The 72,089-nt window shown below is 42.1% G+C and overlaps 2 protein-coding genes across 2 annotated transcripts in view; both read right to left on the reverse strand.

Annotated features, from left to right (window-relative positions):
• MTCL1 (microtubule crosslinking factor 1) overlaps positions 1-2,074 on the reverse strand; it is a 103,277-nt gene extending 101,203 nt beyond the window's left edge. Inside the window, exons 1-2 of the mRNA XM_032181120.1 lie at positions 1,789-2,074; positions 1,238-1,671 (exon numbers count right to left, since the gene is read on the reverse strand). Of these exons, the coding sequence (XP_032037011.1) occupies positions 1,238-1,671; positions 1,789-2,074 (720 nt within the window). The remainder of the gene's footprint in view (positions 1-1,237; positions 1,672-1,788) is intronic.
• A 27,080-nt stretch (positions 2,075-29,154) lies between these two features.
• Positions 29,155-51,608, reverse strand: RAB12 (RAB12, member RAS oncogene family). The gene is made up of 6 exons (XM_032181723.1): positions 51,347-51,608; positions 40,094-40,154; positions 32,622-32,760; positions 31,989-32,078; positions 30,920-31,024; positions 29,155-30,395 (listed from the first exon to the last, which is right to left on the reverse strand). The coding sequence occupies exons 1-6, from the start codon at positions 51,606-51,608 to the stop codon at positions 30,282-30,284; spliced, it is 771 nt and encodes a 256-aa protein (XP_032037614.1). The 3' UTR covers positions 29,155-30,281.
• Between the last annotated feature and the right edge of the window lie 20,481 nt (positions 51,609-72,089).

A 72,089-nucleotide genomic window follows, 5' to 3' on the forward strand; every position in this document is an offset into this window, starting at 1 on the left:
TAAAGGCTCTGCTATCTGCCAATCATTGTTATTGGTCTACTTCTGTGTTATCCTTTTCTAGATGACCAGTGGTGCCCACAGTATTTCAGGTACACCCACTGGTCCACATAACAGCTATGGCTCTATAAAACATTAGAATATTTTCTTTCTTATTCTCAGTTCAGTTCCCAATGAAATCAAACATATTTTGCCTGCACTTTCACACTGAGCAGTGATTTGCATTGCTCCTTCTCTCAGGATGCTCCTGAGCTAACACAAGGCATTTAAAACCTAGAAAAGTGCACATTCAGTCCTTCTCTCTGAGTGCTTCAGATTTTCAATATTGAGATTTATTTCCCGTCCTCTGCCTTCATTTCTCACTCATTCACCAGGGCTAAGCCTCCAATCACGTTCTGCCCAGTCTTTGCTGGACTTGACTTCAGATTAAGAAAAACTTCACGCCGTCTGAAGATTTTGCTGTATCATTGCTCACTCCTTTCTCCAGTTCATTAAGCAGCACCAGCCCCAGCAGAGAACCTTGCGGCACCCCTGCTGCTAACCTTTTGCTATGCTGAGCATCGTTTCTCATCCCTTAGCCAAAACCCCTCAGCAAGCCCAGTTCACATCTTTGCCATCCTCCTCTCTCCCAAGGTTACACCCAGCTCCAGCCCTCACTCGAGCAAAACTCCCCTAGATTTCTGCGGTTGTTTTGACTTAAGTGGAGTTTGCAAAATCAGGGAACAAACATTGTTGTCACCAGCAGCAGCGTCAAGCGGCGCAGTACCCACGCTTACACGATTATCCGACTCTGTTTATTTATAGCTCTGTATGGATGTAGCCTCTCCGCTGTGCCAAAAGCTCATATTCTAGGGACAAGCCCAACCAAAGGTTTCTCCGGGTCAAGCCGGCTCGGAGCACGGCGCGCCTGAATTTAGCTCTCCTGCCTCTCGGGGGATGCATGCACAGAGCTGTCCGAGGGCGCACCTTGGGTTGTGGGTGCTGTTGCATCTCAACTAGAAAGAAAAATTGAAGAAGCAAGGACGCAGCGCTGCCGGCCTTCCCGTGCCGAACGGGGAAAGCGGTTCCTTCTCATTTAACGGGCGGAATTGAGGAAAAGCGAGCAGTTCCTGGAAAGCAAGCCTCGCTCCCCGCCGCTTCGGGAAGAGTTTGGGTTTTGCCCAGCCACCACCGCAGCGAGCGAGCCCAGGCTGCCGGCACCGAGCTACCCCGCATCCCCCCGGCCCCGCCGCTCACCCACCTTGAGGTACTCGTTCTCGGAGCGCAGCTCCTCCACCTCCCGCTGCAGCTCCTCGGGGGCCGCCCTGGCCGGCTCCCCGCGGCTCGGGGCTCTCCCGGCTGCGGGCTGCGGCCCCGGGGGGGGCTCCCCGCGGAGCCCGGCCGCCGGAGGGGCTCCGCGGGGCTCCCGGTCGCTGGAGCCGGTGCCGGACTCGGCGTCGCTGCTGGCGGCCGGCGCCGGGCGCTGCTCGTCGGAGAGCGGCTCGGAGGGGCAGTCGGACAGGTCGGAGCTGCTGTCCGTGTGCCCCACGCGGGCCAGCACCGCCGCCGCCGCCGCCGCATGGCCGCTGCCCGGCGGGGCTCCCCGCTTCGCCTTCCTGCCCTTGCCCCCCGCCGCCACCCCCTCGCCGCCGCCGGGCTGCCGCCCCCCGGGCCGCCCGCCGGGGCCCGGCTCGGCTCCGCGGGGCGCCCGCTTGGCGCAGGGGGCGGCCTTGGAGCCCGGCCGGGCGGCGGGGGCGGCGGGGCCGGGGGCTGCCTTGGCCCCCGGGGCGGCGGGGCGGCGGGGGAGCCGGCCCTGTGCCGCCAGCAGCCCCGCGGCCGGAGGGTGGTGGGCGCCCGGCTGCGGCGAGGCCGGCGGCGGGGAGGGTCGGCCGGGGAGCCCGGGGGACTTGGGGGGAGCCGGGGGAGGCTTGGAGGCGGCGCTGGAGGCGGCGGAGCGGGCGTGCAGGTCCTTGAGGAAGGGTCTGGCGGGCGAGGGGGCGCGGTGCGGCCGCTTCTTGTCGGCGTGAGGGTGGTGGTGGCCGGGCGGCGGCCGCAGCGAGTCGCCGGGGCCGGGGCCGGGGCCGTTCAGCGCCTCCATGGCGAGGGCCGGGGGCGCCGGGGGGGCGGCCGGCGGCGGAGCTCGGCGGCGGCAGCGGCAGCCTCCTGCAGCCTCCCCGCCGGCTTTCTCATCACTTCTGCTTCGCCCAGACACAGCCCTCGCACTTTTCTCGCCCGAGCCCCGTCTCCCTGCCCCCTCACCCCCTCCTCCTCCTCCTTCTCCTCCTCCTCCTTCTCGCCGCTCTCTCCCGAGCACTGATTTGCTTTGGCGAAACGAGCCCAAATCCCTCAGCGGCGGCAGCCGCCGCCTTCTCCTCCTCCTCTTCCTCCTCCTTCTTTTCTTCCTCCTCCTCCTCCTCCTCTTCCTCCTCCTCTCCTTCCCCTCCCGCTCCCCTCTCCGCCTGGCTCAGCTCAACTTATGATGCCGCCCCAAAAGCCTCCCTCTCCCCTCCACCCCGCCCGCAGCCCCCTTAGCCCGGCCGCCCCCTCTTAGCCCACCGGCCCCGCTCGGTCCCGGTGCCGGCCCCGGCTCCGGCTCCTGAAATAGCCCCGCTGCTGCCGGGGCCGCTCGGGCGCGGCGCTCCCCGCCTGTGCGCAGGATCCGCCCCCTCTGTCACGGCGCCAGGCTCCCTGCCAGCTCCTTCTCCCCTCCAGCTCCCCGCAGCCTTCAGCACAGGGGCGCCGCCGGCAGCCGCTTGCTGCCAGAAACCCTCATTTTCGGGCGGGGAGTTTGTATTTCCCAGCCATCGGCGTTGCACGTTGATTGATTTATTTTTTTTTGTTACCGTTTTATTTATTTATTGTTTTTTTTTTTTTTTCCAGCTAAGACTTGGCGAAAACCCTTTCTCCGGCGCTTTGCAGCAGCCGCCGCATCACCTCCTCGCTGGCGGCAGGCACCGAGCTCGCCCAGAGGCAGCGCCGAGCATCCCGGGCACCCAGCGAGCTCCGGGCTGTGGCTCCGAAAAACACGGGGGCCGTCCTTTCGGGGTCCGCGGGGTCGGAGCCCTCGCGTTTATTTGCAAAACGCCCGGAGAGCCCCTAAAAGAAAACACAAGGGAGTGGAGCTGGAGCGTGGGAAAGCGGCGGGGATGCTCCGGGCTCCTCCGCTCGGCTCCCCGGTGTGTCACGGGCAGCTGGTGACGCCACCGACAACGTCATCGTGCAACAAGTGACGTCGTTTGGCGAGAGCTGCTGCAGCGGGGGAGAAAAGACCCGAGGGAGAGCCGGGGCTGCGGGGGCAGGAGGGCAGCGCCCCGCCGCGGGGCAGCAGCGGCGTGCCGGGGGTGGTGGTGGAGTTATTTCGGTTTGTTTTAACCATCCAGAAGCTAAACAAGCCTCCTTTTCTGAAATCCTGGAGCGAGAGATGCTGTGTTTCATCCGAAGAAATATTATTACGAGAATATTAAATGTTAGGGATGATAGGAATCAGGAAGGGATGTCGCCACTCTCCCCTGGGTCCAGTTACAACTTTCAAGAATACGCCATAATTCCAGCTTCTCTTAGCTTTGCAATGTGTTTTAGTCCTGTGATGAAAGGGGAACTGCTCGGGACTGATTTATGAGTACTCTGGTTTGACTCGGTTGCCCCACGAAAATAACACTTCAAATCAAAAGGAAAATGAAAGGAAAAAGTATGGCTCAAGATAAGCCACTTTCCTGCAAACAATAGCTGAGAGACAGTGCCAGGCTTCTTTGCACTGGAGGGGAAGAGAATTAGGGAGGTGGAGAAAGGAGCACATTCACAAAAGGCTGGGAATTAGCTGGCAGAGTTAATCCGAGACACTTCAGTGCCTGGCAGAGTCCAGTTTGCTTTGGAAATTTACCTTGCAAATTTCACATCACAAATACCAAAATATAGATTATTTTTGCTTATTTTATGATTTTTTTCCCATCAAATGCTTTATTTTTGAAGGGTCTTTTTGTATGTCCATGCATCGTCAGCCACGAGCTCCCAAAGGTGAAGATGAGGAGCTGAACTCAGCCTGGCTCCCCAGTAAAGAGAAGCCAGGCTCAGAACAATTATAGGCTCACAGCGGGCAGGGTGGCCTTGGATCAGGAGGGGAACTGGAGAGCAGATACCTCCATAAATGCTTACCCTTGTGTTCCTCTCCTTGAAGCATACAGGCTGGTTATCCCCTGCACTCAGAGGCAGCACCAGTCCAAGGAGGCTTCATAATAAAGTGCCTCATTTACATTGATACTCGCACAAAATAGCCTGGGACCAAAAACATACAACAGCAGCACACATCGCGCTGAGACGAATGCTCGGTCACGCCAAGATCCCTTTAGGTTTTTCTGGCGGTATAAAGCACTCAGTAACAAAGCCGTGCAGTACCAGCAACCCTGCCGGGCACGTGCCTGGCTGGGTGCAGATGGCAGATTTCTGTGGCCTGAGCCCAGCTGCAGCAGCTTGGCTGGGTTCCTCCGTCCTCTGCTGTCCGTGTCCAACACCATTTGGAGGTCCCTGGAAGAGGGGCATAAATGGGCTTGGCAAGAGTGAGAATAGGACCCTAATATGACAGCTAAGTACATACCACAGAAATCTCCGTTGGGCTAGGCAAATGCCCAGTAAGGGCTGCTGATATCATATTTCTTATTTATTTATATCAAACCATTTTTTCCCTTTACTTAAATCTCACTGATGGTTCTCACAGGAACGTGCAGGCACCGACTATCATGCTTAACCTAATTCTCCTCTCCCATTCTTTTTATTTGCTTGTAATGTCCAATTGTTGTCTCTTATCGTAAATTAGTCATACACTCCCTGGTGGGGGAACAGTTTCTTATATGCTTGTGTGACTCTTAACATAATAGGACGCCTGGGTGTTGGTTGAATAATACAAATAATCAGACATAACACTTCTACAACAAATTTATTTTGGCAGTGCTGATATCCTTTGTCCAATTTATGCAGACATTTGATAACCGAGTAGTATTTGCACAAATAATTATGAAAAGTAGATGCTAAGCCTGACTACTTAGATTAGCTATCACATGTTTTACAAAGTGTAAGGCACAGCTTGGCAGCGCAGGGCTCCCTAAATTCCTTTCTAGGGCTGAGGCACAAGAGAGTTTACAATTACTTGGAGGAGATGTGAAGAGACTCAATCTAAATGTAAATTTGTCCCTCAGTCAGCCCAGCTTACAGTGGCCTAAGCCTAAGCTGTTATTTTCTCCTATTTCAAATCCCTATTTCAGATCTACTTGAATGATACCCTAAGAGCAGCCGACTTGTAATGGCCAGACTCGGAGCTGTGAGGGAGCACTCGTGTGTACAGAACTAACGCAAATGCTAAATGAAGACACAAACGCATCCACCCAGACTGTTCGTGTGGATAAAACAGCATATACCTGTTTGAGTCTGTCATTATTCCCCCTTCATATGTTGCAGATCATGAGTTGTAATTTCTTTGTGGCCACATTGTGCTCTGTGATTATACCCTCCCAGAGGAATCCTCACCGTGGCCAGCAGGTGTTACAGTAACACATTGACAACAAAACCCATGAATAGCTTCAACAGGAAAATGTGTGACATTGGAAGTTCACTTTTTTTTTTTTTTTTTTTTTTCCCCAATCTGTTCCTCTGCTCTCTCTCCTTGGGGGATCCAAAGCTCCAAAGACCTTTTCTAAAGCTTTATTCCTAGTCCCCAGAGTCATATCTAGATTGTGACTGCTTGTTTCTTATTTGTACAAAACCCCGCTATTAAAAGTCTTAGATCTTTACTGTTACAATATTACCAATAGCCAGAATTCAACCAGGGAACAGAAATAATTGCATGAACTGGCTCCTGTAAAGGACCTCAGTACCAGAAGGGCTTAGGCAGAATTTAAGCACCTTCATCCAATGCTGTGATTTCCCCAAAATCCACCACCCAACCAACCCCACAGGCACCTAGCCCTGCTGGCCACCTTAATTTTGGCTGTAAAACCCCATGGATGACCAGAGCTGTCCCCCTGTGGGTGCCCATGCTGGGTCCCCAGGGATGAAGCCCTCCTGCCCTTCTAGGCACGGAGCTGCCCCCTCTCCCTGTCCAGCCAGCTCTGGGTTGGGCACCCCTGCCCGGGCTGAAATCTGCCCTCCCGCCTGACTGCATGCATAGTACAGCCAATATATGTCCAACATAGCCAGTGGGGGAGAAAAAAAAAAAAACACAAATAAAGAACTAAAAAAAAACACCCAAAATTAATATATCATGCTGTTATACTAGAGGATATCTCTAAATCTCAAGCACCAAGCAGCACATACCATCCTATCAGGGTTGTACAGGGTTCAGAACTAAGCAAGTCAAACATGCACTTTCCCATGTTAATGAATTTGTACTTTTCCTTCTCACAAACCACCTGCGACCTCAATAAACACCCACGTGCACACTTCAGAATTTATCATCCGCTCACCACTGCAGGCGCAAGCACCTAGGATCTTGTATTGTCATTATCTGTAGCACAGCACTACTGTATACCACTCATTTTCTAGCTTCTTAACTTTCAAGGGATGATTTACTGCATTTCATCAGCTTTGTCTTTTAAAATAGAGACAACAAAGCTTCTGCTATTTCTGATTAACCCTTACATGCTGTTCAGCTCAGTTTAAAATTACTGTTTTTTTTTTTTTTTTTTTTTTTTTTTTTTTTCCTGACTCTACTAAATCAAGACTTTCAAAGCCATAAAACATCTGATTGTTTTGAAGCTCTGAATGTTTGGTGGCATTCAAAAGGCATACCAAGTAAGTAAAAAATATCACTGAGAACCAAAGGCTGGCTTGGATCAGAGTCACCAAAAGAGAAACAGCACATTTTGTTTCTTCCTTCATAGCCACTAAGGAGTTTGCACAGAAAGGTAGTGTTAATTTATAGATATTCAATAAGGGAAAAGAAGGAAAAGTCATACACTTGTTATTTATTGAAGACAGAAGCTTTTCACAGCTTCTGGTTGTTGCAACTGATACACTTTACTGGATATGCTGTTTGTAAGTTATAGTCTGACATCACCTCAGCACCAGAAATGTTTCACAGAGTTATGAAACATATTTCAAAAGCAGAGGAAGCAGACTAATAAGCTGACTGTTGGTTGGCAGTGCTATTAATTTGTATATTCTTCAAGGAGTGTGTCACCTTACAATAAGCAAAGCATCAGTCTTAGAATATTATAAATTATCCATCTGTAATGTACAGTTGGCTGAAGAAGGCTGCAGAAAATATCATATTCTGCACACACACACACCCCTGATAACCAACCAATATCCAAATATAGCAAACACTCGATAGGATTAGCTTCCCAGATATATCTTTGCCAAATTTAGCAATTAAAGCATCAGTATTTTTCCACAGTGCTTCGTTCCCACTGTATTATTTCCTCCTACCTCTATTACCTCTTCAACTGCTTCTTTTCTGACCCCGATTAGGGAGGCTGTTCCCAGCAGAAACCAAATCCAAATTTATTTTTTTTTTGTTGCCACTTCAGTTCCTCCTGAGATGCTGCAAGCAGACACACTGCATTTGTCTCTTTTCAGTAATTTCAATTAATCTACCTTCAACTGATCCTAGACCTTTAGGACATCAGGCTTTTCTGTTAGTTCCTTCAAAGCTGTAGCTGTCTTTGATTTAAGTCTGGGTTTTGAGGCAGCTGCTCCCTATTTTTTTTTTCTGTCTCTATAACCCCAAAACAATTGCTTCTCACAAACACTCTGGCTGTGGTGGTTTAGGAGTGGCTTTGTCCTCAGTGCATCTGTTGTTCTGCTGGGGTTCAGGAAAGCTGATTACTGAAGTCTGCTTCCCTGGCAGTGCTTTCACATGCAATTTCCTCTCCAACTCTCTCATCCAAGCTTGGGGCATGTCACGGCATCACCATGGGACAGTCAAGCCCTGTATTACACAGCACCTTTGAGGCAAGCACAAAATTACCTCCCGCTGTTTGCACTCATCTGAGCAGGCTCCACAACCAGTCGAGAAATCAATGATTTTGAAGAAACATGCAGACTCTCACCCACCTGACAGTGCCTATGGGTCAAAACCAAAGGCCTGGAAGAAGCAGAAGCCAATGAGTAGGAATTATTATCTTGACACAGAAAGAAGACTAAGCAAGTAAGGTGGACTTACGCACAGATGGACCGTGTGTAAGATAAACATGAGATGGACCACTGATTGCAGGACAAGATGGAAGCACAATCGAAGTACGAAGGCATACAGAAATCTCCAAAAACAGTATTACTTGTCTGTTCAGGATTCTAGGCTCTTTTAGCAAATCAGTCGTTTACTTTAATTCATGAACTTAAATAAATACTGTTAGCACTGCCGAGTCAGAAGACAAAGAAAAGCTTTGCTTTGTCAATATGTCTCATAGCTTACTACAGCTTTTGTCTGATCAGTAGCAGAACCAACAGTGGTCAGTTTTCCCTAAACTGGTCCAATATAAAGTTTTTCACTAAAACAGGTAGTTAATATTCACTAAAAATATTCAGATAAATATTCAGATAAATAAAAATATTCAGATCAGCAACCATACTTTCACAGATCAATAAATATATATATAAACAAAACAAATAACAAATAACAACATATAAATATACATGTTTTAAGAGCAAAAACATATCTCCAGATATGTAGCATAACCAGGAAGATATGTTCTTAACACTGAATAATTAGAATTCAGAAAACAAAGACTCAAAAATCAGACAATGACACATCTGTTATGGCTTCACAACACTTTGAGGCTCTTCTGTTTTTGGCTGGTTTGAAGCTGCTCCATATGTTAGCCGGTACAAGGAACTGCCCACATTTTGTGAAGAATAAGATATAATCTGATAAATAATTGAATTCCCACATCTCATTTTGTAGGGTTCATCTCAGAAAAATGCTGAAATGCCAGTGCAGGAAAAACAGGTGAGGAAGAGCAGTTTTTGGAATGTCTTGTCTCGTAATAGTGTTTGGACTCCATTCACTAGCTTCTGAAGGAAAAAATATCTTTTCATTCAATTTCTTGCCTGGTAATGGAAATAAAGCTCTAATATTCTCTATTTGAAGCAGTGATGCTACAGCATGGTGTCAGCACTGACTGGTCTTAAGATGCTAAATGTATTTGAGTGCCTTACCTGTGTATAACTGATCCAATATTCATATGAAGATCTTCTTGCCTTAGAGACAAAATAAAACAACAGCTCAGTTTCTTGGATATGTGGCTTGGTCTGGGAGGACCTATGAGTTCATGTTGCCATCTTTTTTATAACCATGCTGTCATACAATGGCCACCCTTCTTCTAAATACCAAGTGCTTATGGCAAACATGCAACGTACATGGCAAACAGCAGCTGCAATGTACTGAAAATTTTCTGAAGAGTTTTGATAAAATCTGTCTCCGGGGGCTGTTGACAATTCATCTTGTAAAGAGCTGAAAACTCACTGCAAGGTGGGAAGTATGTAGGAATAACTGGCAAAATGGAAAGCAGTTAATTGTTGAATTTGTCAAGGACTACCACAATATAATTGGCATTTGCAATCTATTTATTAACAATTTATAACAGGATGTGGATGTCCACATTCACCGAATTTGCTGATAGCAAAATGTTATGCTGATAGCTCAGGACTGTGACAGGCTGTAGGAAGACCTTAATGAAATTAGGTAATAGACAATTTTGTGGTAAATTAAATTTATACCCATGCAAGACTGGGGACTAGAGCTGAGTGAATAATTATTTCTAAAATGTATTCAGTATATTTAGCTTCTGTTTATGTTTGGGAATTGCTCAAGATCTATTTATGGTTTTCCAAAATTCATTACTTATTTCAGTCATTCCTAACATAATTGTTATGAATAATTCTCAATTCACAAATTGCTTATAGCTAGTTGTGGCCATTTCACCTCAAAACACATGCCCTGACTCCTAGTTCCAGGTTGGCGGCATCTAGAAACAGCAATGCAAACTGATTTCTGTGCTCATAGACCCAGAGCACCCTTCCTTTAAGTTTAAGAATTAGTTAAAGAAGTTTAAAATTAGCTAAATTAAGGACAGTAAAAGAGAAATGTATGGTAGAGTAGAAGATGTAATTACAAGAATTAGAATATGGATCAGATTTTCTTCTGATGTTTTGGTCTCAACAGAATTTTCTGCATCAGAACTTGGCAGCACTCAGGAGAACTAAGCTAACAAATACAAAATAAGCTTTAGACAATTACATGAGTAAATACTGAATGGAAGGGAATCGATACTAGAAAAAATGATGTTTTTAAAGGAAACTCAGAGAAAGAATGCAGAGAAACCCAGGGAGTTTACAGGACCCCAAATGCTTGGTCTATCATCACTGGGGCTTCTTCAGTGTTGTCACTTTATCAGGACGGCCAAGAAAGATTTCCACAGTTAAGAACATAACTTCAGTTTCCTTTTGAAAATGAACTATTCTACGTGTTAAAAAAGAAAGAAAATTATGCTGGTCAACAATACCTAAAAACCCAGCCATTAGGGCTAATGGGCATCTTAACGGTGTGTGCTGAGAATAGTTTGGAAAGAAGAACTGGTTCAACCTTTTTTCATTTCAAAAAGATCTGTTTTAACCCTGCTTTGGCACACATTATAGACAACTAGTATTGGATTATAAACTGCCTGTCAGAGTTCAAGAAGCATTTGGACTGTGCGCTTAGTCATATGGTCTGAATTTTTGGGTAGACCTGTGTGGTGCCAGGAGCTGGACTCAATGATCCTTGTGGGTCCCTTCCAACTTGGGATATTCTATGAAACTCTATGAAACTAGCTTTCTGTAAATCTAGCATCACACTGCAAAGTGCAAAATTCTGGTGAAAAAGGAAAGAATCTGGACAAGAAAAAGAGAAGTGGGCTTACAAATCAAATTGCCTTCCAACGATTAATAAAAAAACAGACCAGGTCTAGGACATACTTCGTATTCCAGTATATTTGGAAAATTATCCCAGTGCAGCCTGCCAATGACTTGTACCCCTCTCTCTACCTGTACTTCCCAGGTCTTTTCCCAGTGGACAAAAAGGAACCAGGAGAAGGAGAGGATGGAGGAGGAAAGGGGGTACAAGAGGCTATGTGACATCATGGCCATGTGCAATAGCTGCTGCCTTTCTCAGGACAGCACTTCCCACCCCGCAGATCCCAGGATGTCCCTCTGCTTTCTGTGTTAAGTGGTGAAGAAGCCAGCCCCCCCTGTAGGGGCAAGCAGCGTTTGGAGGACTGCCAGCCTAATGTGGCAGTAAATGAGCAGCACCGCAGTGCAGCTTCATTTTAACAACGGCAAGTTTATACTTGTGCCACCTCTCGTTTTTAATCCACCATCACAGAGGCAAGAATTGTGTATCGTTTGCAACATAAATAGAGCCTTCCCTGTAAAAGGATCCCTTACTGTCCATTGTTTTTATCTTTTTTTTTTTTCTTTTTTTTTTTCTTTTTTTTTTTTTTTTTTTTTCCAATCCTCTTCTGTTTAACTGTTAGTCACTTCTGTCTTTTCTACATGAATAAGTGTTGCTTCTCTCAAAAAACAGGCATTTGGGATTATTCAGACCAAGTGTTGATATTAAAACTGGGGCCACTTCCCTTTGGTAATATGCAGGGAACAATGATGTGAAGCACTACAGTATGACAGCCATCTCTTGAGCGGAGAACAATACACACCTGACTCATTCTTTCTGCTCTCTCTCAACAGCAACATATTGGGATCTTGCAGTGCTTCTGCATGCCACACGACATGTTGTGTCCTCATTTCTTTTGGACTTTTCTGAGAATCTGCAGTAGCACACTCCAGAGATGTACATCAATTTTTATAACACTTCTGTTCTTTGAAGCATGAGGAAGATCTTAAATATCTATTAAATTGGCACTTGTCACTAATTATTTTTAAGCTTATCATCATTTGTAACTTTAAAGTCTCTTTAGTTGCTCTAATTATAGATTCTGTACACCATACTTTCTCCGTTCAAGAAAAGAGTTCATCATCTCAATTCAAGCACGGTTTTAACAAACTCCAGGAGAGATCAAAAAGATATAACTGAATCCTGCAGTGTGGGCAAACACCTATTGTGCTTATGTGACTGCATGACAGAAATCCACACCCAGAGCAAAAAAAGGCAGACTTGCTTTAGGCATAAAGTTTCTCTTCTTTTACTATTGTTTCCCTTATGTATGCCTGTGACTTTCTTTATCTCCTGCTCTCCCTTCACATCTAACTCCTGCTCATCCAGAGTATCAAAACCACCTTTGCCCTCTGGGCCAGGTCACTGCTCTCTTCAAATACTTCTTGCCAGCAGCATAATTTTTAAGGTCTCATCCTCCCATCTTCATGGATTTACCCATGTTTTCTGCTCCTTTCAGCACACAAAATGCAGCTTGGGTTAGGGAAGATGCTGTAAGCCCATGAGGTTTGAAACCATCTGGAGGCAGAGATGCAGCTGCAAAGCTGCATTTTGGTGTAATAAATTTGGTGCATAAAATATATGCCTGACCTGTAGTTGAGGTAAGCTGTGTAAACCACCTTTTGAGACCTCTTTTTTTCATTCCCTCAAATTACGTGCAACAATGGAGTAACACATCCCCTTTCCATGTAGATAGTATTAATTTTACCAAATGCATGGGATATAGCGAGAGAAATCATGGTGCAGTTCTGCTAAGACATTAGTGGCTCTTCTGGCTAATCGCTGTGATTGTAGACACTGTGGGCAGGTTCAGCACAAGAGTGCAGGCAACTCTTCAATGTTCACTGTGAGATCGAAGTCAGCTACTTGCCCCTCCACACCTGATGGTTCTGCTCCATGTGATGAGCCCCAGAGTCCCTTTGGAGACCTACGCTCCTGGGGGAACCACAGCCACAGCCATGAAGGCTTGGACTCAAGCTCTGCTGCTCTCACCTCATGTAGTATTGATCCCACTGCAACAGTCCTGCAATCTCAGAGATCAGCTCTTAAGCTACAGTCCATGTTCACAGACCGTGTCTCAACTGCTTGCTAAATGTTCTTTTGAATACAGGAAAAATTCATAGGCTTTAACGTGGCATTATGGGATGGTGTGCTTTATTTTACAATCTTTGGTGTTTTAGTGAATTTACCCGTAAAGCTGCATTACTACTTCGTATTTCACCTAATGAGTGATACTAAATAAAGGTATTATTATCTCTTTTCAGTCTTAGTATTCACTATTTCTACATAGTGTGAAATGAAGAAAGCAAAACTATCAAGTCTGAAGAACTGAAATCTATACTGATAAGTCAAGGCTACCACACACTGCACAGCGAAACCTTTTAAAGACTACTACACAACACATTACAGATCTAAGCTTTTCAAAGCAGGATATGCAGGATTAAGGCTACATTTAAATCCAAACATGATAAAACGAAAAAAAATAAATAGGCAAAACATGATTACTTTATATTGATGTTATGTAAGTACTTAGATGGGGAAAAAAATCATTCCTTATTTCTATTTTGTAATGGTACTGGGAGGAGAAAAGATATTTTAAAGCATTAACCTCCCTCCCCCTTTTTTTGTCCTTATCTAATCTGATACCATAAATACTGAAATACTTTAATCCAAACTGTATGGTAATTGTCATCATAGTGGCGAGCTCATTTTGTTTGTAAGGCTTGGCCACGTCTTTTCTGTTTTAGCACACACATTTCTCTTCTGTGCTTCAGCTCTAACATTGGGGAGCTTGTCACCTCTGAAATTCTTACCTCCACGATGCTTCTCAGACAACCACAGCATTGTCTGTACTGTATTCCACCTTTAAGTTAGTGACAGATATTCTCAGTACTGACTCAGTCTTGAGGTTACTTGTGTTTTCAGGCAAGACGACTAACATTACATTATCCTTTGGGACTCTGTATGCTGTCTACATAATGTATGTCTATTTTGTAAGCAGCTTAGGATAGATAGACCATATTTTATATGAAGCGGAGCTTATAACCAATGCCCTTATTTAGTAATAAACCATGTTCACAGTCCTGCCTGTAGCACCCAGTGGCAGACTGGGATTTATTTGAGAGAACAGGAGTGACAGCACAATAACATCTACTGAAATGCACTCGCTGTTGCTGCCTTTCTTACTGGGAGCTGAAGACAGCAAGCAGCCAGCGGTGTAGCCTCCTGTGCTCCTTGGTAATCGATATGCATAAAAAGCTCCTGGGTCCTCTCCCTGTCACTCAGCAGTCCACCTTCCCAGGAAGAGACACGACAACAGAAACGGCAGCAGCATTTGCAGGAGGGTAAGGCTGCCCCCATCCCTCCCCAAGGCTCCCAGAGAAATATGTTGCCTTTGAAACCCACATGCCAGGATATTAAAGATTTATGGCTCCTGATTCTTGCTACAGTTCACTTTGCTGCTTTGTTTATTTGGCAGGGAGAGGGAGGGAGGAGGGAACGGGATTAGCCTCGAAACCCCACGACAAAAGGCAGAAAAGCTCTGCCTCGGGCATTTAATAATCTACATTTCTACAGAATTACTAAATATGCCTGCCTTATCTCCAGAAAAGTTGGCATATTTTAAAATAGTCATTCACAGCACTTAAAAAACACTTCACCCTAAAATAGTTTGAAAACCAACAGGAGCTTTGTTCTGATCCAGCGCCCACTGAGACGTACAAGAGAGGCACAAAGCCACGCCGGGACACAGAACCAGTATAATTTAGATACTATTTAGAGTCTCCGAAGTTCTTTTTTTACCTACATTACCTTTAACACCACAAATGTTACACAGCTAAAAATAATAACCAGAACCACTGTGATGGGAGGCTTGTGAAAAAGAGGGGGAGACAATTTGAGATTTCAGTCCAGTGGATAATTACCCGTACATATGCAAAGGCCTTTACAGCTGAGAGAGCGCTGCAGTATTTCTCTGAACGTAACATAAGGGAAAGCGATTGGGGCATTTTATTGTATTTTTCTTAACATTTCCATCAGAGAAAGAAAACTACCTCGTCTTTTCTGATGGCATTAGATAAATATCATGCAATGGCTCAAAACGCTAATTTGTTTAATTGCATTAGTCCACTCCCCTCCTGTTATGGGAATTCAAGCTTCAATGGCAAATCCAACCCCTTAATGAGATTATGGGGACGTCCTCAATATGAGGCTGTAGGGTGGCAATAAGATGGGCAAGGGAGCCACGCGTCTCCTTGGTGACCGGCCGAGTGGTTAACCCTGGTAAGAAAGGGTGGAGGGAAAAATCAGTTTGAGTGACAGCACTTCATCCTTTAAACTTCACTTCACTGCTGAGCAAAGCAGAAACAGTGCCAAGCAGTGACCATGGGGAAATTACCCTTGTTTTAATCTCCCTCCCTTCCAGCTGATGTCAGGAGAAGGGGACAAGACAAAGGACCTCCAGCTGTGGTAAAGATCATTAAAACAGAAGAATACAAAGCCATGGACATCACTGTGTCATCTACTGAATATTAGTTTCAGTTGAAGGCAAACATTTTTCTTTGTTATGCAGCTTGATACTATTATTGCTGTTATACCTTTAATCCTTTTTGTGTAGCTTTATTCCTTTTTTTTTTACCTCCTTTGTAACAAAGGTGCCTCGTAGTCAGCTCCACCAGCTAATCAAATTGCTTTCTCCTCATTACCCACAGTGAGCTGTTAGAGCCTGAAGCCTAAGCTAACCGGGATATATGGTCACGATTCAAGTTCTGTGGAAGGGCTGAAACTGTGCCAGAATCACCATACACAGATATGTTGTTATTGCTGTCGTATCAAGAGCAGGTGATATGCTTTGGAGTCAGGGAGCATTTAATCACATGGATGCCCAATTAGTATACAGCGACAAAACATGGGTTTGTCATTCATGGCCTTCACTGGAGACAACTGATAAATCTTTTAATGTCAATATCCAGTACATCCAATATCAATATCTGCAATCCATTGTTTTAAGACAAATGTTGGGCAACATTAAAGAGGTGATGTCTGTGAATTATTATTTGTTACATTATTTTTTTTCCCACAACAGAGATATTTCTGAGTCAGAGGACAACACTGCCCACATACATTGAAGCAATGCATAACCCACACACATGGATCCCCTGAGCCCGGCTCAGTTCACAGCAGTGCAACTCTAGAGGATTTCCACTGGAGCCAGCCAAGTTAAAATGCTGTGAAAAATGTCCATAAAGGCAAAATGGTTTCCATTTCACAAGGCCACGTAGGGAAGAAAGGTCTGGAGGTGTAGGCCCATGGGTAAAACTGGTCTAAGGGCCCCAAATGTTATGTGAATCAAAAAGCATCAGAAAACTTACTCTGAACACCATGCGCCACGGGTGGGTGGCTGGCCTCTCTGGCACGCTGCAGCTGGCTGGAAGGGCAGTGTCCTGCTGCAAGGGCGAGAAGAAAAGGGCAGCCCATTACTAAGTGAAACCAACACAGGCAACTTCTAATTCCTCCATGCTTTAATTTAGCTGAGAGTGTAATCAATTGCTGAAATCATTTTGCTATTTTTAAACCTTAGGGAGCAAATGGAAATCTCATTTTAAAGACAGAACCTTAATTATGCTTTCTGAGAGCTAGTCATTTGCCAAAGGAGAAGCAACGAGGCCAGTGCCACATTCCTTACCTCCTTTCTCACATCTGTGAAGGTTTCCGATGCCTCCTGCCGACTCACCGAACGTAAGCCTCCACTGCGTTGGGTTTCCTTTATTGTGGACCGGCTCCTGGCAGGTATTTTGATGCAGCTGGTCACCAGGATTAGAACAGAAGGATCAATGGGTTTCTCGTTTGGTTTGTTTTTGTTTTCCTTGGTGCTTTTGGGAAAGCCTTTAATTGTTATAACCACATCCCAATCTCAGTCATCGAGATCTTCTGTACTGTAATCCAAGCTGCCATTACAAGCGTGGCTAGGTATACTTGCAGCAGCTGTCATCTACCTAGAGCCAGATGAAAGGTTTCTGCAGCCTTGGGGCTGCTGAAGCCAGCAGCAGTGAAGCTGCAGCAGCATGGGGTCCCTCACAGCCCCACAGGGAACGCTGGGCACCTGCTTGGCCATGGGCTCAACAGCCCTTTCTGTGGCACCTTGCCTGGCTCTGCCAGAATTGTGCCTTGCCCTCATGGAAATAAATCATTTCCTCCACCACAATTAGACTGTCTGTAGTTAAGTCTTCAAAACCTCATGTTGTTCTTTGGTCCTTCAGCCCATTTATTAAATGCACGGCCAGTTTTGCTCATTAAGCTTTGATAGTTCACATGGGCTGAGAGTTCAGCCCACAGCAGCTCCTGTTGTGCACACAGGGCACACCTGCTGCTCCTTCTCTTCAGCTCTGGATTTTTTCCTGAAAAAAATCACCTTTTTGTGTTTCTTGAAGTTTCTTTGTTGGTCATGGTTTATCTAGAGCCCAAGAGAAGACATTCTGGTGTACATCTGAAAGTTCAGCAGGATCAGTAAGTTAGCAGCTTAAGAAGCTGAAGGCTGGGAAGAAGAAGAGATACTCACAGCCCCTTTAAAGTTACTTGATACATAATCAGGTAAAATCAAATATTTTGATATATCAATTATGAACACAATCTCTCTTGACTTTCCTGACAGTGAAAGATATGAAATCTCTCTCCTGAGAAGGACTTGGTGTAGGAACACAATTTAAGCACTCAGATTTAGATGAGTTAAGTGTATGGTGCGCTGACTCCTTCTCACTCCATTTTTCCACTGCTCACAAGTAGGAAATTCAGATGTATGTTATTTATTTACTTTTTAACCGTGTGGTGTGACCTCTTGCTGCTAATGACAAGAGATTAACCTTTTGAAATGTGAGGATGAAATTACACTCTCTTCACGACTACAGTCATGAGCGAATACATTCACAGATAGCCTTAGAAAGAGCTCTGCACACGTCAGAAACCCAGATCTGAAATGTGTCTATAACAACAAAACCAGAACCTTATTAAACAGTTATTTAGCAGGTTCGGGATCACAATCCCAATCCATTCTGCTTTGGCCAGGAACAGAGAACAGTTAGTAAGGTTTTGAACCCAGATCTCCACCCACAGTTTCAGGGGGAGGAAAGGCACCTTGCAGCTGGGTCTTAACTAGTCATGCAGCAACAAGAATTTTGGTTTTCATGGAGAGGTCTAAAACTAAAATGAGCTCTTAAAATGCATCCCCAACACTACTTGGAACTGAGTTTTGGGTGTGTAACACATACTCAAGGCCATGCGTGGCTGTACTATGTTTTGAACACAGCTGCAAGCACTCATGTAGTCATTCCCTTAGCAACATCCATCTGAGATATGGAAATATTAAGGTTATTAGAAAATAACTACTAGTCACTAAGAAAGAGCACCTTCATCTCACCACATGCTAGGAGAGTTGTGAAATACAGACAGTATCATCTAGAAATTTAGAAAAAAAAAAGGGGGGGGGGGAGGTGGGGCAAAGAAAGGCCAAGAGAGACTTTTTTTTTTTTTTTTTTTTTTTGTGTGTGTGTGTGTGTGTTGTATTGCCATAAAATACAAATAAATGGGAGAAAAGGCAGTTATAATTCCAATGCAGAATTTGAGGAATTCCTTATGGCTCTGCCCTCTGCCAGAGGTGAATGGTCAAGGACACTGCCCTTGTGATTACCATCAACATTTTCGCAGTATTTCACATATGTTTAGGTGGTTGTGTATCTGCAGGGGAGGAATAATAAGGTATAATGTAATGGCATTATGTAGGTTTATCCCATGCAGAAAATACTTATCTACATTAATCCATCTCCCTTTTGGTTCTGTTGTCTTGTGCAGCAGATGGGATGTCAAGTTAAATATTTCAATGCTAGAAAAAGAGGTTTTGCTACCATTACTGGCACAGTTTTAAGAAAATTAGAGGTCTAGCCCTACATACACGCTTCAGAAACAACAAAAGTAAGTACAGTTGAATTCTCGTTGAAAGATGCTTCCAGTGATAAACTAATAATTTTGTTGGCAAGACCTAGACCATATTCTTTTTCATTTGTTCCAGTGGTTCTCTTCCATTTCAATGTCTGCTTCTTTCTTCCTTTTTATCCATCCCTTCTAATCCTTTTCCTCCTGTTTCAATGGTTTTCATCCCACCCCAGGCTGCTTACCTCCTAGTTGTACTCCACAGGACCTTCACTTGTAGAATGCTCCATTGGAACTTTCTCACCACTTTTGTCCTCTCTGTATTCCCAGGACATGCCTCTTACACCATTTTCAGATTTATATTTAATTTATCCCTACCCCATAATCCCTCATCTTTCCTTCCTTGCTGAAATCCCATAAAGCCTCATGCTCTGACATCCACCAGTGCTCTGGAGGCTCCTGTGAACCCTATTTTGTAGATGCTGGAGGGTGCCTGTGTGCAGCTTGCACAGTGCTCTGCTGACTGGCAAGACACTGCTTTGATGGCTCATCTGGGCACACCAGGAGCTCGGCTCAGCTCAGCTCGTGCTGACAAGGTAGGCATCACCCCCGCTCGATCTGACAGGCTGACAATGCTGGTTTAATACTAATGAGCACAATTTCCCGTTCCAGTATCTCATTAATATCTGATTCTTTAGTCACAATTCTTCTCCCTTTGCTTCCCCAATTCCACTCTCATCTACATTCAATCTACTGGTGATGTACTCATATCCAGTCTCCATTCTCTCTTTGTTTTCTCCCCAAATGCTCCTCTAATTCTCTTGCCTGGAGCAAGAAGCAAGAGTGGCCAAACACACTGAGCAGTTCAAGTACATATAAATGGTTTCTGAGCTCACAAGCCTTCACTGAAAAAGCCTTTTCCTTTGCAGTATGGAGTTAAATGAGAAAGAAGGGGACACGATGGGCCACGTGCTGGGGAGAGAGGTCAAGGTGGTAGCTATGACTGAGACGTGCTTTCTGATGAAGAGCTGTCATGGGAGATCAAAGATCAGGCTGACCAGATGTGTCTCATATGCAGAGGAGGAAGACAACAGGCCCAGCTCCCTCTGGTCACCATCACTGAAGCCACCCAAAAAGGAAGAAGGAGAGCACAAGGCAAGGAATGCCCCAGGTGAATCAGGGCAGATATGACCTCCAGAGATGCCTTCCAGCCTCAGCCATTCTGTGCCTCTGTAACTGCAATCTGACCTCTTCAGATATTGGAAGGAACCTGGAGGCAACTCTAGGTTCTACCTGGAGTCTACCACCTGAGTCTCAGGTCTACCTCAGGTCTACCACCTGAGCCAAAAGCCTTGTAAGCCTTTTCTCTCTCTAACATTAAGACTTACTCCAGTTATTTAGAGTTGTGCAATGCATGCAAAAGTTGGTGATATTGCAGAAAACCCGTAACCCTCCTTGTCTTACTGACTTCACTGCACGGTGTTTGCATTAACAGGGAAAAGAAAGGTTTAACTGGTCTCGATATCTCTTCTCCATCCTCCTTTTAGCTCTATTATCAGCAATATTTTAAATTTCAGCAGACACCTAAACTTTCTTTATAGGCTCCTAGCACAGCCTAACACAACTGCAACAATTTAAATCTGTGCTATCCAAACACATTTTATCTTTCAGTATCTTATGACCCAGGAAGACATAAAACTCAATTTACTCATTAACCTTAGCTTCCTGAAGCTGCAATTACCGCCCTGTGGACAGCCAATAATTGAATTGAGTAAGAGTAGCATGCAAATGCCACCCAGTGCTAGATACTGCTAAGAGATAATCCCGCATGCTTAAGAAAAAGGCATTGGCACACAGACAGCAAGTAAGAAAGCAGCAAAAAGGAACATGCATAAAGGAGCACATGCAGAAATTAAAGAAATGCAAATGATCAGGAACACAGTGGCAATAACTACATTACATAAGCTTAGGTTTACAGTTTACAGATAATAGCATGTAACTGTTACTTTTGCACTGAAAAGCATGTTCTGGTAGATGGCTTCACCACAGAATCAGATCTTGTTTTCCTCCCTGCCTTCCCGAGTTGTAATTCAAGGTGTTTGGTTACATTTTATATAGCTTAGCACAACTTGCTCCAACTGCAGTGAAAGAGATCAAGGCATTACAAATAAGGACTGGAGCTAGCAAAATGAGATTTAGTTTTAAGGACACTTGTCTTTTAACATTGTGTCTTTTTTTTTTTTTCCCCTCCCATTAAACCCTCAAAGTATTTTTCCCAAGCCTCTGGGCAGAGCTTTTGCATTTTTAAGCTTGATCTAATTTAAGTATAGATGACCCCGGCCTCTTACTGCTACATTACGTATCTCATCACAGTACTTGTGGAAACATCTCAGTATTTGTCTGAGTGCATTTATTATGTGACTTCATATTCTTCTCACGTTCTTCAACTTGTTTTGTTTATTTTCCTGGTTCCAGCCCCCTTTGTTTCTTTCTCCCTTTGCTCACAGAAAATGCTCCAGGAAATACAAAATGCCACTTAAGACCTTTCATCACCAGGGTTCTGATGCCATACAAGACATGCCTATGAGAGTATTTCAATTCAGATTAGGATCATCCCCTCTTACTGCACTAGAGTTCACGTGGTAGAGTTGTTTTGGAGGAAATGGATTTCTTCTACAGGAAACTAAAACAAAAAAAGAAAGAAAAAAAAAAAAGAGCCAGACCACAGCAAGTGCAAAGTAATCCCTTCCCTAGCAATGTGCTTGGGGCAGAGCCCCAGGCACCAAGTCCATGTGGATCTGCTCACTTTAGACCTCAATTCTTGTTCAGACTGACATAACAGCCACAGCATATATAAGTATGTACCACTTTCTCCTATTTTAATCTGATGACACCTTTTAAGAACCAACAGAGGATCTAAAACACAATTTTTCCACTGATAGTTTTGTTGTAAATGATGTTGTCTCTTAAATAAGATGTTTGACTTGGGTCAACTTGACTCAGGTTCTCCTCTTATTCTTTTCAAGATCAGAGATGGACACGAATATAACTTTCCAGGACCTCTCAGATCCTCAAGTGTTTTTGAAGAGCAACTGTGAGTGCTAAAGAGACTTACGATTTCCTGAAGCCATCATCTCCCTAAGGTAAGTCACGCATACTTTGTTTTTCTGCTCAGGAGCTTTTCTGTGTAGTTCTTATATTTTGCCTGTTAATATATCATCACATCAGGTTTTGTGACTTAAGACTTTTTCTGGGATAGAAAAAAAGGGATGCATGGGATTTTGGATGCTTCTTCTAGGCACTTCTTCCCATAGTTTTTGAGACCACGTTGTTTAGGCTCACAGAGTTCCTGGGTGCTTTTTTCTGCAAGGCATCACAAATGAGGCTTGGCAGGCTTTGGCTGAACTTCTCTCAGCCTGACTGGAAACTTTAGTTTAGCTTGTTTAAATGTCAAAACAGCTTTTCTAGTGATCTGACAGCTACTACCCAATCTGTGCACTTAAGCTTATTTGAAGCATGTGATATACTGATATTTATACAATAAATATCACTAACATCTCTGTGTAGAAATAATTATTTAAGGTTGATATGTAACAATACAGTGAACATTGCAGTTACACAGAGGCAAGGTATGACAGCACAGGCCTCTGAAGTGAAAGCCCTGGATGTGATTTAGACAAACACAGCCCTGGGCAGATGACGGAGGGGGCTCAGGATAATGCTCAGGATGTAAGTATGCACCACTAGTCAATGAAAGAGAAGTACAAATAAGAAAGACAAAATAAGTTCCAGCAGTAAAGAAGAATCCAACACATGCAAAATGCACTGTATATTGAAAGACACTTGCAGACCAGTGAAGAAAGGACACGATGTGCCAGTACGTATGAAATGTGAAAACAGCCACCAGTGTAACCTAGGGTGGTAAAGAAGTCACCAACATCACACACCTCCTGTTAAAGAACCGGAGCAAAGCCCAGCACTGATATCACTCTACCCTGTGTGTCTGCATGTGCTCATGTGTTTTTGTGCAAATTTAAACTGACTTTTTAAAAGTAGAGATGCATTTTGAATTAGTTATATGATGAGGACAGTGAAATATAGTAACTGGACTAATCACAACATCTGCATTTTATTTAAAAAAAGGTTTCCAATTAGACCAACAATAAATTCTTGGCTTTGCATATAAGGTACGTTCCCCTTTTTGCCAGTAACAAGATTCTGAAACTAACAAATTGATTACAATTAAGATTTTTTTTGTTGCTATCTCAAATAATTTGTATGGACACAGAGAATTCACAGGAACCTCTGACGGTGAGTAATTTTGTTATGGATTTGTATCTAGAACAATGTCAGTCATGCAAGATCAGCAAAAGTAAGTTTAAACTTTTAAACATGTCAGCATGGAGATTTGCACTGCTTTTAAAACACTTTCAATCTGCTTTTTAAACTGGCAGAAACAGTGCAACCTGCCTGTGCTTTCCTTTACCTTGTCTATAATGCCATGCAAATTCCACTGAGTTCTCTAAGGCTCACCAGGCTGACGCTGATTTTGGGTGGTTGGTAAGTCCTGTAATCAAGGAAGACAGGTAATAAAATGATATTAGGGATCTATTAATATCTGTGATATTCAGCCATCATAGACTGCATCAAAAGGGAGATCCACTTGATGTAGCCTACCTGGATTTACCAAAGCCACTCAGTCGTGTCCCTCCCTGAAGGCTCTTAGATATACTAAGACGCCACAGGATAAAAGAAGCAGTACTCCTTTGAATAGATTCCTGATTAAATGATAAAAAGTTATTGTGTACATTGATGCTGAAAACGCATTTTTGAAAGCAATCCTAGCCTTCTTGAAAAAAGAAGGTAAAAAAAATTGTACAGAGGAGAGCTGTAAGGACACTTAAAAGAATGAAATCACTTCAGTAACAGGAACAATTGAAGATGTTATGACTTGTCAAGACTAGAAAAGGTATGACTTGATGGAAAAACTTGCTAAGAGATCTGAAAATTACAGGTCACTTAGAAAAGGTAAAAAGGAAACAATTGTTCACTGTTTCTTCCACTAGGAGAAAGATGGGGAATGAAGTGAATTAGAAACCAATAGGTCCAAAATAGAGAGGAGCACTTTTTTTTCCCCTAGTGTATAGTTACACTGTAAAACCACAGTACATTGCAGGTATCAACAACCCACATGGGTCTAAAAAAATTGTAAGCAATTGATCAGACCAGTTCTTGGAAGAAAAATCCATTGTGCTGTTAAGATACTTCTGGTGAGGGACATCAGAAGTCTAAAGTCAAGTTGTCCTCTGCAGTTGGGAAAAAAACTGTACTTTATTTTAATCTTTGTCTGTTAGAGGATGGCAGTGAGGAAGAAAAACAACAACTTTATGTTTGTCTATAATCATGGGGGGCTGAGTTAAAGCAGTCTGAGCCATCCCTTCCAATTCCCTATTCTTAAAAAAAATCAAAACTGTACTGGAACAAAGGAAGCCACTCCCTTTTATGTGTAGGTCACCACTCGTTGCAGATGGATGTTTGTCTCCTCTTTCTGGTGGTTATCAGAGCTCTTTGGATTTTGTGCCCCTCCTTACACACCACCAGAGACCCCATCAGCAGCAGCTGCAGCATCTTCCACAGAGGGGTGACTATGTTCAGAAGCTTGTAGTATAAAGTCATGTTATAATTTGGCAGGTAAACAGATTTTTGGTGCCCTACTGCCTTCTTCCCCGCTTTTAATGCAGGCCTGTACAATTCCATAAAGCCTGTGCTCACGTAGCTACTGGGAATTTTCATCACTGTCCCTGAGAAAGAAAACTGGCTGCTTGAGTACTAGCCAGCTTTCAGAGACCCAGCTAGGGAAGGTGTCCGGAGGATTGTGAGTGCTACAGCACTGAGATACATGTAGTAGATTTTACAGCTCCTGTGTGCAACGTTTAGAGAATGTGATAAAGGACTCTGGGTTAAGAGGAGAACAACTATTTTAATCTAAAAGACATCTTCATTTCCTCGTAGGAAAAAAAATCATAGCCAACACCAAAGAGGAATCCTCATTTTTAAGAGACCAAAATCCTCTTCAGGAAATGCAAAATTAAGATTATAAATAAAATAAGATCTAAATGTTTCCTATCTGTTAGGATCCACAGGAAGCTTGATTCTTCTGTTAGAGCTGGCACCTACCCAGACCAACAAAAAAATGTGTTTTAATAGCATTGAACCTGTGATCCTCTACGATAGAACAACGTCCTTAAACAAACAAATGGACCTCTGAAATGCCCCTAAAACTCAAAATATGATTTTAAGGAATAACACTCTTCACCAGAAACATTCATGTATATTGTAGTCAGAGCTGGAAGTAAAAACAATTTCATGCAAGAACACCTAATCAAGTTAGTAGCATAAAGACCAGGTTTTAGAGGCAATTCTAAAACAATATATGTGTGTGTGTGTGTGTGTATGCGTGTGTGTTTCTATTAGGAGTCATAATACAATAGCATAAATCACATTGTGGGGAGGGTGCACGTTTCAATTCATTTATTAGAAAATGAAGGCTCAAGTGAGTATGAAATCTTGATGATTTTTAAGGAAGTTATAGAAGTAGGTACTCAAGAAGTACAACTAAGCAAATTACATCTATCATACAGATCACTAGAAGTTAGGTAAAGTATCCTTTCTATTAAAGATGATGCCTAAGCATACGCAACTTTGAATATAGAAAGAAAATATTCTATTTTTAATCATTCATATAATTCTTTCCTGGTATCAATGCAACACTAATGCATTTCTTTAGCCACATTTTCAGTGCCCTCAGCTATTCACTACTACTGTACTTTCATTTGCTGCTTCTGAAAAAGGAGTTTGGGCAACAGACCTTAACTGAGCAGGAAGAAAGCAGCAGCTAACCCTACAGCAGAGGTCTCTGACTTCTTCCTTGGCGGAGCTTCACTGACCCCTAATGGACAACTTCCATCAGTGCGCCTGCCCCTAACAAAAACCAAAGCCACGCTGCAAAAACACACAGTACTGAAAACATCTTGTTTCAGCCTAATATGAACTCTGCCGCTTTGACATATTTACAGCTCCCATCCAAGACCAGTGTACCTATTAGGATACCACCTTCATGCCCTGGCTATTTGAAATACAAAGAAGAATACGGTTAGAGGTGAATAAATCCTACGTTTAATGGGGTCATTCTGACGACTGGTTATGACAAGGCTAATTCAACGTTTTTAAAACGAGAGCACAGTGGTTTTACATCTTCCCACAAAAAAAAAAAAAAAAAAAAAAAAAAAAGTTAAGGTCTAATCAACACTTTGAATGGATCCATTTATACCATTTTAAAAGGAAGATCTGCAATCAGCACAATCAAGAGCCTTTATGAACAGCAGTAGTAATTTGAAAGAGTGCAAAGATTTCTACCTTCTCTCCCATAAGTAACTACACCTGCCAATAGTATGGCAATGAGCAGTTTTCATGACATGAATAGGATTCTCTGCTTCAGTACAACTACTACTATTTGTAAAGAATAAAAAGCAAACACAAGAAGGGAGAAGTTCACGCTGGTTGGAGCACTCCCTTTCTTTCATTCACCAACAGCAAAGATGAACTTGTGTGAATGAGTTCTCAGTACAGGAAAGCAACCAAGCTGGAAATGGTCCGCACTCCCTATTCCTCTTCAGGCAAAAGTTTCTGTTCATGTGCTTTCTTCACTAGCTTCACTGCTCTACTCCCCTTTTCCTATCTACCTTCCCACCTCAGAAATGGAGCTGCTATAAATCTCCCCACTTCACTGAGATTTTGACACACCGAGGGGTAAAGGCATCGAAGAAGAGGGTCACAAAGCTCCATTTAGACAACCTACAACAGTAGTCCATAAGATAACTATTGGCTTCCAAGGCTAACTGGATTCATAAGAAATTCTTCACATACTCAGACCTACTTCATTCCCATTCTTGCTTAAATCTAGCACTTCAAGTAGTGATCAGTTGGCAGCATCACTTTCACAAATGATAACAACAAAAAGGCAAACCAATTATGGCAAAGCCTTCACTGCCAAAAACTCCTGCCCCTTCAGCAGAGTGACATAAATTAAGCATTTGACATAAATGAAGGAATGTCGAAGTCTCCAGCAATGGCACAAACGTGCAGTCCTAAATTTGCTTTAAAAAGTCACCATACCCTGGCTTTTAACTCCCAGTCCTTTCTTCTTCTGCCTTCTCTTCCTCTTTCTTTAGAGGCTGCAAACGCTGAAATCAGTTGTGTATCTCTGTTCTGAAGAGGCAAAAGATCTGGTGAACAGGAGAAGCAACCATCACTGCTCATGCAGCACACAGCATGACAGTACATGTACTCAGAAAATAGCCGTGACACCTATCGAGTAAATCAAGATGTGCTAGTGAGCCAACAGTTTTCATTTTTTTCTGTGTTGTGACTCACTGCTGCACAAAAGAAAAGTTTCCAGCCCTTCTACTTTTCTTCTATTCATCTATAAAGAAATGACCTGGTAACTCAGCCCACTGGTTGAATGCCCATTATAGGCAGATCTAAAACTCTTCAGAAACATGCAAATACCACATCAGTCTCTGGATAGAGATGAATTTCATTTTTGGTAGAAGACAATGCTAATTGGACGTACCACTCAAGTTGTGCCATTTCAATCACTTTCTGGATTAAATCCTAACCGCACTGAAATCAGTGGCAAAACACCCTTACATGGCCATGACCTACCTACCATTTTTTCATGAAAATCAAGAAACCAGTGCTACTTTGGAGCAGATATTACTGTCCTACTTCAGACAATTCTTTGATTTCTGATCACTATGCTAGATTATCAAGAGACACTGCTGTGAATTTTTGTCAGCATGAAGAAACTGCCAGGGACAAGTGTAGTGGTAAAGCATGTTGGGCTCAGTATTAGAAGAAAACCATTTCCACAAACACCCAGAAGCACAGAAATGGATTACTCCAAACCATGGCTCCTGAAGAACCATGATCTGCTAGCACAAGCTAGAACAGATTTACAACTGCAGCTAGTTCTCCCCTTTTCTTCCTCCTTTGATCTCTCAATGGTTGTGCAGGCCATTCTAGCAATCCATCATTAAAGATCTACAAGGGTTGGGCTGACAGATGAACTTCTGTATGAGGAAATGGACAGCAATAATATTTTCCCCTCCCACCCATCCTTCCACGCCACACTGCAAACGCTTGCTAGGATGTAAATTAACTTTATCTTGTGTAAAAGTTGTAGAGATCAAATTAGGAGACAAAACCCACTTCAGGATTGTATCATAATGGATGTGAAGCAAACAAGTTTCCTGAACTTTTTATGATTTCCAATGAATCACATACACACACTCTTAGATAAATAGGTGTCTCAAACGCAATTATTTTTCATTTTTGATACAAGAGACTGGGATCCCAATTTACCTACATACAAACAGAACATAATTACAAGAAGAAAGTTTATCTAAGTCAGATTTCTTAATTTTTATTAAATCCAAAAACCGCAGGAAAAAAAATCACAAGTTTCTAAGTACATATAAAAACAAATCAGCTAAAATAGAATGGTTGTCAAATTAAAACTCAGTTTCCATAAATCTTCCTTCCCTGCTATTGCCCACAGTATCATCAGAAATCCTACAAGTGCTTTAGAAATTGATTTCATCTTATCAATATGATAGTAAACCATAAGTTTACTATGTAAAAAAGCAAACTGTTTAGGCACAAGGTGGCAGAAGACATAAGCACAAATATCAACCATGCTTCCTTAATCTGTAAGTATAAATCAAAATGTGCTAAAGACCTGCATGGTATTGTATTCAGAATGTCAGAGCTCACTCAGTAAAATAAGGGATCAAAAAATTTATTATTACTTTTTAAAATGCTTTTTACAGTTCTGTGTGTCTTTTTTCCTTCCCTAAAACACAGAGAAGCTGCTTCAGGCAGTGGTATAGCTTACTGTTCAGTGCCAGTGTTTTGGCTAGAGGAGTGGCAAAGGTGACAAAATGGTTCCAGCACCAGAGAATGAGAAGTAGAGAAGCTGTAGTGTGAAAAAGACTGGTTAATATTTGTGTTGCCAGTGTAATTAATAGCTTTGCAACCGCCTGCTAAGATGGCATGACAAGCAGTCACATGCTACTTGAAGATATCGGCTGGGCTAGGTCATCCCAAGACAGCAAGTATCATGGTGAACAACTAATGCTTGCTGCTCTTTTAACTAGACCTAAAGGAACTGTCAAACAAAGTTAAATAGTACAGAAATTAAAACAAGAGTCGTTCCATATTCTAGATTTTACCTTTTACCCATAACTTGATACTTGCCATTCTAATAACAGGTGCAGTTCCACTGTCATTCATAAATACAAAATTTTATTTGCACTTCATTAGTTTAGAAAGACCACAATGTTTTTCAATACCACAACATTCAGGACACACCAAGTTATTCAAATATGTAACTACTGATTTACCACAGCTAAACTAAACAGTGCATTTTAATAAAAGATATACCAAAGATATAATTCACAAATTCATTATCAGACAAAAACCTAACACAGTATTTGCTTGATGGGAATATTTTCCACCATTAGGAAAGAAAATCATTTCACCTTAGTTTCCCCTCCCCCAACCCTACAGATGTCCAGACAAATACACACATATGTTCCTTAACACAGGAAAATGCATTACCTTAGTATTTTTTTTTTATTTAAAGAATTTGTCTAGGACAGCAGCATTGCTTTTTATACCTTCTTTTAGAGCTTGAATATATCTTCATTCTTTTATTTAAACTTATTGATTCTTGCAATTAAGTTTATGCTTATGCAGAAAATTATATATGCAATTTGAGAGTGCAATCTTAGATCTGCACCAGATGTGATGTCTTAGTACACAAAGAAAGGGTTCAGCATTAAACAAAATAAATAAGGCTGCCAAAAATTAAACTTAGCTTTCAATAAATCCAGTCAGCAGAGGATGCTACAGCCAAAAATGTTTTCACTACATTAAAATGAAACATAATGCTGATTATGGAAGCTTTGTACATAAAGTCCTCTGTTTTAAAAAAATTTGTCTTTAAAATAGTTAGCAAAGCACCATATACTTATCTTCATACCAGAAGAGCTTCTGCCTGCCTGTTTATAATAACAAGAACTATTACAACATTTATGTCAAGAATAGGTATAGATTTAACTTCTCCTCCTCCTCAACTGGAAGTGTGGTAAATCCCAACCAACTGTACAGTATTTATAACACCGGGGCAATGAATGAAACATCATTGTGAGGGAGAGGGGTAATAATTAAATGTTATATAGCTGAATCCTACACAGGATTGCATATTTGCATATTTACAAGTTAGTGTGTAGCTCTGACTCGAATAACAAAGTGCAACAAGAAACTGCCAAATGATTGTAGTGCAGAGTACTATAGACACTTTCTTTACCCTCCCACTCCTATTTTTCACTCTGTACGGAGCAACAAGTCAACAGCAACGGACATGTGGCCTTGGAGGAGGCAGTTCTGGTGGGATTTCTGGCTCTGGTTGCAGGGACAGGATACTGTTGGACAACTCATTTCTTATAACATCCAGTGGCATCTTAAAGAAAAGAAAAAATCACCTGTAAACAATCATCTGTACAGAACTCAGCGGGATGAAATAGTTTAAAGAGCGTAGCCAGCCAAAGCCTTCACTTAAGGATTTTTGGTTCTTATTAATTAGCGAACTACATTAGAGCAAATTGTGTTAACAATTCCTTTCAGAAAGAAGTTGCAGGACCCTATCAAAATAAAGTCACTTTCGTAAAAAAAAAAAAAGACAAATTACAACAGAACTGCCTGCACATGAAAGCAGGCAAATGTACAGTCAGACACTGATATAAGTGAAGTTATAGGAAGTAGGAAGTGCAGCAAATAGCAGCAATTTTTAACCAAATTCAACATCAGTATTTATTAAGTGAAACATACAGCAGAGTCTGCAAACTACATCATGCCCACTACACATTAGCCTCGCCTGACAGTGTGCACTTACCCTGTGTCCTCCCAACAAATACAATCAGTGATTCAGTATTTAAACTCTGACCCATTTATGTGGTCACAGAGACTACCACTTCAATATTTTACCTTTTTCAGAATGTCATCAACAAGTTTTAGAAATATTTCATCCACATTAAAATTATCCTTGGCACTTGCTTCACAGAACCGCATCCCAGTTATTTGCTGTGCAAACTGATGGAAGAGAAAATAAGGTAACTACACAAACAGCAACTATACATTCCTTATAAAGCCTTTAAAAAGTTTTCTTGAAATCTGACTGGACTTAAATTCAATTAATAATCCTGAATCTCTAAGGTATAGCAAATATTGCCAGATATAGCTAATTTTCACTTAGAATTGGTTTAAGGAAAAGTGTGTTACATTTTTCCAGACTTAAATCTGAGAAATTCATGTCTTCAGCTGACATGGATTACCGCAGATTGCCAAAGAGTAATAGCTTCTGAGAAGTTTCATTCTCAACCTTATTATTAAATGCACAAAAGGGGAGTACAGATGTACTCAATCAGCCCTGACTCCCTAACAAAATTCTTAACTTTCCAATGTATGATGGGTAGCTGAAGGAAAATGCATATGTCCATAAAACAGTGCCTTGATCAAGATGGTGCTATACGTATCATGATATAACATACTCTCTTTTCAGTTTTCTTACCACTTTGGGAGTTGGAAGAGAACAAAAAAACATGGAAGCAAAGATGAGCTAAGTAATCAAGTAGGACTCTTGCCTATCCTAAAATAGTACTGAAAAGCAAATCCCTGGAAGAAGACAAAGATGTTCTGAATGGGCATATTGCTACTTAAAGCATACATCTTTACTACATCCTTTATCAGAGTCTATTTGCCAAAGACAGGTATCCCCTACACTACTGTGTACTGGCCCAACAACCAGATTTGTAGGATTTTTATTTTTTTTTCCTTAAACAGCAAAGCCATACTGCTCCAATAAGAAAGAAGGTAATTGCACGTTGAATATAAAGTAGTAAATACCATATGGCTTTTGACAGAACATCACCACTCTCACTCAGTATGTTCCTTAGACCCAACAGTCTGAGCAAGAACAGCCATGGACTCTCAGCAGGAATATCACAGCAGTTTTGGTTCTCGCTGTAACTCAGAATTTGTTTATACTTGTTCTTACCTTTTCTCCCTGCTGTCGAGAAATCTCTCGATCAACTTCACAGTCCAGTTTATTTCCAACTAATAGAAGCTCCGCATCTTCTGACGCATACTGCAAGTAAAACATTTTAGTTAACTAGACCTATAAATGTAAGACTTTGTAATGCCAATGCAATATTAACAACAAAAAGGGCAATTCCTTTACTAAATAAGGACACATTCTACACAGTCTGTTATGTCAAAGTACTTCCCAAACATTATTTCAAGAATTTTCATCTTCAACTTTTAAATACCGATTTTAAAACATTACTTGAGAAATGGTTGTTCCAGTTTGTCTGAGTGAACGTAGTGACTTATTTCACAGACCAAAATAAAACATTTATTCATTCTCCAGCGCATAGGCAAATGCATAACGTCTCAGATCTCCAATGGCAATTCTAACTAGGACAATTCCAGTCCAAGGATGCAGGGACTGACAACCATTTTACAACAAAACACGTAATTATTAAATTCCTCCTAAAAGAATCTAACATAAATTAGCAGTTGTTAGTTTAATAATCCTACACATACACTGTTAAAAGTCTTACAGAGTTCCTTTGAGAAAAGGCTTCTCAAAACAAACAAAAAAAAAAGAAAAAAAATACATAGAGCCTACCTTATCAATCATTTTCATCCATTTTGGTAAATCATCAAATGTTTCCTTCTTGGTGATATCATACACCAAAATAATTCCCTTGGCACTTCTGTAATAAGCTGAGGTAATGCTGTTGAATCTCTCCTGACCTGCTGTGTCCCTAAGAAGCAGCAGCAAACATTGGCACAAACATTTCACTGATTTGCAAAGTACACAATAACTTTGTTTCTATTTTAATAAAAACACCCCTCCCACTCATTACACACTATATTGAAGATCTCCTTCTATATGTGTGAATTTCAGGCAAAAAAATGGAGCAGTACTTTCAATCACAAAAAGTTTTCACATCGTAACTACTTATTCCATACTAACTTCACCAAGAAAGGCCACCAAACAGTTCTACATGCGTCTGAAAATGAAGCTGTCCAATGGAATGAAGCTGTTTTTGTGGGTTTTGTTGCTGTTGTTATTTTTTAATAACCCTGAAAAAATGAAAAAAGAAATGGAAACATGCTTATCAAACTAACAGCTGGACATCCAACTATAAAATGAGCAAGGCATTGATCATTATGATTTGAGCTTTCACGGTCTTGTTGGATCAACCACTGCAATTCAGCTGTGGTTCTAAGACTAATGCAGAGGCTACCGGCAGAAGTGAATGAAAGAAGCAAGCAGCCACACGGCGTGGCTTCTGAAAGCGGATTACTGGCTTTCACACTTCGACCTACTCATCTGAAGCGTCCGAATAGCACTTCCAGTCCTCATTTTCATCATTATAGGCATTTCTATCAGGTTGCACTTTACACAGGAGACTATTTTCCATCAATGACAGCGCTTTGCTTGTACTAGCTATAGTTTATATTCCAAAGTAGGTGATACAAACATATTTTTTACTGAACACCATTATGGAAGATTTTTGGCAGATATGCTAAAAAAAAAAAAAAAAAGCTGGTGTGTACTGTAAGTCTTAAAATGTGACTGCTATCATGAGTGGAAAGTAAGTAATACAGTGCTACAAAGTGATCAAGTATTTGCCGCTTGAGTTCAGCCCCCAGAATTAATGGGTAATTTTGAAATTTTACTGTAGGAGTAAATTAAAAGATGGCCAAAATTCAGAGTGGATGGGAGAAAATGTGCATCTGCAGGGACTCAAAAGCTCAGAGGGAACTCTCTTCAACAGCCACATTTTAGACAAAAGGAGGATGAATTTGGGAATGAGATTAACAATGGAGAGCTGAAAACACTTGTTACAAAAAAAAAAAAAAAAAAAGTTATGTTCACAAAATACCACACTGATTGTCCTGAAGAATTCTTTTAAGGTTTATGCACAACAAGCAGTAGAATGAACTACCACAAACCTATCTTGCTCTTCACAAAACCTTTAAGGATCTTAGATAAGCAGCTTTAAAAATGAAGCACTTGACTTTCTCCTGAAATTGCCACAAGTGTGCTTGATAGCAACAAAACTTTGCTAGCAATTTCACAAAGTAAACACTGTCTACTAGAAAGAGGTTTGAAACGTCTGCCTCACAGCCTGTGGAAAAATATTGACTAAAACTTCACTGCAAGTCAACATCATCGTGTTGTGGAGCTTGGGGTAGGGAGGCCGAAGAGAACAAATTCCTATTGCATCCAGTTTTGTTTTATTTTTAGTCATATACCATTCTCCACTCAAAATGTAAGAATTACATTCAAACAAACCTTTGGGACTGTACAGAAAGTGAAAACAGGTAGCCTGTTTCAAAAAGGCCAAGCTCCTAGCATGTCAGAGCAGTTTTAGATGGTTAATCGTTTGCTTTCTTATTGCTAATGAAGCATTTTCATTAAAGCAATACAAGTTCTGGCAGCTGAGGTCACACCGATAAGTATTACTCAAAACAAGTAATTTGATTTTTCTCTTCCCTTCTTTGCTATGGTGAGAGTTGTTTTTGACAGGCCCTTTGGAGGTTCCTTCCGTGAAGGACTTGAGAACCCTATTACGAACCGTTGATTTTCCACACATGGATAATTTTGCTCCAGTATTTATGCACAGACTTGTCAGAATTAGGATCTCATGGAGCAGCCTCTGCCAGCTTCTGCTCACCCAACCTACTGACCAGGTGTGGTAGGGATGGGATCCCTCCAGCTCCATCGCTCTGCACAGACATAACCAGCTGGCAGGTGGCAGGGCATTCCCTGTGGGGAAGAAGGGATGCATCAAGCCTGGTTGTGGCCAGACTAATGAAAAAAGTTGCCTCTTTTGCTGGCCAGTCTTCCCCTCTTCCGTGTGCCCTTTTCAGAGCAAAGAAATAGAGGAGCTGTTTCAGAGCGGCCTGGCTGGGCCTGCAGGCCCACGTCGAGGACTTGTAGCAATTCCATCAGCGAGGGGCTGCTTCTGAAGTACCAAGGCACTCGTTCATACATTAGAAAAACACAGGGGGAAAATAAATACACTAATGCTCAGCTACCCTGTCTGAAGAGACTAATCAACACGTTAGATAAGCTGAGGTGTAAGCAATGAAGTCACCTACACAACGCCACTCCACCTGTCTCCAGCCCCACGTTCCCCCAGCCTGCTGAGTGCTTTATCTCCAAGTCTATCTGGTGTTATCAGCCTCTCCTCACCCCGCAACCTCAGGTGCTCGAAATGTTTATAGCATTCCCTGGCAGCTGCTCCTCTCCGTTGCCGTACCCTCAGGCCCTGCACTCCTCGAAATATCCCACACCTTGCAGTCTGGCTTGCTGGCTAAACAAGAGGCTGTGGCTGGTTCAAAAAGCCACAGACATCCTGGCGGCCCACTGCATGTGTTAAATGGCCAGATGGCCACTAATTGTCACCTGCCAGTCGTACTGAGCATAGCTGACTTGCCTTGCCTTGCTCTAGCAGTCGTAGATGTCCACACACTTCACGTAACCAACGCGTTGACCGCTGCATCAAATTTAAGTGAAGCCCCCCCCAGCAGGTTTCTCACTGTAAGCATGATCTTACAACCCTTGTTTCCTTCAAAAACTGGAAGAAAATAAGCTGAATTTGCAGTCTCTAACATTACCGTAACACTGTATTAGAGAAAATTGGAAAATTATCTCTGGAATAAGCAGTAATCAACAGCGGGCAGCTAATTTCGAATGCAACCCCAAGCTGGCTGAGTAAGCTGCAGAGGGAGCATCAAGTTGATCTTACATGTGGAAGCTTTTGTCTTCTACCAGGTGCCATGGTCCTTTTCTTTTAAAAGGAAAAATATGCAGTAAATTCTTCCAGCACTGAGTAAAAAAATAAGTCCAAAAGCAGAGCTGATGTTAAAAGCATATCTACCTTAAATGCCTTTCCTTCATGTGCTGTGCTGGAGAAATTAAGTTAGTTATACTGTTCTCATCAATATACTTCACTCCCACAGCCAGAGCATTTTAGTAAGGATAGCTACTAAAGAACCAATAGAAAGCTGCAAGAAAAAACAAGAATTATGTAACTGCACTGACTGACAGTATTCAATTTCACAAATTTCGTGAATGACACTAGGCGCTGCTAGTTCGTTTCTTCTCTGTAAGGATCAACAGAAAAGAATCACTCAGTCCAATGTCATTAAACACAAGTCCAAACAATAAGTTACTACAACTTGATCAATGATTTGGTGTCACTGAGAAAATACACCAGCTGAGTCTTTTTTTTTTTTCCTAATACTAAAACCAGTTTTCCTTTATTGATTTTTCAAGGACTTGTTTTAATGGAAAAAACACTGATATTTCCAAATCGTACTCACAAACACACAACACATGACTCCTTGACCAACTACAAACTGTAATTTAAAAAAAAAAAAAAATCCTCGCTTGTTTTTCTGCTTAAGTAACAGAAACTAGACATCACTCCAAAAATGCAAACAAATGTTACACCAAACAAAAGCAAATTAAAAAAAAACAAACACACGAAGCCCATTTTCAAGTGTTGACTTGCTGCATTCTCATTATTTCAGACTTCACTGAACACAATACAAATACAGCTGATCTTCATTAAGATACTTTTGGATAATTTTTGTTTTACATAAATATTCTCTATCTAGAATAGTTGCTTGAAAGACAGACTCAAAATTGTCCTTGGCTTGGAAGTTAGATTCATTTTTTAATGAGTAGTGGTGTGAAGTAGTGATAGAGGGGGATGTATTTTTAAACAGAAGTTAAAAAAGAACACTTTCTCGTGCTTTGTGCATTTATGGAACTTGAAGGCAACATTTTAAGAATGTTTTATGCCCTTTTAGAGGTTAATTCTACCTGTCATGCTGAGCTTTTCCTTCCCATAAATTAATATATATATATATATAGATTTACAATCTTTTATTGTATGGAATAATTTATTTCAGAGGTACTAAACAGCAGGAACTGCATTCTGTTACGTTTCAGGACAGATGATCTTTTCCTCAGAAATTTTCCAGGAGGATAATTGCCCATTAGGAAGGCCTGAGCTGGCAGAATCAGAACTCTTTATGAGAACGCAGCAGCCCAAACTACCTTCAGAAGCAAATTGGACAGTTTTCTTGCCAAATCAGTAAATTTGTAGAGCTACCAGAGAGCTCCCCTGGCAGACTGGCAGGACGTAGCACAGCGGCACGGCACCGCCGCTTCCAGCAGCCAGGTGCCTTCAGACAGGTAGCCAGGGCTGGCTAATTCTTGCTTTAGGCAAGTGCCCAGATGGCTCAGGGGACAGGGCATGCTCTGATCCCCTGCTGTCCCTCCTGAGCAGCCCCTGGCACACCATGCTTCAAAGCGTCAAGGTGTGCTTCCTACATTTCCTCCAGTTTTCAAGCTCTGAAAAAGCTCAGCTGCTCAGAGTCACTTCCCAACTCAGCCAATAGCTCCAGTTACTTTACCCACAGGCTGACTGCACCACACACTGCTTCTCAGGGAACAAGAACTCCTTTCGGCCCAGAACTGCAGCACAGAAGCAGAACTATTGCACCTGCTGCTCCTGGCAGCCCAAGGGGCGCTGCTGCCCTTCAGGTGGAACAGAGGAGGTGGATGCTACGTAACATCTTCAGTGCTGCTCTCCTATTTTATATCCTAATGAGTAGCAGGTTGTTTTCTGACTGAAAGGCAGAAATAGGGGAAGAGGTACTGTAGTTAGGAGTGATTGGATAGGAACAAATAAGCTAGAGGCAAGAGCAGAAGCCTCCGTGATCCTCAAGTGCGCAGTATCCACTTGGAAAGGAACATGGGAGACCAAATTGTATGTTGCCGTACTAACAGCAAGCAGGTAAAAGCTGCTTTCAGATGGGTGTCTTGCACACCTAGTTGACTGATACATTCACAGTTCTCTGCTGTTTTTTCCATAACTTTAAGTGGCAGAGGTCTGTTGAGAGCACTGCTGGCAGGGCAGTCAGTGAAGAGACGGGTCGAGTGACCACTGAAAAAGGCGGTACTGAAATACCAAAATTAAACCAAAAATAAAACAAACAAAAATCCCAACCTGTTCCTATTTGATTTTTGAAGTAGAATTATCACAACTAAAAAAAAATAAACAAACTTGGATGCTTCAAAATGCAACCGTAGTCATTTTTAGAAAACAGATGTGCAAAAAATTTACAAATCATTTGTTTACTGAAAACACATGTTTCTGTAGCAGTTACTGTGATCTTTGTATGTAAGGACTGCCAGGAAATATGAGGCAACCTTGCCTTTGTGTAGGTATGAAAGGAGACTGCATTAACCATGCAAACTCAAGTCTGTGTTTCTAAATTTCAAATGCTTGACTTTGTAAATTGTTTTCTTCTTTTAATCTAACAACTGAAAGTATAAAAAGAGTTAATAAATAGGCCCAGCAACATACACAACATACTTCAGGACAAATTAGCAAAAGGAGGGGTTATCTAATTGCTTTTCAAAAAATTTACTAGTATGCCATGACAGTTTTAAGGGTTAGCTGTAAGAAGAGCATTTTAACAGCAACTGTTGGAGAGAAAGTGACATGTGGGAGCAGGAAGTTGTACACATGGATATTAAAGTACTTTAAAATATTTCCTCTTTACAACGTGTTTTGTTCACCATTTTCGCAGGGCTTTGCACAGGAATACTGGTCACGGTTTAGCAAGCTATCAATTTTTAGTTTTAACTTTCCTGTATCCTACTGGCACATTCTCAGTATGTGGAAAATAATGGTTTAAACATCTCTTTTCCAACAAAGCTTCTCTTCTATAAAGTGTTTATTCGACATGAAGGAATCAGTTGACCAAGTTTGCACATTTCACAGCAGAATTTCACATTAGGCACACGGTAGCATCTCCATATCAAAATTCTTTGTTACCTCCGTCAGCTTCAGCAGACCCTGGCTAACAATTGCTGGCTCAACTGCCAGCCTTGTGGTCACAGGTTTCCAAACAGGGACAGGTGATGGATGGAGACATGCCAGTAACATTCAAGTGTTAGGTGACTGATGACACCAAAGATGATGCAGCAGTTAACTCAGAGGGAAGCAAGACAGACACATGGTGTGACAAACAGAGTTGATGGTGACCTGCCAAGAGGAGTTAGTAAGCTCAGTTCACTGCATCCATGTAGTTAAGAGTGAGAAACCACCAGAATATCCCCAAAGTGCATTGAAGAATTATTTAGAGCTTTTTCCCCCTCTATAGATTGTTAGCAGCTTTAACAGCTTAACTACAATGCCAATTATGCATCGAGCACTATTAATAAACAAAGCTAAGCCTCTACATAGTAGCATATAAGATTAATGTATATTAACATAGCTGGTTTATTCTCTCGTAACAATGCTTATGTTCGCACTACTATGCGAAACAAAGGAGCTCTTAAGCTCAAAAATTCCTAAGCAATGTAAATTGTTTTAATCTTTGGCATGGGGAATTGTTCTGAGGAAACACGTAGCCTACTCCAGAAAAGAAAAGCTGAGCTCAGACATTGAGCTTTCTGCAGTAGGACATCAGTTCTAGTTAATGGGTACGGTCTTAGTTGTATGGAATCATTCTACTTCCCAGTGCTGTTCATAGTGGGTATAATTTACTTAGCCTTGAATGCCCTTCGCTTTCAATTATTTAATATAGCATCAAAGAAACAGCACTGCCGACACCAAGTTTTATAAAAACAGTTTAGGAAATATTTTACAGTTGCTTTATAATTGCTTTTATAACAAAAGTCAGTTTTGAATGGTCCAGAATTAAAAACAAAAAACCACCTTTCTCTAGCATCTATTTAACATGGTTCCTTTTGTTTGTAGAACTCCTACTTGTGCAGACAATTTCACACTTTTAGAAAACAGGGCTCGAGACCTCTGTGATGCATGAGCATTTCAGTAGTTACACTCATGTCCTATTTCTAATTTTATCTGTCTCCTCCTTTATCCTCACAAAAATCTAAGAGCTATTTGGTTTTGCTTAAGTCTTATGGGAACAGAGGAGAGGAGCAAAAGGGCAAGAGCTAAACCAGCTTATAACAGTTAATAGTATTAGACAAGCGTATTGATTCATGCTATAACATAAAAATTAATACATACTGCTGGTTGCACATTTACTTACCAGATTTGTAATCTAATTTTCTTTCCTCTTAGCTCTACTGTTTTGATTTTAAAATCAACACCTATAAATAAAATACAGTAAACAGAAAAGTAGGAATAAGAAGCAAAAGTAACGAGGGTGTAATTATTATTATTATTATTGGATTTTTTTTTAATATCAAATTTAAACAGTCTGAGCAAGCAGAAGGGTTTGCAGCACTATGGGGCACCTCAGGAACATCAAGGGGATTTGACAACCGCTGTACAGTCTGTGTGCCACCCAATTTGGCAGCACCACAACATAAACCTTCCACTTTGTGCAGCACTCCCAGCAGCAGGTAAACCCAACGTAAGCGTAAAGCAACGGGTTGTTCCTCCCTTATCCACCCTGCCTGCCAAGGACAAGCCTGCTCTGCCTTCAGCTGGCACAGACGCCTTGGAGCATGAAGCAAACCCCATCCCTCCACACCAGTTTTGCTGCCTGTGACGTGGAACAACACACATCCCTCCCCAAGCTGGATGCTTAACATCTGTGAAGTGCTACAGCACAAGTGCTGGAACTGTGGTTGGTTTATGCAGTTTGTTAGCACCGTCATTCTTAATTCCTGCAAATATTTAGAAACAAACTGCTTAGATTTAGAGCGACTTTTAGAATTCCTTCTATACCTGCGTGGTGCTTTCATCCACCATATCAAAACTCCAGGCACATTTTGAATGCATGCTAAATATAAGAGATACAATCATGAAGACTTTGTTATACGGAAAGATTTTAAGTCCAAAAAATGCTGGCAATCAACACATAAGACACACTATGGTCAAACAATACCTAGACACAAAAGAATATCACCTCTCCCACAAAAATATTTCAGGGTACAGACGTCCTAGATTATCACTGTAGTTGTGAACTGTTTGCCTGATCATCTTAGTATACATTTGAATAGATTTTCACCTCAGTTCTTCCTGAGGAACACCATCCCTTCTAACAGAGCTAAATCAGAAAGGAGGGAAATAAAAAGACAAGAGGACATGGTTCAGACTGGTACACTTAAACTCACACAGAAGTGCAGAAGCATACTGTGTTGGAAACACTTTTCTCTCTCACATACAAGAGTATACCAAGCATAAGGATGACAGCGAATAGGAAGAAAAGATTTTTATTTCCTCCAACAAAAAAAAATACAATTTTTCCTAATGTCTGTCCCTGTTAAAAGCTAAGTGTCCCTTCTGATATTGCTAGAATCAAGACCAGACTATCATTTCTACAGAAGGAATTGAATTTGGCCCTCATTTAAGCTTTACAAAAGTCCCAAAAAACTGAGTTACAAAGAAAAAAAAAAAAAAGAACATTTTACATCCTGAAAACCAGTTACACATTGTTGACTTGGTGTTTATCTCAAAGTGCTTTTACAGTTGTGTCTGTAAAGCTGTTGGCATGAGATAAGTCAATCAGATAATAATTTCACAGTAATTAACTTGTTTTGAAAAATGAGTTACATTTTACGAATGGAAATAAAAAGATAGCTTTGACTCTACTTTTCAGTTGTAAAACAGGCTGTCACTATTTAGCTAGACTAAATATGTGAAAAAAATCACTGATCTTCATTCCCCTAAACAGAAATCCCTCCAAACAGCTTGCAGTTGTGCACTACATAGTGATAAACATGTTGGTTATCACCACGACAGTTATTCTCCTCCATGTCCTTAAAATTGCCTAGCACAGTTATTCACCAGTTCTTAGAGTTGCTCAGGACATGTGATATTTACGCTCCACTTCCCAAAATGTACCCCATTCATACTCCTGTGGGGTTTCTTGGGGAATACAGGAACCAAAGTAATAACCTGATTTGTCTACAATTTTAACACCAATTTGCAAGCATTTGTATGTGAACTGAGAAAAAGTATCACAATAATTAAAGTTTCAGAACATTCATGAATCCTAACTTTAAGAAATATTTGCTGGCACTTTTGAAAAACCACCATCTCTGTTAGAGTAAATGTTGCTGTGTTAGTGTAAATGTTAACTATTTCTATTACTAAATGCCTTTTCTCTACATAATTTCATTAAAACTATAAAATGCAGTTGTCTGAATGGCCACAACTTTGTCTAGTACAAGACAGATGATTTACTTGCAGAGGAGGTAATCAGCATTAACTGAACTTGCTTCAGACCTCTCCCTTCCTCCAGGAAGCTGGAATACAGCCGCCCCAACATCTCACCTCAAATTCCACTGCCACTATCTCATACAGCATGCCATGCGATCTGCCGCTCATCTGAGACCTCTGATTCAAATAAAATACAAATTAAAAAAATAAAATATAAAAAATATAAATAATAATAAATAAATAAATAAAAATAAAAATAAACAAATATAAAAAATAAATCAAACAGAGAAGTGCCTACAGCTGAAAAAGACTGTTTCAGAAGAGCACTCTTGAGATACTATTTATTATTTCAAAGGCAGGTCCTCCTATCAGTCATTTTAAGAGTCAAATCATGAGAAAATTCTTTGCTATTAAAGCTTGCAACAGACAAAACAAACTAGCAGGTTTTACAGAAGAACAAACTTCTCTGAAGCTGAATCATTTAACACTTATATCAGACAGCTTGCCAGCGCTACGCAAAAGTTGCTCAACTGATTTTTATAATTAGTAATGCTCAGCAAGCATCAACACAATGCCAAAGCTTCCCGTCTGCCAACACCGAAGGAAAAGTCTGGCAGCTTTCCTCTTGCAAATGAAGAAATAAATTCCTAAGCCCGTCAGTCTTCGGTACGGTGTTTCACCATACACCTGCCAAAGGTACCGCTTTGAGTTTACAAGCAAACTCGTAATTTAATTAAAATAATACACGCACGTGTCTTCCACTTGGACTTCAAACATCGTGAGAAAAAGTTCAATGGATCAAATAAGTTAGCTTGACTAAAGTCCATGAATATAACTAAACGTAAGGCTTTGCTATCCACATAACTTCTCCAATTACTAAAAACCGGAGGAAAAACTGTTAACAGTCCCAGGAAGTCAATCAGGAAACCCATGCTTTTTTTTTTTTTATTGCTTTATTTTTAAAGAAGTGCTTTGTAACGCTCCAGTACTGATGACAAGGATATTTGATAAATTCTTTAAAATCCCTGCTTCAAAGAGCGCCTAATGTACAGTTGTCCCCAGTTACATACAGCTCAGGAAAGCCCAGGGATCGATGATCACTGCTGGCAACAGCACCAAATCTGAAAAAAAAGCATTTTACAAGGGCACAGGATTTTAAAGGGCTCTCTTTACCTTACTCTGTAGCTTATTAGTGGTATTTTGAACATTTCATACAGAGCACAGTGCTTTTGTGGTGAAAGCACGTGAACTTTGGATTAAAAGCATGATTCATACAAATATGAGCACCTACTAAAACACGCACTCAGCTGAAGCAATGCTTTTTCCAGGAAAAGTAAAGGGCTACTAGACCACAAGGCAAGGAGAGAGGGGTTATTTGCTTATTAATTTATTGAGTCTATCAAACACACAGCTAGGCAAACTGTCTGCACTCCCTTCCAAAATAAACAGCCCGAAAAGAAAGAACAGGCACTCAAAATAGAAGCGCCCTAATGAAGCTCTAGATAAGGGCAAGTTGGTGACAATGACAAATCTCGTCACTGCCCCAAACTTGAGACTGTTCCAGACTGAAAAAAATCCACTAAAAATTTAGCCCGGAACAGATTTTAACATTTCTTGCCCCAAACAGGAATGAAAAGTTCCCTACCAAAACATAACTGAAGCACACACAACTGTGTCTAGTTTCTCCCTTTAAAGCTAAAGCTTTCTGTCCAGAAATAAAACAGGTAGTGAAGAAACTTCTCACAATGCATTCTGCATTTAAGTTTTAAATAATTTAATTTTTCTGGGCCTAAGTGGCAGAAAAAGGAAGTGGAAATGTTTTTGCTTAATGCACCGGGTGACCTTCAGAGGCCAAGATTTCCTGATCACACAGTTCAAGCAGGAGCTGGGAAAGCAGATGGAAATGGAGCACACAGCCCCCCTCCAGCTAAAATCAATTCCAACAGAGGACATTTTCAGAGACCCATCAGCTATGCACATCAGAGCCAGTGACAAATAATCAGAGCAGATTTGAAGAAACCCAATCTGTTTCAAAAGTCAGAGTTTGTGTCCTGAACCACCCGAAGCAAGAGAACTCGAAGACTGGGTCGGTTTGTTTGCTTTGGGCATCCGACAGCATTGCACAGAGACGTTTTCCTGCTTCCCTACAACCCGTGGCTGAGGTCATGGGGCTTCCCGAGGTCAGAACCATCCCTGTCACCAGCCTGTACGGTGTCTGCTACAATCCAGCCCTGCTCTGTGACTAAGGACTAATCACAACGCAGCTCTCGTACCTACAGCCTCCGGGAACTGCTGAAGCCAAAGAAAAGAGGCTCGGTGGCTTTGGTGCTCATTTCTGGGGGAGGAGGAGGGACAAGAACAAGGCACACGGGAGCGGAGAAGGTTGCTAAAATTGTTTTGGAAAAAAAAAAACAAAACGAAACATCATATTTAATTTCAATTGAAGCTGGAAGACAGGCAGGGAAATTTTGAGAACCACCAAAGTGGAAGTACCCCTTTCAAACTGCACATTATGAAAGCAAAGATCACAAAGAGATGAGGGAGCACGAAGCGTTAGTCACCTGTGAGCCAGCCTGGGGATTGCTTTAGAGGCAGGTGAAGCACGCCGTCCCTCCGTAAAGCTCTGCAGGGTAACTCTAGAGCCATTAACACGCGGAAACCTGAGACTGCTCGCCTAAAATAAAAGCCGACACAGACCTCGGCTGGCAACTGAACTACAGACTAAAACGAATCAGACACAACAACACGCAAAAAAGTAATATATGGGCAGTGACTACATGTTAAAGTACAATTATAATGGGATTTTAGTAATGTGACAGGGATTTTTGAATGCCTAATATACTGTTTATGGACATCTCAGGTGCTCGGTACTTCCAAATTCAATGAAATCGGAGGAAGTCATTTCTTTATAATTTTACTGTCTGTGAAAATGTAAAGTCCTTTAGAAAGTGTAAACTTTTTACACTATTTACAGTGCTAACTTCAAAGCACAGACCTAAATTTTGATAAACAGAATGCAGTAAAGGGGAAAATGGAACAAATAAGATTTTCTGGGCTTTCCTGAAAACAAAATATTACAAAGCTCCTGATTACAGAACGGAAAAACATCGTGAGCTACTGGTCTATAGCTACCTGACCTTGAAAGGACAATCAAATGCGAAAGAAAAATTAATAACCAGGACTCCAGATTTTTAAAAAGGCTGAATCTATTCCATCATGGGACTGGATTTTGGTGTGGGTACCGAGTTTTCCGTTCCTTAGATGCCAGGAGAAATAAATTGCAAAAGTGTTTGCTATAGGCTGTGAAACAGTTGCAGTCCTAATAAGCGGGAACATCCATCCTCTCCCTCATTTAAGGACAGCCCAGGGAAGAAGCGTCTCAGACATGTCAGGGTTTCTGTGATGAAAGGCACCCTACAGAGAGAGCCTCTTCCATTTCATGGGTCGGCTGAAAACACGAGCACGCTGCGAAGTGCGGGTGCTATTTCACCAGAGGAACATGTGAGTTCACAACTTCCAGAAAGAAATACGCAAGTCCATAACAGAATCACATGCCCACCCCCCTTTTTTTTTTTTTTTTCCTTTTGCTCCTGACACTCTCAGCTGTTCACAGCCCAGACTGAGTTTGACAGCTGCATTCCACTCGCCTTCCAAACCACGCTCCACAGGCGACACCGCTCAAGTGGGCGCTTCGTTTTTTCTCTTCTTTTACTTGCATATTCTCACATAAGCACCGACACAGGACCACAGAACATTTGGAGAGCTCTGCGGTGTCGATGTAACCCAGTAGCTGAACGTTTCTATCAGTTTAGAGCAGCAACTGGTTTACAAATGACCAAATCAACTGCAAATTTACTCCTTGGTAATTCAAAAAACAAAAAATAAAAATAGAAAAAACCTCTCCCCAATACCCTGCTCCTGAACCCTGATAATTTATACCACCTTGCTGCTACATTTTCCTATTTTAAAATACAGTTTTGAGCCCCTTCTGAGGGCTCAAATGGCTACGCATGGAAAATAATTGCTGACTCCACCAGATGCTGTGAAACACGCTTAGCTGACACGTACGCTCGGCACACAATTACTTGCTAGCTTCTTTCAGTTGTGGTCTCCAGCGTCGATTACAAGTGGCAGCGCTACTCCTGAAAGGTGGAAGGCAGCTTCCAGGGAGCACAGGCTTCTGTTGAGAGATGCATTTCCTAAACCCACGGTTACAGAGCCGAAAACAAACAGTGCGAGTTACTACACGCTCCCCAATTATCTCAAGGTTTTGTGTAAGGTTAAATGGTTTTCTGCGCGAGTTTCCAGCCTCTCCGCTCTCTGCTATTTGTAGTTTGTCGAGTAACTGCAGCACAACACTAATGAGGTATTTGTTAGTTTTGTTTATGCTAACCTAAATGTTTTGTTTATGCTAGCCAAAAAAAACCTGTATATAAGAATAGATATACATCCCAGAAAAAAATGAAGATAAGGGTTAATTCTCACATAAATATTTAAGATCATTGATCAGAACCTTCTTCCTTTTCTTTTGTACAACAGCAAAGATCTATCAGAATGAGTACAGAGCTGATGCGGGGTATAAAGCCAATACAAGGCTATCTGATTGCTACTTTATCACAACGTGGTAAAGCAAAAGACGTCTATTTCTACCCTTTCTTCCCTCTCTCCACCGCAGTTAAGTTTTCAGTGTCACCTTCTGGGAGGTGAAAATCTTCAAAGAAAAATTAAAATGAGTTACACTTGTCAGAAAGAACTCACAGACACATACAAGTGTAGCAAAAAATGTACACAAAAACGCTATTTTTCTAGTTAATGCAGGAGGTTTTTCCGAGGATCATCTGTAGGTTGTTCTTCATCTCAGATTACAGGAAATTATTAAACTTGCTTTCCAAACATAGGTTTTTATCGTGATTTACTGAAAGGTTACTTTTCAAGGTAATAGGACATGCAATGCTTACATTGCACGTGAGCTTAAAATATCGACAAGTAAAAAATTAAGGACCAACTTAAAGGGCAGTTCTGAAAAAATGAACACTTGATATTAAAATAAGGCCATTCAATTAAGTGAATATAATTAATATTATACGAAAAACTTACGGGAATGAAAACTACACATGAATGTTGTTACTCCACCTTTTAAAGGCTAAAAACCAATGAAGGAGGTTGAATTAACAACAGACAACCTATATATATATATATACACACACACACACACATGCATTTGTGTACCTATGTACTGATCTATCATGCCTATGTATTAAAAACAGAAGATGCCTTGCTTAAGGTTGCTCTGACAGAAGTTTAAGCTGAAGTTTTCACCATTGCTGTTGCTTATTTGTGGAAGTCAGGCATTTTGCTTGTGTATTTTAAAAAGAAACAATAGGAAAGAGACTGCTTGGATAAAAAAGCTACGGAGCTCTGTAAACCTGATGAGCCCCCAATGCACACGCCAACAGACTGTTTCACACTAGCATTAAAGCAAAGTGGAACAGGGTAAAAAAGCAATTTATGTGAAGTCACAGCACATTTGCTTCAAGTGGTACTGTGGTGTCCCATGAATAGCCTGCCAGGGCACCTGAACTCTTACATTTTTGAAGGCAAGGCTTCTTTCCTGGGATGCTTTCATGACCGAGAAGAACTGAAGGGTAAGACTAAGCCTCAGAAACTTTACATACTTGGCCAGCTTGGAAAAGATGAGCAGAGGAGCTCTGCTTGATCTGGAGAAGCAGGAGAGTCAGCCGCCTGAGAAGTGAGTCAGTGCAGGGCCTCCGGTTTGGGTGAGCAGGAACCTCAGGTTCTGAGATTAAAACCAGAATTTTGCCTGTGGCAAAACAGGTTGGAGAGGAAATAATACTGAGCACAGGAGCTCTGTAGATCGTTCGTGGAAGAAAAAATAGCATGGAGATTGATAGCGAGTGAAGACTTAGATACAGATAGGGCAGACAGCCGTGAGGGTTAAAGGGCACACAGAGGCCTTTGGAAAATAAAAGGACTCTTTATTATAGTAATCATAATAACATCACTACAGAGATCTGAATTAGGATGTATTTCTTTGGGGATAAAACATACTTTTGGGAAAATAATGAAGGGGGGAAAGAAGCAAAGGCAAAGACTCCTCCTTCACCACCCATCTTCAGACCTCCTCACAACCATGCCAGTATCTGTCCACTGACTCTGGAAAGATGACCCTTTTTTATGCCTAATTTGGCAAATTTGGTTTTCTTTGTCAAGAGCCTGAAAAACCTCCAAGTGATAGTCCTGGATCTTTCTCCTTTGTGAAAAAGGCAGGTGCATGGAGGTCAGATAAAGACTCATAAATGGGGAATGATTTTTATTGTAAAATAAAGTGTGTATATGTGTGTATATATATACATATATATAGTTGACAAAATTAATATAATGCCAGTGTTACCTTTAAATAAGCATTCTTCCACCATGGAAAAGAAGTTCCCTTAACTACTTTGGATTTAATGCTGGCATGAACCCAGCAATTTTACATCACTGTAGATAAGCTGTAACACTTCTAAAGAAAAGTTCTCTGCCCAAAGAAATAATAAGTTATAACCTAATAATAAGAACAAATATTCAAGCCTGGCATGTAAAATTGTAAACAGTGGCCTCTATTTCTCATTTGACAACAGTGTGCAAAAGTCAGTAAATATTTGAGCACAGTGAGTATTTGCAGTGCTATGTAAATAGCAGATTAAGTAGACACAATATTCTATGCAACTTAATGCCCAAAATAAATACATCAAAAGAATTTTAGATCAACAGCACATCGTGTGCCGTTATGAATAATGTGCCAAAATCTGCCAAGCTATTTTTGAACACTTTCAAAGAACTTCAGTGTTTTGAGATGAGACAGAAGACACTGATATGTTTTTATTGCAGAATTTTCTTTACCAATCTGGCAAATTTAGCCCTTGCAAATTAACATTAAAGTACTGAATCTTTTTTAATCTAATCTACACCTCCCCATTCATGCAGAAACACCCAAATTTTCCAATTACCTGGCATTATTATCCTAAGCAGTACTTAGAGACAAAAGTCAGCCAGGTACTTCTAATAAGCTTTGGACAAGGAAAGTTTTTGGACATCACTGTCAGAGAAGACCTCTGAGTAGCCTGCACATTTCCATGCAAGAGGTTAAAGTGTTAAATATTATTCTACTTAGCCTATAATTCCACAGGTTTAGGGAAAAAAACCAAACAAACATAAAAAGTAAGGTAGAGACCACTAATATCAAGGTAAGGGAGTTAATATGTATTTTAGGATTCTGTTTAAAATATGTCTTCAATCAGATAGGTAGATACAGCATATTTTAACTTCTTTTATCACATGGTCTTTTCAAATTTAATCTCGAGGTATATTCTGTTTACATAACTTCCCCTGAAATGAGATCAGTCACACTGTTTTCAATAATATTTCAAAACATATTCTACACTTCTTGAAAAGCACTGCAGTAAGTAGTTACAGAGAAAGAGTTTTATGATTTCAACTGCGTATCAAAGTCTGACCTCAGATCATTTCTGTGTGGGTTATTTTCCATCCAGCTAACACGTAAACAGAGGAGGTTACTTTTTCTTACTCTACGGTGCAAAACAGCGGGGTGCAAGCTTTCAGTCACGGCTGAGAAAAGCTTGTTCATTTAGCAGTTGAAGGATCTGGGGGAATCTCAACAGCTCTCAACTTTAAGTCAGAGGACCTTGCAAGAATGCCATTACTGTCAAGTCTTTCTTACATGTGTTTTGGCACAAGCTGATTTCCCTATGCTGCTTTATGTTGGCACACTTTGTACATCAAACATTACGTAATCTTCTGTCTAGCGGCATACCACCATTTATTTCCTGTTTTTTTGTAAAATAAGGAAGCTTCTCTGCCTCAGTCACTGTCTCGGTTATCTAGCAAATCAGTTTTGCTTTCAAGGCACCAGACTGGAAGTCTGGACCGAGGTCTAGGGCACGTCCTCTCACTTCTCAAGGAAACTAACACGAGGTAACAGAGAGCGGTCCGGCCCCAAAAGAGCACTGAATGTAGGTCAGCCCAACGGAGAAGCACACGAGTTCAACACAATACATAAACCTGGAGAACTTATAAAGAATACAGTCCACTGTCTAGTTCTTCCCTAGCTCACCATATGCTTAACTAAACCAGCCCGTCTACAGAAGCCCCCAGCGTTTCTTCACGACAACGCATCGCTTCAGGATTGCATCTCTGACGTGCTGTCACTTCTTTCTAACTTCTGAAAAGTTAAGTTACCTGCTTAAATACGTCAACACTAACAGGCTGCTAAGAAGGGGAGCCACGGCTCCATCAGATTTGAATTTTTAAAGGACCTAGGAAACAATAAGAACAAAAGAACTGACAGAAGGCACGTTAAAATGAAAATAAGGGTAACTGTATTATTCTGTCACAGGAAGATCATCTTGAAAAGTAACAATTTAGCTTCTAAAAGGCGATACACTCGCTTTCCATCAGACGCTATACCTTTCCCTACACGTCAAGCTGCAATTAAGCTCGGCACAGGTACTTTACAGTGACACAGCCTTAACAACCACCTCGCTGCAGCGCTTGGGAGCTCGGTCCCAAGAGCTGGTCTCTAATAACGCCGTCTCCCTAGCTTGCTTTCCGCCCTTTACACACTCAGGCATTAGGACAGGAGGTATTACGCTCCCTCAAAGGCCGGCACTGGTGACTAAACCGCGCGCAGGACGCCGCTCTGCAACACTGGGAAATCGCCTTCTGGTTTGCTGCAAGGGGGCAAAACACGCAGTGTACTCGAGAGGTGCTCTTCCAGAAACAAACCGTCAGCTCTTCCTCTTATCTAATATTGACCTGAGGTAACCTGGAACAGCATTTGGAGTCCCACCAGCTAGGTGTTGGCACTGCACGCCTCCCCACCCCTGAAACACTCCCGTTTCCCTACACACAACCCCACAGCCACCTGCTCCACCAACCACCCCGCGTTTCTCTTCCTTCAAACCCTGCTTTTTGCTAGCACCAGCGACGCAGGACACCACCCACCTCCCCCAAACCCATTAGGACACCGAGGACCCCCAACACCTTTCCAACCAAGGGCTTGTAGGGCAAGCAGAACCCCCCCCCCCAGGGGGGTGCCCCACCACCCCCAAACCCACCCCGGGGACATCGGGGCAGGGCAGCGCAGCCTTACCCACGGTGGACTTGCAGGCCTCGCAGAAGGTGTCGTCGGTGAAGCGCTCCATCAGGCTGGTCTTGCCCACCCCCCGGGAGCCGATGATGATCACCTGCAGCTTGAAGTCGGCGGGGCGCGGCGGCTGCTTCCTGCGCCGAGCCTGCCCCCCGGACAGCGCCGGAGACCCCCCCGCCGAGCCCGCCCCGAGCTCCAGCCCGCCGCCGCCGCCGCCTCCCCCCGCCGCCGCCCTGCGCTGCGGCAGCCCCGAGCCCGGCTCCATCAGCGCCGCATGCGGCGCCGCCACCCCGCCGCCCCCCGCCCGGACCCTGCCCAGCCCAGCCCCGGCTCGCCCACAAGCCGCCGCCGCCGCCGCCCGGCCCGAGGGGAGCGGCGCCGGCAACGGGAACGGGAACGGGAACGGGAATGGGAACGGAACAACTCCGTGGCGCCGGGCACGGCCCGGCCATGCAGCGCCCTCTACAGCGCCGGAGCCGCGGCCCCGAGCCGCAGTGGCGGCTCCGCCCCGCAGCGCGGCCCGGCCTGGGGTTGTCGCCCTCGGGCTGTGGTGGGGTCTGGAGCAGCCCCCTCCATGCTCAGCCAGGCCCCGGAGTGAACCCCAAGTTCTGTAAACACGAACCTCCGACAGCACGCACTAGGTCGTCTGCCTCAAACACTACTTCCAAACAAAGTTAATAAAGAGTTTGTGTCGGGAGAAGTAATGCCATAAGCAGCGTAACACATCGTAACAAGTGCTTGCTGCCCATACCTCTGAGGGAATTTCGCCTCTAACTCTTCAGAGTTAGGTTTTTCAGGAGCTGGGTTTTTCAGAGCTGCCCCCTACAAAGGTACAGGCCTGCATTTTGGGGCTCTGGGGAATTCAGCTTTACCTGGCCTACAGATGGGTGCCGTGCTCCCCTGGACGTCACAGTTACGAGCATCCAGAGCTAGTGGGTATTTGGGAAGATTCAGTCCCATTTTCTAGCTTTTCACAATTATAAAACTACACAATTCCAGAAGGGGATATCAAAGCGGGATTTACACATAAGGAACCATTGCTTTACAGGAGTGACTTTCTTAAGAGCTAGTTTTCTCAAAGAAACAAGACAGCTTGACAATGAGGCCATACTGTCAAGAACAAAGAGACCAAGAACAATTTTAACATAATTTAACATAATTTTCACCAATTTACATCACTAGAAATAGTGGCACTTCTACAAGCAAATAAGGACTAAAGCTTCAAACAACAACAACAACAACAACAAAAACACAACAGTTAACAAATCAATCCCAGCACTTCTTGTGCGTTACTCTCTTCCCACCATCTTCTTATTGATCATCTCCCCTGCTATGATTAGGTAGTTAAAGGGGCAAGCCATCACTGAGAGTGAAATAATCTAGCAAGCAGAGCATCATAACAGACTACATCCTATCCTATCCTATCCTATCCTATCCTATCCTATCCTATCCTATCCTATCCTATCCTATCCTATCCTATCCTATCCTATCCTACCTCTTAGTTCCTTCCTCTATAATTATAACTTTCTCCAAAATCAGACATTTACTCTGGCACATCTCTAACTCTGATAGATTCTCGGGATTGCTCAGATTTCCCTAAATTGTGCAGATCACTAGGAATTGTGTAGTCTGTTTCCATACATCCGTTATCAGTCATTAGAGTAGCCCCAATTCCACGTATTATTTTATGTCCTACTAACTCACATTCAAACAAGGTAATTCAAACAAATCCAGGATGACCGCTCCATTTCTATACCTGCACGTAGTCAGCAACATCAGTGCTTGTTTTCAGTCCCTCAGTGGATGAAGCAAACTGGATACCAGGTTTCAGTTGTGTAGCCTTGAGTGTGTGGCATTTTTTGAGCGGTTCTGTTCAGCAGGAGAGCCTTTTCTTGAGTAGTCAACAGCGGTGCCATACCCACATGAGCCAAGTGCCTCAAATCTGCCGTGTGTTTTCTAGATTTTTTTTTTTTCTTTTATTATTCCTCTCTGGCTATTTCTTGGGACATTCTCAGCTGGCATGTATAAATTATTCATGTTAGCTAGTTTGAGGCACCAAAACTTTTCCTTCAGTGTCTGTTTTCAGCTTTCCCACTCAGAGACGTGTACTCAGCTAGGGAGTACAGCAATAGGTCCTCTTGTCAGGGTCAAACTACAAACGTCAGGCAGAATAAAGAGCACCTGGACAATCTGCAATACTACAGAAATTAGTTTGTCATCCCTCAACTATTTTAATCCAAACAGGTTTTTTAATCCAAACAAGTTTTGTTGTTGTTGTTGTTTGTTTGTTTGTTTGTTTTTCAATTGAATTCCTTGGCTTGAATTTTCTTTAAAAAAAAAAACAACATCATCAGTAGTTGCTGACAGAAAAGATTTTTGGACAGATTTTCAAGATTGTTTGAATTTTGCTGCTGTACGTCAGACTATGTCATTCATTGCGTGCAATGTAATATCCTTATCCAAGGATATTCCACAGTATTATTTTTTTTGGTGTTGCTTGACATCTTTGGATGACCCGATCAGCACTTTGATCTCTCTGGCTGAGAGCTGAGGCTCATGCCTTCATCTAGATCCCTTTCTCTCCTACCCACACCAGAAAGCAATCATTATTGGAAATCATTATCAAAAACACAAAGAATGGTTTTGTTGGCTGAGCCAAAAAGGGATGGTAAATAGGAACTGTAGATGACACTGAGGAACTGTAAAGTTTGTTTTATGGCATAAAGAGATTATTCTGAATTAGGATTAAATAGCGTTTTAATTAGTTCAGCTAATTAGAGGCAAGATTCTTTACGTTTTCTAAATTAAAAAAAAAAATGATTTCAGAGAAAAAAAAAAGGCTAGGATCTGAGTTGCACACAGTTATAACGTGGATCAATTTGACTGAGGGTATGATGTTTTAAAAACTAAATACTCTTACCATTCACACTGTGAATAATGCTTTACTGCTACAGAGCCTTATATTGGTACAGTTCTCATATTTTCCCCAAATGGAAGCATGTATGTATGATGTATTAAGCATTTGTGCACGAGTGGAATCATATCTATATCAGAAGAATGTACTAATAGAATAGAATGTACTAATAGAAGAACGTACTATAGAGATCATTTTTGATAAAGCTAAGCAACTTTTGTGGTACCTTGGCCTACACTTCAACTCATTTATGCACACAAGTAAAATATCAACTTGGAAAAAGAAAACAATCAAAAACTAGCTCAAAAGGCAGTGAAAGAGATGGAATTTTGATTTCTTCATAATTGTTTGGTGAAAAACAATCAATATGCTAGTAGGCAGTGCAGTCAGAGTTGCAATGTTTTCATTACAAATGAAATTGGTATTGGCCAGCAGAAAAAAAGCTCGGGGCAAAGCTCACAGGATTGGTACAGCAACGTGGCTGACAAAGAACAAGAGCTTCCAAACTCTTAAAAAGCAAAGAATCAAAAGGAAAAAAAAAGCAAAACAAAATTCTTAATAAGTAGACATATGGGAAAAAAAAAGTCTGTTTTAATGTAGTTTAAAGCTGTGTTCATAGGACAAGTTTTATTTAATAGTGCCATCCCTCCTCTACATCCCAGATACCCGTAGTGCAGCCAGTACACTCATTTATGCTTATGGATGTGACGGATGAATGGCTGCAATGTGATGAAGTGTTTGGAGATACCATTTTGTATCCATGCAGATAGTTTCCACTGTGTATGTCCCTCATCTATCACCCTTTAGGCCTCAGGTATTTTGACTATTTTTTCTTTTTTTTTAAATGCATATTTTTTCACCGTCCACCATGTCTTGTGCTTTTTCAGGTTTGACCCAGGTTGAATTTATTTCAAGAGAAATATTTAAAAGAAAATATACGAAGAAGGATTCTTTTGGGAAATGGGGGGAGAACGGGGCTGATTATCTAGAGCAGCGTAAATGGATGTTAAAATCAGTCTCGCTCAGCCTGGAGGATATTGATGGACTATTGACAGACCAGTCGTCTTTTCAGTGGAAGGAACTCTTGCTACTCAATTGAGGACAGTAGAACAGTTAATTTTTAAGTCTCCTTAATCAATCTTTCCCATAGTCTGCTCTGCAATACTGATGGGAACTATGTTACTATTATAATTCATTTATCTTTTCAATACCCATTTAAGGTATCATTATGCCTATTTTATAGATGGGAGACTGAGGCACTGGTATTTTGGCTGTGGACCATTTTACAGTGACTTGAAAAATTGTAGGTGATTATTTTATGTGCCAGGTCTTGAGGGTTTCCATTGTAAATTGGTTGGAACTTGCTGTTTTGGAATGGACGGCAAAATGTTTTTTAATACTATGGCAGTCAAAACGAATACAAGAGAGGGACTGTGTCCTGGTTTCAGTTAGCACAGAATTAATTTTCTTCCTAGTAGCTGGTGGAATGCTGTGTTTTGGCTTAGAATGAGAAGAGTGCTGATAACACCCCGATGCTTTAATTGTTGCAGAGCAGTGCTTATACTAAGCCAAGGACATCTCAGCCTTTGCTCTGTCCTGCCAACGGGCAGGCTGGGGGGTGCAGTAAGAGCTGGGAGGGGACAGACCCAGGACAGGTGACCCAAACTAGCCAAAGGGGTATTCCATACCATCTGACGTCATGCTAAACAATATATAGGGGTGGCTAGCCGGGGGGAGGGGGCCGGACTGCTCGGGGTTAGGCTGGGCATCGGTCAGCGGGTGGTGAGCAATTGCATTGTGCATCACTTGTTTGTACATACTATTATTACTTTCGTATTATCACCATTGTATCATCATTATTATTATTGTTATTATTATTTTGTTTTTTTTTTTTTTTTTTTTTTTTTCCTGTCTTATTAAACTGTCTTTATCTCAACTCACGGGCTTCACTTTCCATTTCTCTCCCCCGTCCCAGAGAGGGAGGGGGGAGGGTGAGCGAACGGCTGCGTGGTGTTTAGCTGCCGGTCGGGTTAAACCACGACAGTCTTTTTGGCGCCCAACGTGGGGCCCGAAAGGTTGAGATAACGGCAGATCTGATCAGAGTGTGTTAAACTAAAATTGGTGTAAGGATTAGACCTGCTTAATAGTCACTTGTCATGATGCTGATTGCTTTAATCACAACTCTGCTGCGCCTGTTTTCCAAATTGAGTATTATAGTACATTATTTTCCGTATTTGCTCTCTGTAGTGTTGTTTCTCCTCTCCGGGCCCTGGTTTCAGACCATTATGGTACTAAGTGTTATAGCAATGGCTTATGAGACGATAAGATATCTGGTCATGACTCTAACTTGGTATTTATACTCAGTAACATCGTGGACTCTGTACTTTGGAAACAGCATCTTGGGAACTATTAGCAATTATACCTATTGTTTTTCTCCATTAGAGAGTCAATCTGTGGAGGGGAAAGGGGAGGATATTTTTCCTTACTTGCTTACTCTCCCTTTCTCCTTCACCACCCCTGTATCCTCCTGGGTCACTCTGCCTTCCTCCTTCACCACCCTCTTATCCCCTGAGCTTGTCACAATAGCTCTCCAAGATATTGAATATTTCTGGAATACTCAGAATACCATAGTCTTGTTGTTCTGCCTCATGAATGCACTTCAGATTCTGCTTAAAGTTAAACAACTACTTATGAAGCTCATCCGGAGATCTGCCCGGAGGCAGTATAGTTGTGGGTGGCAGGGAGTATGGGTGGATATGGGCAGGCATCTAGAGCAGTTGGCACCCCCAGTGTGTTGGAAATTCACCCCTGAACAATGGCAAAATCCTCAAAAACTGGCAGAATGCTTGAAAAAAAGGTGTAATGATTCTGGCAGTTCCAAAGTAACACAAATCATTGTAACGTGCTGGGGCCTGGCTCATGCCTATCGAGCTGCCATTGATACTGCTGTCAACTTAGTGACAGACCCTGCGGCCACTCCAAACCCTGTGACAGATCCAACGGCCACTGTGACCCCTACGGTGGATTCTGCAGCCGCTCCAGTCCCAGCTCCTGCAGCCGCTCCAGTCCCAGCTCCTGCAGCCGCTCCAGTCCCAGCTCCTGCAGCCGCTCCAGTCCCAGCTCCTGCAGCCGCTCCAGCTCCAGCTCCTGCAACTGCTCCAGTCCCAGCTCCTGAAGCTGCTCCAGCTCCAGCTCCTGCAGCTGCTCCAGTCCCAGTTCCTGCAGTCGCTCCAGTTCCAGCTCCGGCCGCTACTCCAGTCCCAGTTCCTGCAACTGCTCCAGTCCCAGCTCCTGAAGCCGCTCCAGCTCCAGCTCCTGAAGCCGCTCCAGCTCCAGCTCCTACTGCTGCTCCAGTCCCAGCTCCTGCAACTGCTCCAGCTCCAACTCCAGCTTCTGTAGCCGCTACAGCTCCGGTTCCTGCAACTGCTCCAGCTCCTGTGGCCGTGTCAGAGAAACGAGCTGTAGCAGTGCAAGCTGACCCTGCAGAGGGCATTCCAACCCCTGTGGCAGACCCTGTAACAAAGTCAGAGAAACGAGCAGTAGCAGTGCAAGCTGCCCCTGTAGAGAAGGTGAAAATATGGTATAGAAATTCAAGTCGTTTAGAACGCAGAGAGTCTTCTGCCAATCCAGGTAAGGCTTCTGCCAAAACTAAGTATAGAGATGACGAAGATGATGACGACGCTGGGCCGTCAAGGATTCAGGAGGAGGAAGATGAGGATGCCGAAAGAGCAACAGTAACTACCCGAAGCCTAAACGAGCGCGAGCTACGAGATGTGCGAAAAGATTTTGGTCGCTGTATAGGTGAGCAGCTTGTCACCTGGCTGCTCCGGTGCTGGGACTCTGGAGCCAATTGTGTGGAATTAGACGGCAGGGAAGCCAAGCGGCTTGGATCCCTTGCTCGAGACGCCGGCATTGACAAAGCAATTGCAGATGGAGCACGACCTACCAGCCTCTGGAGGCGTCTCCTCTCAGCTGTGAGGGAAAGGTATCCCTTCAAGGAAGATATTTTATGTCTACCAGGCAAGTGGACCACTATGGAGAAGGGAATCCAGTACCTGAGGGAATTAGCCGTACGGGAAGTGATTTATGAGGATCCAGACCTCAAACAAACATCCACAGATCCAGATGAAGTCAAGTGTACACGACCCATGTGGCGGAAGTTTGTACGGAGTGCACCATCATCATATGCCAGCTCATTGGCAATAATGGCCTGGAAAGAGGATGAGGAACCCACAGTGGGTGAAGCGGCTAAACAACTCCGGCAGTACGAAGAAAGTCTCTCCTCTTCCTTACAGGCCTGCGTCTCAGCTGTGGAGAAACTTTCTGAAAAGGTTCACCAACTTGAAGAGAATCTATTGTCCTCCCCACCTGAACCAACCAGTGCCCACCGACCAAAGGAGAACACTTGGGAGAAACTTTCTGAAAAGGTTCACCAACTTGAAGAGAGATTATTCTCCTTCGCACCTGTACAAAGCAGTGTCTCAGCTGTCAGGGGTAGGCGTTCACCCACACAGGGAAGACGATATGGTGGGTACTCACCCCGTGCCACCCTGTGGTTTTACTTACGAGACCATGGAGAGGACATGAGAAAGTGGGATGGAAAATCTACCGCGACCCTAGAGGCACGGGTACGTGAGTTGCAAAAGAAAACAATCAGGAAAAAGGGATTCTCCGAAAAGTTTGCTGCTCCAACTTCCAGCAGACAGTCCTTCAAACACAGAAACGAGGAAGATTCTGACCAGGATTAGGGGGGCCCTGCCTCCAGCCAGGGGGAGGAAAGGGACAATCGAGTTTATTGGACTGTGTGGATTCGATGGCCTGGCACATCACGCGCACAGAAGTATAAGGCTTTAGTAGACACCGGTGCACAATGTACTATAATGCCATCGAGCTATAAAGGACCAGAGCCCATCTATATTTGTGGAGTGACAGGGGGATCTCAGCAGTTGACTGTATTGGAGGCTGAAGTGAGTCTGACTGGGAATGAGTGGGAAAAGCACCGCATTGTGACTGGTCCGGATGCTCCATGTATCCTTGGCATAGACTATCTTAGAAGAGGATACTGCAAGGACCCAAAAGGGTTCCGGTGGGCTTTTGGTATTGCTGCCTTAGAGACAGAGGGCATTAAACAATTATCTACCTTGCCTGGTCTCTCAGAGGACCCCTCTGTTGTGGGGTTGCTGAGGGTCGAAGAACAGCAAGTGCCAATTGCTACCACAACTGTGCACCGGCGGCAATATCGCACCAACCGAGACTCCCTGATTCCCATCCATAAGCTAATTCGTCAATTGGAGAGCCAAGGAGTGATCAGCAAGACTCATTCACCTTTCAATAGTCCCATATGGCCAGTGCGAAAGTCTAATGGCGAGTGGAGACTAACAGTGGACTATCGCGGCCTGAACGAAGTCACGCCACCACTGAGTGCTGCAGTGCCGGACATGCTGGAACTTCAGTATGAACTTGAATCGAAGGCAGCCAAGTGGTACGCCACAATTGATATCGCTAATGCATTTTTCTCCATCCCTCTAGCAGCAGAGTGCAGGCCACAATTTGCCTTCACTTGGAGGGGAGTCCAATATACTTGGAATAGGCTGCCCCAGGGGTGGAAACACAGCCCTACCATTTGCCATGGGCTGATCCAGTCTGCACTAGAGCAGGGGGAAGCTCCTGAACACCTGCAGTACATCGATGACATTATTGTGTGGGGTGACACAGCAGAGGAAGTTTTCGAGAAAGGGAAGAAAATAGTCCAAATCCTTCTGAAAGCCGGTTTTGCCATAAAACAAAATAAAGTCAAAGGACCTGCACGGGAGATCCAGTTTTTAGGAATAAAATGGCAAGATGGACGTCGTCAAATCCCAATGGATGTGATCAACAAAATAACAGCTATGTCTCCACCAACTAACAAAAAAGAAACACAGACTTTCCTAGGTGTTGTGGGGTTTTGGAGAATGCACATCCCAAATTACAGTCTGATTGTAAACCCACTCTACCAAGTAACTCGTAAAAAGAATGAGTTTGAATGGGGCCCTGAACAACGACAAGCCTTTGAACAAATCAAGCAGGAAATAGTCCATGCAGTAGCCCTTGGGCCAGTTCGAACAGGACCAGATGTAAAGAATGTGCTCTATACTGCAGCCGGGGAGAACGGCCCCACCTGGAGCCTCTGGCAGAAAGAACCTGGGGAAACTCGAGGTCGGCCTCTGGGGTTTTGGAGTCGGGGATACAGAGGATCTGAGGCCCGCTATACTCCAACTGAAAAGGAGATATTGGCAGCATATGAAGGAGTTCGATCTGCTTCGGAGGTGGTCGGTACTGAAGCGCAGCTCCTCCTAGCACCCCGATTACCGGTACTAGGCTGGATGTTCAAGGGAAGGGTCCCCTCTACGCATCATGCAACTGATGCTACATGGAGCAAGTGGGTTGCACTGATTACTCAGCGGGCTCGAATAGGAAACCCCAGTCGCCCAGGAATATTGGAAGTGATCATGGACTGGCCAGAAGGCAAATACTTTGGGATATCATCAGAGGAGGAGGTGGGTCGTGCTGAAGAAGCCCCACTGTACAACCAGTTGCCAGAGAATGAAAAGAAATATGCCCTGTTCACTGATGGGTCCTGTCGTATTGTGGGGAAGCATCGGAGATGGAAGGCTGCTGTATGGAGTCCTACGCGACGAGTTGCAGAAGCTGCTGAGGGAGAAGGTGAATCGAGTCAGTTTGCAGAAGTGAAAGCCATTCAGCTGGCTTTAGACATTGCTGAACGAGAAAAATGGCCAGTTCTCTATCTCTACACCGATTCATGGATGGTAGCAAATGCCCTGTGGGGATGGTTACAGCAATGGAAGCAAAACAACTGGCAGCGTAGGGGCAAACCTATCTGGGCTGCTGCATTGTGGCAAGATATTGCTGCTCGGGTAGAGAACCTGGCTGTGAAAGTACGCCACGTAGATGCTCATGTGCCCAAGAATCGGGCTACTGAAGAACATCAAAACAACCAGCAGGTGGATCAGGCTGCTAAGATTGAAGTAGCTCAAGTGGACCTGGATTGGCAGCATAAAGGTGAATTATTTATAGCCCGATGGGCCCATGACACCTCAGGCCATCAAGGTAGAGATGCAACATACAGATGGGCTCGTGATCGAGGGGTGGACTTGACCATGGACGCTATAGCACAGGTTATTCATGACTGTGAAACATGTGCTGCAATCAAGCAAGCCAAACGGTCAAAGCCTCTTTGGTATGGAGGACGATGGCTGAAATATAAATATGGAGAGGCCTGGCAGATTGATTACATCACACTCCCTCAAACTCGCAATGGCAAGCGCCACGTACTTACAATGGTGGAAGCAACCACCGGATGGCTGGAAACATATCCTGTGCCTCATGCTACCGCCCGGAACACCATCCTGGGCCTTGAAAAGCAAGTCCTATGGCGACATGGCACCCCAGAAAGAATAGAATCAGACAATGGGACTCACTTCCGAAACAACCTTATAGACACTTGGGCCAAAGAACATGGTATTGAATGGGTGTATCACATCCCCTATCATGCACCAGCCTCCGGGAAAGTTGAACGATACAATGGCCTGTTAAAGACTACCTTGAAAGCAATGGGCGCTGGGACGTTCAAAAACTGGGATACGCATTTGGCAAAGGCCACTTGGTTAGTCAATACTAGGGGATCTGCCAACCGAGCTGGACCTGCCCAATCAAACCTGTTACGTACTGTAGATGGGGATAAAGTTCCTGTAGTGCATGTAAAAAATATGCTGGGTAAAACAGTCTGGGCTACTCCTGCCTCAGGAAAAGGCAAACCTATTCGTGGAATTGTTTTCGCTCAGGGACCTGGATATACTTGGTGGGTGATGCAAAAGAACGGAGAGGTCCGGTGTGTACCTCAAGGAGATTTAATACTGGGTGAGAATAGCCCATGAACTGAATTGCACCATGTTAAATAGTATATTATACTGTATGTTATCACTACCATGATTACTATAGGTGACTAATTAGAATGTATGGAAAAGAGTGTAACCTGAGCATGACATAAATGGTATGGAATAAGGGGTGGATAGATGTCCTGGTTTCAGTTAGCACAGAATTAATTTTCTTCCTAGTAGCTGGTGGAATGCTGTGTTTTGGCTTAGAATGAGAAGAGTGCTGATAACACCCCGATGCTTTAATTGTTGCAGAGCAGTGCTTATACTAAGCCAAGGACATCTCAGCCTTTGCTCTGTCCTGCCAACGGCAGGCTGGGGGGTGCAGTAAGAGCTGGGAGGGGACAGACCCAGGACAGGTGACCCAAACTAGCCAAAGGGGTATTCCATACCATCTGACGTCATGCTAAACAATATATAGGGGTGGCTAGCCGGGGGGAGGGGGCCGGACTGCTCGGGGTTAGGCTGGGCATCGGTCAGCGGGTGGTGAGCAATTGCATTGTGCATCACTTGTTTGTACATACTATTATTACTTTCGTATTATCACCATTGTATCATCATTATTATTATTGTTATTATTATTTTTTTTTTTTTTTTTTTTTTTTTTTTTTTTCCTGTCTTATTAAACTGTCTTTATCTCAACTCACGGGCTTCACTTTCCATTTCTCTCCCCCGTCCCAGAGAGGGAGGGGGGAGGGTGAGCGAACGGCTGCGTGGTGTTTAGCTGCCGGTCGGGTTAAACCACGACAGACTGCAAGCTTAGTTGCATGTGCCACACAAGTGGAGTTTAAAACCAGGATTTTAAGGCTTATAGCGTAGTATGTGGTTAAAGCTACAGCACCTTAGAAGAGCAATCCAAGAAACAGTTGTCTTGAGCATCTCAGAGGAAAGGCTGAGCACAGAAGTATACTTAGCATCTTTTCCATACGTGATATTTTAGACAGCTTTTTCAAGGTCCAAGGCAGAATCCAGATCCTCCCTCCTGGATTAATACCCTAAGAGTTCCGCTTGGAAAAATAAAAGAAAAAAGTGTACTTAACAGATAACTGAGTGCTTAATAGACATTTTTTTTCTCACATATACTGAAGTCAGTGACTTCCATATTGCAACCTTGAATCTTATCTTCTGTTAACTTCATTGCTTTTATTCTGTTCTGTAAACTTGTGAAAAGATATCAACAGTCTGTGTCTTTCAGCAACTTTTTTCTTTTTTTTTTTTTTTTTTGGGGGGGGGGGGAAGAGAGGAGGGAAGCAGGCTGGAAATAAACAATTACCTTTTTCCTACATTCAGCTTCATCTACTCTGAATAGTTTTTCATCCTTTTACAGGGATGTTATTCTCATGTGAATTTGAGATACACTTTCTAAATGATTTTTATTCTGAGCAATAAAACCCCTTTTTAATATGTTTGTTTCTCTCCAAACTCGAATATTTTACTTACTGTTTGAGAGAACTGGAAGAATCTGTTTCCTAGGCTATCAAAACCCATTCTTGGATTGGAAAGGTTAGCAGTTCTGAGGGATGTCACACTGTATTTCAGGTCCTTAATATATTTTTTTTTCTCTGAAAATTCAATGTTAGTATTATTGCATCCATATTGTTCTTATTTTTGACAGATTCCATACACACATGGGATATTTATCATCCAGTATCAGCATGTCACATTAAGTATGATTAAATCAAAGTAGAAACCAAACAAAAATTAGAAAAAGTCTTGCTGCAAACAGCTCTGCACAATCTTTATTGCACTATTGATTTTAAGCAGGTCTTCTCATTGATTTCGGTGGGGAGTTTGGTTAAAAATCAATAGTATGAGATGGCCTCTTGATTGCACCTCAAAATTTGTACAAAGACAATAAAGGGATTTTATGTGAGGGAGGGCCTTTTCACTACTACCATTAGTGTGAGAGTTAGTGGATTATATTCTGATTACTCACTTCTGAGCGAGTTTTCCTTTAACAGATGATGCAGCTCATGTACACAGAGAACAGGCCGTACACGTATAATTCATACCTTTCTTTATGCAGGAGTCAACAGGCAACGCCACAGATTTCCACATCATCCTGGGATCGGGATTGATTTCTATATATGTGGGGACCCTTAGGAGAGCTGGAAGGAAATAAGTCTCTTTAATGTTTTTATAAATGATCTGGATGCAGGACTCGAATGCATACTAAGTTTGCAGACAACACTAAGTTAGGAGGAGCTGTTGACTCCCTCAAGGGCAGAGAGGCCTTGCAGAGAGATCTTGACAAATTAGAGCCTGGGCAATTACCAACAATATGAAGTTCAGCAAGAAGAAGTGCTGGATTCTGCACCTGGGATGGGGTAACTCTGGCTGTATGTACAGACTGGAGGACAAGAGGCTGGAGAGCAGCCCCACAGAAAGTGATTTGGGAATTTTGATCGTCAACAAGCCGAACACGAGCCAGCAGTGTGCCCTGGCAGCCAGGAGGGCCAACCGTGTCCTGGGATGCATCAGGCACGGTATTGCTAGCCGGTCAAGAGAAGGGATTGTCCTGCTCTGCTCTGCACTGGCATGGCCTCACCTTGAGCCTGCCAGAGTTCAAGAAGCATCTGTACAATGATCTCTGACATACAGTTTGATTTTTAGGTAGTCCTGATGGACTTGAGTCCAGGAGTTGAACTTGATGATCCCTGTGGATCTCAACCCCAATGAAAAGGCATCTTAGAAAGGTATTTTGCTGAATTCCTTGGTTCACAGAGAAGTGCAGTCATAAAAGAGCAATATCTTTCTTTTCATTGGTTTCAGTGGAATGACTTCATAATTACACAGCAGCTTCAGATTTGGCCTTAATTCTATAGTCATGATGTACATTCTTTTTTCCAGTTTTACATTTGTTTTAAATGTAACAAGTTTCATTTTAAAAGAAGACGGTGGTTTTAAAAGCTTCGGTATATGTCAAATAAATGTGAAACTCCATCCATTCATCCATCCATGTCAAGCCGGCTTTACCACTCTTCTCTTGATCACTCCATGGTACCCAAAAATGGATACAGAGACTGTATTCATTGACCTCTGTGTAATCAGACTGAATTTATACTAGTGCATGCTTTATTTTTTCTGAATCAAAGTTTGCAATAAACTCCAGAAGAGCACTGAAAAATGTAAAGAATGGTTTTGCAGATGCAAGCCTATTTACTTCAGTCCTGCTTCCAGCAATGCTTCAAATAGACTCAGATATAATACACTTGCTATTGAAGTGAGAAACTAAGTAGAAGCAAAAAAAATAAATAAAAAAAGTCATACAGATAAATGGATTTCCAAGCAAATTCTTGGAATAAAATTAAAGTGAACGTTGTGACTACTGTAATGTGATAAAACACAGAACATACCTTCGAGGTATGCAATCTTATGGAGTTCAGGTTTTTATAATAAGCTTAACTGACCAACTTTCCTCCTTTTAATTATATTTGTCTATTCTCCTCCCAGCAATTCCAGAGAGCTATTTGTTAGACAGCTTTTATTTTTATTTTATTTTTTATTTTTTAATTCATTTTAACAGAAATGATCTCTCAGGTTTGATCATCGGTATTTCAAGATCTTGAACTGTTAAGAACTTGCAATGTTTATGCATTTCAAGACCACTAGGTGCTGCCTATTCACTGCAGTATATCAAACCTAAGCAGTCTCTTACAGTAAGAAGAAATAATGTGAATTATTCACAGTACCAAACTGAATTTGAGACCTTTTGCTTCCAAATGTAGTCTGAAAAACTGAGAATAAAGCTAAAAATACAGCAGAGGGCTTATGATGTGTAATTAGAGGAGGCATTTTCTCAGCCGTTTAGTTTTGAACCCTTAATTAGTGACATAGTGAATAAAAGTTATCAAGAAAATCCTGCAGAAAGCCCTTCCGATGTTTTAAGAAAGGAAAACACAAAAAGCCCTCTCGTATTCTGGTCTGACTGGCATAGTAGGGATTTGCTGTCAGGCGATTACTGAAAATTGAAAAATGTAATTAAGGTTCACTTAAAAGTTTCTAATCTAACTTCAGCTCTGACGCTCATTATCATCTTAAATGTGACATCCATTGTTTCTTAAATAACAAGCGAAGAGCTGGGTTCTTACAGTTAACGCTCAATCCTTCCTAATATATTTCATTACCTGCTAATTCTGTACATGCAACTGCAGATTAAGGACAGGCAGCAATAGAAGAAGGAAGTTTTTCTGCGTGGCTATAACAGAAAGAAGTAGCACAAATCTCTAGCTTTAAAGGAACCTGCCTATAATAGTTGTAAATATGCTTAAGAATTAAATGCCAGTAGCAGTCTTAACATGCAACCAATCCACAGACAAATGCAAGCTCATGGTTGCATGAAACAGCCTGGACAATTTTGTGGTTTTGCTGTTTTTAACAAACCTATATTCCCATCTTCTAGAAGATGGACTGTGCTGGGAATAAACATGGGACAAGGAATAGAAATAAGGGCATGGATAGTGTGTCTATATTAGCATATTACAATAAATGAAACTGCTACTGAAATAAAACATGCAGTAAGAAGAAAGCAGAGTTATTGCTGTTTTGTGTGTTTGATATCACTGTTCTCTTTTTATTGTAGAAGAGATGACATTTCATTGTTCCTTTGACTCAAACAGACCATGTTTTTCAGTAGCAAGAATAACGGAGATGTGATACTGATGTTGAAAGACAGACCAAGCATTATCAAAAGTTTATGAAAAGATTCAGATAAAAATTTGCAAGGCTTGTTTTCTCAACGTCGGTAGATTGAAGCTGTACACATATTGCTTGCAAGGTTTGGAAAAAAAATGCTTGAGTAAACAATAAATACAGTAAATTAGTAGCCAGGGTAAAGAGATTTATCACCTCTGTAAAAAATCTGTCTGCTAATGCTTCATGTAAAGATTGGCTGAAGGGTATAAGTAATCAAGTGACCAAACACCCAGGAGAGCAGGCTAGCAGTGAAAGCATAGGTAAGGTTCTGAAGCAAGGTTTAGAAACCGTAAAATCCTGCATGTTCAGCTTCCAGTTTCCTCTCTTTTTAATAGGATTGTGGTGATCATACTTCCCAGAATGATGCTATGATCCGGAACGTGAATCAAAACACACTCCATGTTATATTTATCTGCTAGAAATCCCAACTCCATTTAAGCTAATTGGATTTCACCTCTGATTTCAGTCAAATGAGGTCTCATCCATCACTGTGTTGGCTTTTCTTTCACTTGAAGCACTGGGTAAGAAGTGCAGGCTGCTACTGGATGTGTGGAGCAGGCATGACATTCCCAACCACACTTCGCATTTTTCAAAGCTACAGCCAGGTTTGGGGCCACGCAGTCACAGTGTTCTCTGCCACAGATGTTCTCTCCTTTTGCAGGGCAAAAGACTTGGCATCAACTATTCATACTGGCAGCGCTGCGTGACATTTATACAAATGTGGACAAAAGAAAAATGGTATGTACTGGAGGTGGGAGCAGTCAAGCTCATCTGTTCCATGTCACTACTTTATTGTAGTGCACGTTCTCTTTCTCAGCTCTAAAGATAAGCATGATTTGGGGAAGACTCTAATTGTCTGCATCATTTGTTTCTCTAGGGTATTTGCCAGAAAAAAAACAGCCTTACATCATGTTTGGAGTACTGAAGAGGTACTGGTGGCACAACCTGCCCCAAAGAACCACAGCCGGTTGTATGGTGTCAGAGCTTTAAATTCCAAGCTCCTGGAAGCCCATCAGCTGTCTAAGTGGGTTATTTTTCAGTTACACATGACAAGCTTGACCAAAGGACCTGCTTAGTGCACGTCACTGTTCAGAGATTAACGTTTAAATGCCAGGCTTGTGTCTGATCACACTGTTGCCCGAGTTACAAGGGTTAGACCTTTCTTTGTAGTGAAGCTGGCTTCTTTACGACAGTGATGGTAAGATCACTGTAACAAACTGGAAGCATCTTCTAAAATTAAACATATTTCTATCAATAATTCATGCGCTGATAAAAATCTTCTTGCAATGTTATTAAATAACACCAAGTTTCAAATTATCTTAGAATTCTGAAAACATTTTAGTGAGGATTTCCAGCATTGCTCTAGAGAAAGTGAAGGAAACTCAGGATCTACTTATTTGATTAAATCCCATGCAAAGTAGCAAGACAGTTGATTTGTTAGCATTATAAACTTTAGCTGTCAATAAACATATTTTCAAGGAAGATAGATCTTTCTTTCCAAGCAAACTTGTTGTGTTTATTTTAGGGTGTACTGTGCATCTGATGTGTATTGATACAGGAGTGTTGATTTCTCCGGTGTGTTTGATATAACACCAAAGCTTCTGAATAAAAGATGTGCTCCATATTGGACAACCAGCATGCACAGCATATACATTTAAAACTAGATTACTGAAGTGCAACTGGTAGCAAGCTGGGTGTCTCCAGCAGGTTTTGTAGAGGTCATCAAAACAACTCTTTTCAATAGATTAAAAAATAAATAAATCGATTGTGTAGATGATGATGCAGAACCTTCACCTGAATAGTTTAAGGATGACAGAGATTGTCCAGGAAGTAGATAAGGAACATAAGATGCTATAAAAAGAGAATTCAGTTACCTAATTAAATGCAGTTACCCAGGACAAAGAACGGCGTTTCAGAAGAGCCACATCTGCAAATAGGAGTCACTACAGGGCACAGCAAAATTGGAGCCAGCTTTGATTGCTCTTCAGGAGGGCTACTTGGTCTTGGCTAGATGCCCTGGACTTTCAGCTATGCTGTCTCTAGTATTCAAATTAATTCTTTAGGGGCCACCTCAGGTATGTCTGTGGTATGTTCTGTAGGCTTCTTGCTCTCTCTGTTCGTAGACAAGTGACTCGAAAGAGTTGAAATTCACTCATCTCAAAATCGAGTCTTAATGCTAGATTTTAGGAAGAAGGAGCAAAAAGAAATGGGGAAGTGACTTTGACAGTATGTATATCAATCGTAACAGCATTACTAGAATACTGTCTCCATTTTTCATAGCTATTTTTCTAGAAGGATAAGGTAATCTAGTTAAAGGATACAGAAGAGTACAGAGCATAATGAGAACACAGGCTCTGAGAAACAGCCTTGTGATGTAAGACCTCAGAGGTATTCAAGGTATTCAATTTATTAGAGAGAAATTCAATCACTGGATACTGTTATTTACACATGGAAAAACTAGCACTCTGTCCATAGATCAATCACAGTTCCTGTGCACGGTTAAGACTGCATACATGAATTCAACATGCAGTACAGCTGGGTGACTGGGTATGAGAATCTTTGGGCCATAAGGGAAGGAAATGGCTCATGTATATCTCCAGACATTACCCACCCCTTCTGCCACAGTCTGCAGAGGCCATTCTGCTGGCTGAGGATCAGCACTGCATGTCTACCTCCTGCACCCAAGCACACATTCCTTCTTACCTTCCTTTGAAACTAGAAGCATTTTGTACCCTCAAAGATGACTTGCTCCAACAAAATGTTAAGTAATACTCAATGCTTAGAGTATCTAGGAGGTGAAAAAAATCTAGGAGCCTGTTTTCAGATTCTTCACAATGGAGCAAACACCACATTCAAAACTTTGGAGCCAAGCCCCTCAAACCTGTGTAGAACTATGGATCACATAACAGGATTATCTTTGTTATGCGTGCTTTCATATGAATTTACCCTGAGTTCCGTTTAACTCAGAAAGGATGGTTTGAACAGCTGAATTAAGTAGAACTGTAGCCAATTGACAGCGATGGCACCAACAAGATTCTCTCCCCTCCAGTACTTTCATACACGGATGAAATGCCCTACAACAGCTCCTTAGCACAAATATAAGGTGTCTCAGCTTCTCAACATTTATACTTCATAAATGAAATCGCTTAGCTTAGTAATTTTACACACTAGAAAGGTAATTTGTTACACTTTATATAGAAAGCCAAGTCTTAAGCAGAACATTCTTTCTTTGTTCAAACAATCATCTACGACAGCAGAGATGGTTCAGATAGAGATTGTCATATTCCTGGTTATTCAGAACTGCAAATATACATCCTGAAGGACTGCTGCATTTCCACCATATCTATATTTCCCATCTCTTCACATCTCTTGCCATGAAGGCAAGACAGTTCTGTGGGACATCCATTTCTTAAGCAACAAGAAAACTTAAGGTTCTTCCTTTCAGCTCAGAGCTCTATCTTGGAAAGCTTTGTTTTTCTTTCTGTTGTCTTTAGGTTGTTTTGTGTGCCTTTGCCAACTGGAAATGTTATGATGAGGTTTGTGGCTATCCATGCTTGGATTATTGACTTGTAACTTGAAGGGAGTTTGAAAGAAAGCAGAATGCCTTTCTACCAGTGGACTTCATCTCACAGCTTCACTTGAGTGGACTGTTCATTACTTGGTTAGAAAAAAGTCTGAGCTAAAAGTTTTCAGCATTTTTCTGAGCATCACATCTGTCAGCCTCCAATTTGTGTCCCAAAGCAACTTTTTGGAGTTTACCCCACAGTTGCTCCTTTTCCTTGTGCTTTCCCTTATTAATTTGATTCTTAAATGGTCTTCATCTTGTCACTTTTTTTTTTTCTTTTTCTTTATGAAAGCCTGTTTTCTACCTAGAACAAACATCAGAAAAGATGAGCAAAGGAGATTAACTAAGTCCTGCAGAAGCACCTGCATAATATTACGCTTTTTAAAATTTAAACCTGATTTTTTAAGAGAAGGTGTTAATTATTGTATACTAGTTTAAGGACACTCTGTAATTACGTTTTCATTTTCAGTGACTTAACTGATAGCAGAGGGTGGACCAGTAATGATCTTTGGCTACACAGTGCATTTTTTCCTTTCAATGAAAGGACAAAAGATAATTATAGCTTATTAATGGACAAGAGAACTGTTATATACATAAAGAAAAAAAAATAAAATCATTAGCATCTTATTCAAAGCTTCAGAGGGAAAACATTCAATGTGTAGATGCATTCTGTTTTATGGACAGACTTGGTTTTTGTTTTTCCTCTGAACATTGTTTTTTTCAGAGGCACAGTAACATTTTGTACACTGCATTGTTGTGTTATTTAGCATCATGTGTGGATTTCCATCTCAGAGAAGGAGAAATCTACCAACATTCAAAGCACTTTTGCAATTGATTTATTGGCTCTAGTTCAGGTGGATCTATCCTTTCCACTTAACCACAGACTTGAAATACAGGAATTTAAAGAATGCTATAAAATTTTATTGCTGCTGGAAAACTCTTGCAATCTTCATGCTTCCCAAATAACATTTCAATATGCATTTTTGCTATTTTAAAAGATCAAATTTTCATATGAATCCAGTAACAACATATAGGATTTGAAATTTAAACAGTTTCTGGAATATTTAATAAGTCTTTTGGCTGAAACAAAAACAAAAACCTCTACATGTTGCATTAATAAACCTAGACCATCTGCCTCCTGCCTTGATCAATACATTAGTTGTTAGGGAAGGGATAAGTCTGTACTGTAAATTGTAGCGATTTGTTTGCACTCCAAATCTTTTCAAATCAGCTTTTTAAAAAAGCAAAGAGAAATATGTCATCCTCCCCAGTCCCTAACAAATATTACTATGACTCAGAAATGCAATTTGAGATTAGGTTATTTCCATTTCAAAAGGAGCTTTGAGAAGAGTGGATATGTGGAAGATGCAAAACCACCAGAGTCTTTGTAGACCACAATTTCTGAACCATAATAGACTTTTATTTAATTTATTGTTAATAAGATGCACCACAAGATGGCTCTCTAACAACAAAAATAGTAAAAAAATAAATCCCGAGCTAGTTTTAAAAACAGTTGTTGAGCTCTGCCTGGGAGCAAGTTCATGGGCACAGACCAGTGCGTGGTGCTGTTGGAGCTCAGGAAAAACAGCTTAGCTACCCCTACAATATCAAATGCGTCATTGTTTTTGTTGTATACCC

This window comes from Aythya fuligula, chromosome 2 (assembly GCF_009819795.1).
Source record: "Aythya fuligula isolate bAytFul2 chromosome 2, bAytFul2.pri, whole genome shotgun sequence".
Classification (NCBI taxonomy): Eukaryota; Metazoa; Chordata; class Aves; order Anseriformes; family Anatidae; genus Aythya; species Aythya fuligula.

Coding starts and splice junctions, on each gene's coding strand:
- RAB12 (XM_032181723.1), bottom strand. CDS start 51,608: ATGGAGCCGGGCTCGGGGCTGCCGCAGCGCAGGGCGGCGGCGGGGGGA. Junction 32,761..40,093: donor AAAATTAGATTACAAATCTG/GTAAGTAAATGT, acceptor GCTGCTTCTTAG/GGACACAGCAGGTCAGGAGA. Junction 31,025..31,988: donor CTCGACAGCAGGGAGAAAAG/GTAAGAACAAGT, acceptor CTCTTCCATCAG/TTTGCACAGCAAATAACTGG.